Below are 72,089 nucleotides of genomic sequence, written 5' to 3' on the forward strand. Positions count from 1 at the left end.
CAGTCGGCTCTATGCAGCAGACAGGCTCACAGTGGGGCATGTGGGATCGAGAAACACTTCTCTACTAGACCGAGTCTGTGAGAAGAACAATGGAGTCCCTCATTGATGTACATATACAGATGTATTTTTTTAGTAGTTAATTATTTCACAAATCACTATGACTTTGAGGACAGAGATTTGCTGCTTCATGTTGCTCTGCCCTGCCTACTGAGAAACATGACACTGTGTCATTTGCATACTAACAGTGATTAGATGTTTAGCTGGGTGGAGGGGGAGTGGGAGTTCTCTGCCGATTGTTGTGTGAGCCTGGGCACAAACAGAGCACGGAAGAAAAGATCGAACGAGAGGGGAAACCATCTTCTTTGTGCCTTTTCCAAAGGATTTTTCAGCTACTGTGGTAAACCTTGCCAATATTTAGTTTGTGGGTAATCTATTATTTTCTTTCTCAACTTCTAAAAGTTTGACTTAAGGGTTCAGGACGTTTGCTTAAGCAGGCGTTGCCCCCTCTTGCCCCAGCGTAGAGCTGGCCCTGTCTAGCAGTGACCTTTCTTTTATGTGATTTTAGAAGTACTGCACATCATCCTCAGATAACACACAGAGGCTCTGGACTTTTACATAGTGATGTTATATTCAGTCCAGTAGAAAGTTAAATATTTAAAATAAATACTCTCAAGTTATTCTGGTATGAATGACTGAACATTTTATGGTAAACAACACACTATTAGCAAAACACAGTCTGAAAGAATTCCAGATTAAAGTTTTTAGTTCAGTTGATCTAATAGACTCCAATTTATTCATGTAAATGATCCAAAATGCTTCAGCAAGAGTAGTAAGAGAAACTGGAAAGAGAGAGCATCACATACAAGGTCTTGAATATTCAGGCTCCATCTTATCTTAATGACTCTGTGGTTCCTAGAGTATTTAAAAGTAGAATGGGAGGCAGAGCCTTCAGCTTTTCAGGCCCCTCTTCCGTGGAACTAGCTTCCAGTTTGGATTCAGGAGAAAGACATCCTCTCTGTTTTTAAGATTAGATTTAAAAAGTTTGGGTTTTTTTTTTTTTTTGGATAAAGTATACATTTCAGGCTTGATCAGGTAACTCTGAATCCTCCCTTAGTTACGCTGCAATAGACTTAGTGTTTCTTCTTCAGTCAACCTCTTTCACTCACTATGTATTTATACATCTCTTGTCATGTAATCATTAGTTATTATTAATCTCTGCCTCTCTTCATCTTCTCAGCCTAATCGGTTGCACCAGATAACTACCTGTCACTGATCCTGGTTCTGCCGGAGGTTTCTTCCTGTTAAAAGGGATTTTTTCCTTCCCACAATCGCCAAAGCAGTTGTTCATAGGGGTCATATGATTGCTAGGGTTTTCTCTATTTTCTTATTTTAGGGTTACAATATAGCTTACAATATAAAGCCCCTTTAGGCAACTGCTGCTGTGATTTGGTGCTATATAAATAAAACTGAATTACATGGCGAGTCCCCTTCACACACTATGTCAGGAAGTGGGGGGAGGAGGACCCAAATGCTGGACTCTGTGTGCTTAGCAGTGCGTTTATTTACAGTGCAGTAAATATTCACATAAACAATCCCCGTGAGTTTCACTGACTCCCGTGCTGTGTCTTCCTTCCAAATAAGTCCGTGTCTTGTGCTCTCCGCTTCCTTGTGTCTGCACCCCTCGCAGCTCTCGGCTTTTCCACGCTATTCCTGCAGGAAATGACAGAAGCAGCTGTCAGGACACTAAACTACTGCGGGCATACACACACTAGACTTGACACTAAACAACACTGACGTGCAGTCTCACGCAATAATCCCGCATCGGTGGAGGCTTCACCACACCATTAAGTAGTTTCCTCCGCCGACGCTGATCCGCTGCAGGTGTGTGGCAGCCTCCTCGGGCGTGGCCAGCCATCCTCAGGCCTGACGGTGCATGTAGCCCGGCCTCCTGTCTACAGCCACAACCACACACACACCTTCCTATACATGGGGGACAAACCCCCAGACAGCAGAACAGTGCACACACATCGTAACAAAATATAAAAAAGGCCCACAACTGCTCATGGACCCTGGGTCGCTCAGACCCAGGTCCCTGACACACTAACGTTAATTATGGAGTTCCACATGGTTCAGTGCTAGGACCATTTCTGTTTACATCATACATTCTTCTCTTTGGCAGTATCATTAGAAGGCAAGGCATAATTTTTCCAAGCTATACAGATGATAACCAACTTTATCTATCCATGAAGCCAGATAACACACACTAATTAGTTACAGTGCAGGAAGACTTGGAAGATCTGTAATTTTTTTTGCTTTTAAATTCAGATCAAACTGAGGTTATTGTGCTCTGCCCAGAAAATCTAATAAATATGGTATCTACCCAGATTCTTACTCTGGATGGCATTACCTTGGCCTCCAGTAACACTGTGAGGAACCTTGGAGTCATTTTTGACCAGGAGATGTTGTTCAGTGCAGACTGCAATGCAATATACATCCATTTATTGCACAAGGGAGTAACTATTAATATCCTTGCATCTGTCCACTGCCAACAATTTCATTTTGCACAAATCAGGCCAACTTTTCCAAGTCATGTGTTTTTTTTTCTTTCTGCACCACTGTTTTAGCGTCCTTATACTTATCATCGCTATACGCTAAAAGAGAAATAATTTCCTTGTAACTAAAAACGGTTTTGAATCTAAATCATTGCTTAAGCGGGTGTTGCCCCCTCTTGCCCCAGCGTAGAGCTAAATCATTTATTTAAGGCATTTTGTAGAGGGTATAGCAGTCATGCCAGTTTGTCTTGAGATAACAACTGTAATATCTACATTTCAACTTTTTTCTGGAAATAGTATTTTGACTTTGATTTGAATCTCAAAATGTTGTGATCAATAAAATTTGTTTTTCTTAATGTGGTCCTAATACTACCACTACAAAAGACCAAGGATACACGAGGATTAGATCTACTAACTTTCAGTACTACTTCTTAGCCAACAGGCTTCAATTTATCTCAAGATGGCTAAAACATACCTTCTTAGATTAACCTTGGCTAAGTGTAGAACAGGCACTTTACAATAATCTAGAGATTTCAGTCCTACTATTTATCAGCTCAAACATCAAACGACCTGAATGCTTTAATAGCGTCAACATCAGCTCTTCTCTGACAGCATGGTGGGAGTGTCTAAAATTGACGGAGTCTTCATTAATCCCATGCAAACGTACACCTATCTGGAACAACCCTGACATATTACAAAACAATAATATGATAAACTTTCCAGATTGGAGTTGTAAAGGAATCAAATACTTAGAACATATATTAGAAGGAACATAATTTATTCCATTTGAGAGACTAGTTACCAGTGTAGGGACTAACGCGTTACAGTAACTACGTTATTATTGTGGTAATGAGCACGGTAACTAGTTATTATGCCAAAATCAGGAACGCGTTAATCGTTACTGGGATTTAGATAGGCTCGTTATTCGTTACTTCTTGCGGTGGCTATCGCGGAGCTTCCACAGATCAGTAACATTAGCAAGTGGTGGAGGCCAGCAGGTGGATGAGGGAAAGGGGAGGCAGGAGGAGGAGAGACCCGAGGCGGCAGCCGGTCCGAGTGTCAGGTGAACTGAACTTCAGGTAAGAATTTATGACCTGCAGTCTATCTGAGTCAGATATAAACCAAGTTTAGGTGGAGTTTATTTTCGTTATGCTGACTTTTTCTAACTGCGTACTAGCTAGCATGACGGAGTTTCTATACAGCTGGGCGGGTGCTATGATGTTACTGATGTTGAACTTTATTTTGTTCATAAGGTTAGTTAGTAGAGTTGCCGTAAAAAACAGAATCGTCCCGTATTCAGAGAAAATATTACGCGTTTCGTATTGAGGTGAAAAGGAACACAGTTTGTTTCGTACTTCAGCTAGAATGGAAAAGACACAAAGCTGGATTTATTCTGTGTCTTTGCTGCACAGCTGCCTCTTCTTCTCTCATTCTCTCCCCCTCCCTCTCCTGTTGCTACTTCAATCATGAAACTGATCAATGATCAGCTGATCGGCTTTTCTGTTGCAAGTCCCGTCTCTCTTGTTTGTTTATCGCCCACTCTGCGCCAGAAAGAAGAAACCAGCGGATGTCGTGCTAAACAACAGCAGCACGTTTAAGCTTGATCAGCTGTTGTTAGAATTTATTTAATATTACTTTCTAGTATCAGCTGATGTTTGCTGGAGCCACAGCTGTAAAGCTGCTGGTCATGATATCGGTTTGGATATGTGGTGAGAGGGAAACACTGCTGCCTGCGAGTGCGCTGTTGGAGAAACGCAGCCAGGCAGAGAGAGGAGAACTGAAGTTTGACCAGGTACCAAAGCAAATCATTCGTACTGTACAAATAATGTAAATATGACGTGTATCACGAAAGATTGATATCAAACTGATCACTTGACCCATATTACGTTACTTGTTCTTCAAGTGAATCAACAAATGGCGAAATGAAAAGCCGAACAACAACAATGCTGTTTCTTTAGAGTCTTAGCTTACATGTGTGTTTATTTCATATTTTCAGTTGTTTCCCTCCACGGCTAAATAACTCGGTTTCAGTAATGAACTGATATACAAGAATGGACATAAGGAGCTTCTTTCAAAGAAAAAACTCTGGTAGATGTTATTTTATATATTATGCTTTGTATGTTGTTCAGTATATTTCTATGCAAAACAAGAGGAATTTCAATACACAGCAGTATATTCACAGTTTAAACCAGATATTTACATACACTTTATGGAAAACACAAGAACATGTTTTTACTGTACAACATCAATTTAGAGTAAACTTGTTTTGTTTTGGATAAATAAATATTGAAATATCTTTTGAATTAGTTAAATGTCAGAATAAAAAGAGGGAGCTGTCTATTTTTATCACTTTCATCAAATTTAGTAGTACATATACACTAAGTTTATTGTTCATTAATAAGAAAACTCCAGACGATTCCATTCTGAGCTTAAGAAGCTTCTGATAGGTTAGTAGAGTCCATGTGAGTAAATTGGTGGCACACCTGTGGATGCATATAAGGCAAAACACAGAGCCTGTTTCTTTGAAATGGGAAAATCAAGAGATGACCAACCAAAACACCAGGAAAAGAATTGTGGAGCTCCATAAGTGTGGCTCAATTTTGAATACAATTTGGTGCCATTTACAATTAAGAAACACAGATAGTTTCTCTCTTTACTCTTAAAGTTAACAAATATGTTTTTTATATTTATCAACCTAAAAAAATAAACATTTAGTCTGATTTGATGTTACAATTAAAAAAGTGTTTGTGTTTTTATCTGAAGAGTGTGTAAATATCTGGTTTCAACTGTATATTTGATGATGTTGGTGTTTGGCTTGATTGTCAGCACAAAGAGGGAGAGAGAGGAACAGGGAAGGAGAGAGAGGAACAGAGAAGGAGATGGAGAATGAGGACAGAACAGAGATGGAACAAGAGCAGGTGAGACAGACATGTTAGTCAAATGGTTGTTTACCAAAAGTATCACCGTATCATAGGTACTCATGTATCTAGTACCTAATGTTTCTTTTTAGGTTTGTTATTTTTCAAATTCTATATTTATTAAGTTATGCAGGCTTGTTTGCACAACAAGGGTAAATAATTATATAAACATTTCTGAATCTAAGTAGTGTACTTTGGTAGAATTAAAAAATAAGTGTAGTGCAGGTCTATGATGATTTTTAGTGCTACTATCATCTAGTTCTGATTCTGGTTGTGTCTTGGTTAAATCCTAAGTAGTCCTGATTTTGAACTGTTGTAGTCCTGTTTTAATTAGTTAAAATTAGTTTAAGGTGTCCTGCATATGTGATATATATTTTTCCCTATATGAAGTCATTCTTTTTTGAACAAAACTCAAAACAGAGGCTATTAATCTTTCAGTCATTTCTAGCACCCCCCCCCCCCCCCCCCCCCAATCCCACATGCATACTACCCTTTAGGGCTAAGCCCCGGGTGTATCAAATGTCTGCCTCCGCCTCTGAACCAGGAGATGTCCTTACTGAATCATCAGAGCTGAACAGGTGATGGAGAAACAGGTTTACCTTTTAGGTGACATGAATGAGTTGAAGGGAAGTTATGAACTGTTTCTGAGAGACAAATAACACCAGGATCCTTTTCTAAGTAGCTGACAGCTGGTAACTGTGCAGGGGCGGGTCTAGCAAAGTTTTGCCAGGGGGGCAGGTAGGGCATTAACAGGGAAAGAGGGGCACAAAGAAATACTTTTCTTTCTTATTCTCATTTAAAATATCTAGCTTTTAAAAAAATAATTATCTGAATCTTACAACAAACGATTGATAGATTGATGCATATATACCAACAAGACAGTGTACATCACTGTCACAACAGCGTTTGTTTTCATTCAAAGGCTTTATGATTCTTCCTATAATGGCGTGCTGGTCTCTAGTCAAAATGCCCGGGCCGATTTTTTGTCCCAGTCCAGCCCTGATTAGGAAGATGTAGGTAACACCAGACTGCAGATGAGCTATCTGCAGTCTGGTGTTACCTACATCTTCCTATTTGGAAGGCAGAATTTCCGAGTTTCTGAGTACAATCGAAAGCACCACGACTGCAGTTTTCGTGTTGGATGTAAAAAGCGCACGAGACGCTGTGACGTAGGGCTAGAATCATGGCGGCGGTCAACGACGGTCCAGGCGTGGGATTTCTCTCGTGGAAATATGCACATTATTTTTTTCCTTTCTGTTGGTAGGTGGCACAGTGCACTTGTGGTAAGTAAGCAAGCTAGAAGACTGGCAGTCTGGCTGGGTATCCAGTTACAGAAGCAACACATTAACAAGAGAATTCTGAGTAAAACCAAAGTTACTTTCCCTAGTAACTAGTTACTTTGAAAGTAACGAGTAACTTGAAGTAACTGAGTTACTTTTGATAGAAGTAACTAGTAATGTAACTAAGTTACTAATTTAAAGTAACTTACCCAACACTGCTAGTTACACAATATGGGATCAACAAGAAAAGATTTTTAGAATATCAACAAATTAAATCTATAGTAAAAAGGAAATTTAAACCCGGTCAAGTTAAACTACAAACACCATCAAGTGTGGTACAATTTCTTACTCTTAAAACCTCCAAATTACTTTCCCAAATATACAGAATGCTTTCTAAAACAGATGAATGAATATCACTTCCTATTTCAAAATGGGAAGCGGATTTATCAGTTAACTTCTGGTCTCAGATATGCATAAAAACCTTTCATTTAATTAGAAATCCCAGTCTTCAATTAATTCAATACAAAAATCGGATGTTCAAGATGGGCTTTACGTCTTCCAACAACTGCTCACGCTGTCAAGCCAATACACGGGACAGTTACATCCACGCTCTTTGGTTCTGTCCACCAGTTCAGAAGTTTTGGCGCAAGATATGTGAAGACTTATCAAAGTGTCTGAAATGTAACATTCCGACTTCCCCTTTAGTGTGTTTGTTGGGCAGCTTAGATTATGTGACTACAGAAAAGAATATAGCCCATATGGTTTACACTGCCCTATGCATTGCCAAGAAAACAGTCCTCATGAACTGGAAAAATAAAAATAATCTTAATTCTAACCAATATAGAAATTTTCTAATAGATTAAATTAGTCTTGATACAGCCTCTGCCACCACATCAGATCATTTGCTCTGGGCTCCTTTGATCAGCTCCATCACCTAGTGGGGGTGGGGGTCATAGTTTGGTCCCACCATCGCTGTTATGATTGGTGTGGGGGTAGGGACAGGCTTGGGGCGTCGGGGGATTCCCCAGGAGCGTCTTCCTTGGAGGGCTCAACCCGGGGTTGCGGTCATGGCCTGTTAAGGGCTCTGTTGGCTCTTAGGTGATGGTTTCCTCGTGGTTGCGTGCAGCGGGGCTAGAGGATGGTCTGTGCTGACGGACGTGGGTTACTGACCTGGTAGCCTGGCTGTCCCTGGGTGGGTCCGGGGTGGGCGTGGCGTTCTGGGGGTGCTCCGTCTCCAGGCTGGGGCCCTGGCTGGGCCTTGGGGGCTTGGGTCCTGGTTGGTGTGTCGCCAGGGTTGTGGGCGAGTGGGTATATGGGGGCTCATCCCTGGTGCGGGGTGCTGCCGGTGCATCGAGCCACCTGAGAGGCCCTTCAACTGGTGGGGAGGCTGTTACATATTTGCAGGAGTTCTCCTCTCTCCAGGAACTCACTCAGGTGGGGGAGAGATATAGGAGAAGTGGAGGAACAACTCAAACTGGGTGTCTATTGTCTTGTGTAATCAGAATCAGAAGAATCAGAAGAAGCTTTATTTGTCACATGCAGATTGCATGCAGATTGCCCCCCCCCCCCCCCCCCCCCGACCTTACATACACAACACAGACATTACATGGGGATACAAGTCGGAGATTGGTAGCGTTGTAAAGAAAAAAACATTGAAATGTACATCACAATGGGAAAGTACTAGAGGAAAAAAAAGAGACCCCTTCTCATGCTGTGCTTCCATGGTAGGACAGCACGAGAACAGGAAACAAAAAACTCCTCTGCACAAAAGCACATAAATGTCCACAGCACAACATTGTGAAGACATAACAAGCCATAGGGTTGGGTGTTGGGTGAGGAGTAATATGAAGCGAACCCAGCAGCCGCCTCGCACGTCGCTATCTTCCCAGCGCCGCACTTAGACCCGCCGTGTTCCCCCACAGGAAATAAGCATCGAAGGCGTTTGGAAAGGGAGGGGGGATTAGTGTTTGCTTATCAGTGTAAGTGTATATGTTTGCGTGTCCATAGTTCAGCGGAGACAGTGTCCTTCGCCCTGCCAGGCTAAGTAAACAGTCTACCAGCCAACCCAGGTGGCCTTGTGGAATGGGAAGGAACAGTCTCAGCATAGTCGTTATCAGGGATTGTTTTGATCAGCTCCAGCCTTGAGCCCACAGCTGGCGCCGTAGGGGTATGATGGCGATTTTCTTTCCAACAACTCATGAGAATTTCGAGCTGTTTTTTAGCATTCCGACACTGGTCTCTCCATCTCCCGTTGGATAGCTGCGAGTTTCTCCATGATGTTATTTACCCTCAATTCCGTGGTCTTATCACTCCTTTGCTCACAGAGCAGATTCTGAGACCTCACGACCGCAGCCAACTGATCCGTGATGTATTCCAACTTCCGCCCATAGTTGTTGATTTGAGCGGATTCTTCCCTGATGTCTCCCAATATCCGCTCGGAGATGTTATTCTGAGTATTCACTGCAGCCGCAATTGCCTCCAAGCTCTTGACCATGTCCCCGTCTGTGAGCCTTTTCTGAGAAACCGCACCTCGTCCCGTCAATTCAATCTCAGCGGGCAGCTTTGTGGGGTTTGAACAGCCGGTTCCGCTTTCTTAATTCTCCGATAAGCCAGGGCCAAGCCAGCTCCGATCAGCAAGAACCCTGTTATCATGGTTCCGAATAGATAGATATCTTCAGCGTCCTCGATCGACAGTCCCGCCAAGCACACGATCCTCCACTTCTGCCACCCGTCCATCGTGTATCCGGCAGGGAAAGTCCCTCCAGGGCACTCGGGCTCTCCCGAGCCCAGACTTCTCGTTGAGAAAAGGGTGTCAATAGCATTCAGAGACCAGTTGATCAAATGCATAGTTCTTTTTAGGTTTTAGACACAGACTGTGAGAGAGTGGATGATGGGGGTGGGTGCAGTTTTCTCTGTGGTGGGGTCAGGTGGGCTGCCCCGGGCTCTGTGGGGCCGGGCGGCGCTGCTGAACTGGGCCCTGGTGGGCTGCAGAGTATGGGGGTGCTTACTGGGGTCAGCGGGAGAGCAGCGGGGGGGGGGGGGGGGGGGGCAGGGAGGAGGAGTTGGCCGTCCGATTGGGGTCTGGCTGGAATGTGGGGACTCCCTGCTGCTGCGGAGTCGGGGCGGTCTGCTTCTCTCCACCCCAGGGAAAAGGGTAACACAACCTGGGTCTGGGTGCAGTTTCCCCCTGTAGGGGCAAGGGTACCTAGACCTGGGGTATAGAGTACGCTTGGGGAGTGTGATTGTGTGTGTACAGTGTCTATTTATGTCTGTCTCCACGTTGGGTGAGTGCTGAGTATTTGCATATGAGAGCATGAGGGTGGGAATGGATGTTTGTATCTGTGCGTGCCTGTTTGTCTGTGTCTATATGTCAGGTCGGGTATCAGACGCCACCTCTCTAGGGACATCTCAGGCCCTCCAAGGTATGGAGGCCTATCTCCCCCCACCACTCCCCCTGCCGGTGGCAGACGCCCTCAGACATCGGTGCATTGGTGGTTCTTGGTGTCCTGGTGGCTGCTTGTCGGGGCCTGAAGCCTGGGGCTCGCTTGGGCACCTTCGGGGGGTGGGGTGTCCTCGGCCTCTGGGCCTGGGGCTCAGTCCACTCTGGCACAGCTGGCTGCCGGCGGAGCTCACGGGCATGTCACTGCAACCCCCTCTGGCTTCTGCTCCGCGGCTGCTGAGTGATCCCCTCATCTGGGGCTCTCCTCAGCTTTTTCTGGGAGAGTGGCGCGGCTGCCCCTCCATTGGTCTTCCTTGGTCTCTTGTGCTCTGGGGGCCTCTGGATGTCTGGAGTCTGGATCTTCTCCATACCTGCTTCATGCCCTGGAGGACGGGGCTATGGCTCCCCACACTTTCTAGCAGATCATTACATGAAGGAACCTTTTAAATACAAGCGCGCTCATGCTCACAGGTGTACACACGGGTGCTCACAGACACAAACTACACCCTTTTTGGCTTCTACCTCAAAGCACACTGTGCGCTGTCGATCTTACGTGCTGCACAATAATATTCAATATTTAGTATTTACTTTTATATTCACATAGATTATCGCGGCGATGTTATTATATTGCTCTCTTTTTTTACTTGTTTTCTCTTTTTTCTTTCTCAACAGGTGATCCAGGAGATTGATATATGTATTTTTTGTCTGTTTTTGTTTTTTGCCCTTTATCACCGTTCCTCTTCCCCGCTGTTTTTCTTTCCCTGCCTCCCTTTTTTTCTCCCTTTTCTTTCCCCCAGCCATGTCTGTCCCGTGTGTAGCAAGTGAAAATAAAATCTAAAAAAAGAAGAAAAAAAAAGAAGAAACGACGCCCATGTTTCGGAAAAAAAAAAAAGTGGTCCTAACGGTGCGTTCACACCAAACGCGATAGACTCGACCAGAGCGTCAGGTTTACATGTAAAGTCAATGGAGAAGCACGATGACGCGCGACTGGGGGTCCCGCGAAAAATTCAGAAGTAGATTTGCGTCGCGAAAACGCGAAAATGCGTCAGTTGCGCGTCCAAGTAGCGCGTCCAAGTAGCGTGACTGACGCGTTTGACGCGTAAAAATACGCGCGTCAGTTTCTGTGGTGCATTTTGTGCATTCACCCGTATTGCATCTACCACTCGAGTTGGAAAAATCTGAACTCCAGCGTCAATTCGCGCCGCGACAACCAATCAGAAGCCTGGTGATGTGGCTCTGACCTAGTTCAAAGGGGCAGGTCCAGCCAAAGCCCTTCATTCTTCATTCAATATGGAGGAAAGGCTAATCAACGCGTGTCAAGAGATTTATTCTAAAGACACTTCTGCAGCTAAGAGTCTAAGAGTGAAGAGACACACACTGCAGATCTTTACTTGCAAGGGCGGTCACAGAACGCTCACATCAGAGTGGGGGCCCTGTGATCAGCGCTCTGTTCTTGCACTTGTCTTTATTTATACACAAGAAAAATAATACAATAATGAATACATTTGTTTAGTGGAATGTTGATACGTGAGCATGTGCGTATGTGAGTGTGTGTGTGTGTGTGTGTGTGTGTGTGGGAAGCAGCTCCTTTTCCTTGTAGGGAGTCAGAACTGCTTGTTCAGCTCTGTACTATCGCTGTAAGAACTGATAAAGAGAACAGAACAAGTAACAACAGTCTAAGTCATCAAAAAGGTTATTATGCAGTATTCTATCATAATTAAACTTATATCATTAAAAGCTTATACTGACTACTAAGTACAATTTTTCCATTGACAACGCGGTAGCAAACCACCCGGAGCTGTACGACACCAGTTCCTTTCTGTACTGAGACAGGAATATAAAGGACCGAGCTTGGAGGAAGATATGCGAAGAGATCGGGCAACCTGGTAAGTTCATTCATTTCACTTTTGAATTTTTTGACTGACCTGGGAAAGCCGCGCTAAAGCTAGCAAGCCTGCCTACTGCTATGTATATTGTCATATAGGAATATATGTTATTGTTAATTAATAAACAGTATAGAGTGGTCCCGCTGTTCGTCCGTCACTGCCTCGCTTTTCGCAGTTTTTTATTACACAGTACAACTTTCAACAATGCACATTGCATTCTGCAGCCTGATTGACAAACCTCCTCCGTGTTGTGTCTCCTGCGCTTGCCAAATTTATCATGTTTGGTTTTGATAACCATCACGTCCAATAGAAAAAATAGACACCTGCACCGGGAGGGAAAAAGGCGCACAAAAGTGGCACGCAGACAAAGACAAAACGCGGCATAATAATACTTTTACGTTTTAAAATCTACAAAGGTTTGCACTTTGAGAATCAACTTGTAAGAACTGTGAGTAATGCTCGTGTGTGTGACAAAAAGTGTATAAAGTGCGTGGCAAGGGGCTAGATACACTAAGAACCCCTGCTGCAATAAATGAGGGACCACTGTATATACTTTCTCTATGACTATTGTTTTCAACCTGTTAAAATTCAATATTGTCTTGACAGAGCCAACTGATTCTGCAGCAGAACATCCCCTGTTGCTTCTCCTGGCTCCCCAGTCCCTGGTCCCTGCGAGTTGTAGTAGCATATGTAAAGTAATTGTAGTAACATATGTAAAGCAAGCACTGATAGCTTTTTACTCGCTTGAATTCCCTTGCGATTACCTTTACTAAATATCTACAACCAATCTGATTATATCCTGTTTTTTTCCATGTTGAAAATGAAAATCTAGTAGCAGCCTTGTCATTTCTTTTCTGTTGTTTTGTGCTGTGTTTTACAGGCCCACAGAGGAGGACAGCTCCGAGGTGGACGAGGGACGGGTCCCAGGACGGTCCATCGACGGTGGAGCTGGCCATCCTGGAGTCCTTGAAGAGGCCACGCCAGTCTCCAACGGAGCATTTCCTCCTCAGCCTTGTTCCTGCTCTGGAGAGCAGACAAGAGAATTAGTGAAATTTCAAATTTATAAATTAGTTTTTGAAAACAGCACAGCTGTGTTAAATTTAGAAACATTGGACCCTAGCAATCAGTAGTTTTCTGATGAGGCAGCAGGCTCTATGTTCTTATTTTTCTCCTTCTCCCTGAGGCTCTTCCACTTTAAGCTGGATCCTTTTATTCCTGTCTCTCTGTAAATAGTTATATTTTATATATTTATGTTTAATGTTATTCTGTTTGAGAATTTTAATATTATTTGAAATAAATTTTTGTAATGACTAATGTCTCAGTTCTACTAAACAGCAAATATTGGCACACAACTTGACACATGTAGAATTTATTTCATATTATACTAATGACAAAATATACTAATATATAGGAACATAATGAAGACCAATTATTTAAGAGAATAAAGACAGGTTAGTTTATTTTGGAGGCAAGCTCCATTTATTAAGAAAATTTAAAAAAAGGCAGGAACGCTCTTTAGAGGTTTGTGGGTGGCTCAGAGCTGTTGTGGGGAAGTCACTGGGACTTCAAATGGGCTTTTCTTTTGGCTGCCAAGACGCTGCTCCCTCCACCAAGAAGTGGGCCACGAACTTCTCCCTCACCACAACAGCCTCTCTGGAGGAGTTGTTGGTTGCTACACGACCCAGGCCTCGAGAGCATACATTGATATGACACCACAGCCATGCTATCATTGCAAACACTGATAACAGCATAAATCGAATTAAATCAGGACTTGCTGAGACCTTTTGAGTATCACTAGAAATATTATAAACAGTCGTCTCCATACCACAGTATGCTATCAGTAAACACCGACGGCATTCACTGATAGCATACCACAGCCATGTTTTCAGTGTATAAACGGATAGTTTAGTATATATTAACACAGGTATCAATAAAGGACTACCGTATTACTACCGTAGTACTTTTACTAACCGCAGGCAGATGGACAGGCGCTCTGCAGGTGGGATTGAGCGCCTGTAGTTGGTGTCTAGGCGGGCGATGCTTGGACCGACACGGGAGAGCAGCTTCTCAAACTGGGCGAGCGGCCGTCATCCAGGCGCAGCTCCTGGAGCAAGTGGTGAAACTCACCAAACTGCTCACGCTTCTGGAGGACCTGATGGACCCAGGTATGGCGAGGACGTCCTTTACGCCGCTGCTCTGCTCTCCACAATAAATAGAGAAGGGAGACTCTCTCTTCCAACGCTAGATCGATAGCTGCCATCTTGCAAACATACCGCCTGGCACTACTTCCTCCCACATTTCCGCTTCACGCGCGTCAAAATTGCATATTTTGACCCGCGAATAATTCACATTGGACACGCGTCGAGGTGCGAATGTGCAAGCGTCAAGCTAGGGGCATCTGGCGCGTTTTGGTCGCGTCTATCGCGTTCTGTGTGAACTCACCGTTATACTTCTTGTTACATGTGCTAACATGGAGGAGGCAAAGTTTGTGACCTATACAGCCAGAAACCAAGGGGTGATAAAAAATGTTGGGCACCCATGTTTTCTACAGTCATTGCAAAAGACTTTAATCCTGGACCCTCAGATTCAACCTAATGTTCTAACATCTGAGCTACCCAAGACCTGCAAATCAGTTCATAGGTGTACTTTTTAAGAAAATTTCTTAAAAAAGGCAGTCACTATATGCAAAGAATAAGTTAAAAAAATTGAGTAAACACAGGTGTTTTCAGTGGATAGTTCTACCTTTGAATGAACTAAGACATTATGGAGATCCTTTACATCTACGAACTTCTGTGATTTGGTTTTTCCTTGACAAAAAAGATGGTGTTCATGGAGTCCAAACTCAAGTTATGTAAGAAAACAAGAAAAAACAACTACGACCCCCCCCCCCCAAAAAAAACAAAAACATTAAGGCCTTAAAGATAAGTTAGCCTTTATTAGTCTCAGAGACAGGAAGTTCACATCTAACCACATTCATTAAAACAATAAAATAAAACCAAATTTAGGGAACAACAACAAAAAAGACCAGTCATATGCATCAGGACTGAACAGCACTTTATTCTATGCTTTTCCAAAACTTCTGCACAATATCACCATGCTCAAGACCTGTTGTGAATCCAGGCATTTTTGAACCACAAAAAAACGCTTTAAGCACAGCACAAGCAAACAAGGATATAATCCCTGTTGTTCCTTTCAGGGCATGTTGAATTGAACATTTTGGCAATCACAAAACTTTGCTAGAAGCAGCTTCTCATAACCATTCGATAACAAACAGGAATGCCCTATGTTAGAAATGCCATTATGGCAATCGAACAAGAGTCTGACACAAAGCTGAGGGCAGAAACTGACTCCATCAACACTGCAATTAAACACAAACTCTGTAGGACAATGGAAGGCAAAAGATAGTCAAAACACTATAATGTTTTAGTCTAGAGAGATGAATATGAGAGAATGACCATATGATTTTTTTTCTCCTTGATGATGAGACTTGATCATGAATGTCTGCTAGCTTAGCACAAGCTAGGAAACATGTAGCATAGCTCTGTCCCAATATCATATCCAGTGTACTCAGAGCTATTAATGCCCAGATAAATCATGAATGAATTTTATGAAAGTTAGATATCCTCTTAATGGGTGAACTCAAAACACTCAAGAATGGGCTTATTTTTTCTTCCTTATGATTACAAGCTAAATATCCTACCTACCACCATCCGTATGATGAAAATGCACAAATGCAGTCTGGTTTGGGGATTCCAATCACATTTTAGTTGCTCAGACAGTAAGATGCAGTTGGGAATACAGCTGTGGACACAGCTGCCCTGATGGTACCCACTAGTTTTGGACATAAGATTATTAAAGCTAGCAAGCTGCTTAGCGAGCTGCATCCATAACCTGTGCAAGTGCAATGCTTATTAGTACCAAATAAGAGCCCAAGAAAACAGACAAAGTTTTAAAGAAAATACTAGAATTTCAAGCACCCACTTCTCGGATGGCCTGAGACAAATGTAGGGGAAAGGTCCAGTGACTAGCATTAGCAGAGGTGATGCCTCAGAGATGCCCTTAACTTCATGCTTCTACAAAATCCAGCACTTTGCCACAGCTCCAGGTTGTGTTCATTTTTAAAACCTGAAGGCTTGCAGCTTGATTGTGACAAATAGTTCCATCTACATTTTATGTAGGTTTATGTAGCAATTAAATTAGAAAATACAGCGTTTTAGTTACAGAAGTGCTGATAACCTTTTAGTCATTACGTCTCCACTAGAAGAAAGTGTGACTTGCAACTTTTCTGTTAAGCTAAGCTGCAGGCGGCTTAAGTGTATTTTTAATTCTTGTGGATGCGTTGTGTTTGACACAATAGTGCATGTTCATGTATTGCATGTGAATTTGACCCCAACATTGGAATTTAACTATAACATTACATTTTAACCAATAGTTGCTGACTCCACAGTCACAGAGATGGTCAGTATTGTTGGGAAAAAGAAAAAAAAAAAAACTTGATTAAAGCAAATATTGCTTTATTGAACAATGGAAATGGCTATCAAAGGAAAGGTTTTGGTAAGAATTTGAGCAATGAAATGAAACAGCATCTTTGTAGCAATCGTGTTGATGTAAAAGTACACATTTACCACAGTCAGAAAAACAACTTCACAAGTTTACTCATGGGACAGCTTAAAAGCTTGCGAGCACAATGCACCTTCTCATCCAACTCAAAGAACTTTCAAAAATCGCATTTAATTTTTTTTAGTGCCATCAACTTATATGCAGCAGGCACAATGACAGTGGATATCAATATCATTCCTCTTCTTCAGAGCAGATCTTAAAGAGTTAAACTGAAGCTATTACAAGCTGCAGTCGTTGAAGTGAAAAACACCTGGGTATCGTTAATGTCACAATAGTTTGTTTTCTTGCTAAATTGTAATGTGGGTGTAAGTCCTGATACAAACATGGCCTACAGAAAAACACCAATAAACTGTTTACCAGGATGAAGGTGCTCATCCGAAGCATCATTACATTGACCTAATGATGTCCTGAAATGAAGGCTTTCCCCCCACCACACACATTTCTTGCAGTCAAGCTAGATGAGCTGGATAAAGCATGCCGTCATGCAACATTTCTTTCAGTGCAAATATGAGTATTGCATAAAGACAGAAGGAAAAATCTCAGCGTGTCAATCAAACATTTTCCTCCTCTCTCTGTGCCCCTTTGTTTCCCCAAGAGAAAACCCTCTCGTTGAGTTCAGAGCATAAGCAGCAACACCTGTCACTTTAGTACCTTGTGATTGTGTAACTCCAATGGTGCCGTGACTGTCATTTATTGGTGAAAAGCAGAAACCTGAAATAACAAATGAATATTAGTTCACTGCGAGGGCCACTTTTAAGGGTTGGATAATGGAGAAACAACTACCAAAGCATCGAAAAAGCCTGAGAAGAACAAACTGGTTGGGTTAATTCACTGTCCATACAAGAGCAGAGTTTTGTATTCCTTCCATTAATTTCCCTGAATTAAAGTTAATCTAGTGAAAGTGTGAGACAATTTGGTTTGAAAACTTGACTGATTCAAAACAAAAAAACCCAAATCCCAGCTAGGATTACAAATAATGCATCGTACATATTTTAAGTTATTGTTAGTCTGATGTCTGATTACAGCAAAGAAAACAACATAAAAAGGCATAAAGATGTTAATGAAATTGAAATGTCTCCTTATCTGAGCACCAATTCAACAGGACAATTAGAGCTGAAAGCTAAACAGAACTTTTTGTAGAGGCTAATACACAAGAAATATTGTAGAAATCCAGAGCTGCTGAATATTTTTTTAATTTTTGTGGCCTGGCTGAAGAAACAATTGATGTCAAGTGTGGAAGAGGTCTGGCATGGCTTTACACTTAGAGGAGACAAGGCACTGACTCACAAATCCACTGCAGTCACTTTCTCCATCTTCCGCGTTACACAGGAAAACTTTGCCTTCCCTCTTGAAATCAAAGACGGGGAGCACCTTCTTTGATCTTACCCTGCTTCAACCAAATCAGGCCAATCATCCTGACATTCCCAGGATAAGGTCCTTTGATTTTGCTTAAACCAGCTCCAAGCTTCAGGCCTCCTCTTCACAGGTCCCTAACAGACAGTATTTCATTGGTGTGGAAAAGATAGAAAACATGTTTGTGCTTGTGGATCAAAGTGGAACATCATAGAAGGTTCAAGCCGTCACTATAACCTTTTCTTTTCACAAGTATCCAGAATGTCAAAGTCAAATTGAGCTTTTAGAGTCGCAGATCAAAATGGTAACCGGCTAGCTACGAGTAGCACAAATCCAAAGCTGCAGGTCAAGTTTTCCAGCACTTGGCTTGCAGATTGCCGTTATTTTTTTATTTTTATTTTTTTTCAGCAAAAAGGAACCACCTCTTCTTTAGTTTTCTGTATTATTTATACAATAGATACTCGATTCCAATCGTATTCCCAAGAAAGACTCACACCGTCTTCTGTGATGTTGCTCCGATGCAGCAAAACAAACAAAGAAACACAAAAAACAGTTCTCTTGTCTTTAGTTTTCGGCTATAAGTCTAGCACTGTCCAAGAAGTCAGGGCTGTGAGCTGCCCTGACTGTCGGGGTCTGTCCCTGAGGAGCTGGTGTCTGAGTCCGAGTCGTTGTCATTGTGGTTATCCTCTGCCAGGTTTTTCTCTCGCAGTCGTCTGTGGGTTGCGCCGAGACGAGCCAACAAGCCCTGGTAGTCGAAACGGCCACGCTTCTCCCCAAATGGGTCCTGGAAAAAGGCAACATCATGTTTGAAAGAGGAAAAGATTGCCATTTATAATCTTTACTTTCCTGGCTCACACAGTGCTGTCACAAAGTCATGTGATATTGCATTATTGACATTAAGAATGATTTTATACTGAAAGCACTGTCTGATAAGACAAAAATAATCCAACAGAAAAAAATAAATACTCACCTGCATGTTCTGCCCCTGCAGATGCAATCTCTCTTTGCAAACGCCCTCGTAGAAATCATAGTATTCAAGGAAGGACTTCTCCATCACACTCCTAAAAATAAACACATTCACACGCTTGATACATTTAGTTAACAGGTAGAAAACAAAGATGGAATGCAAGTGATAAAGAAAAATAAAAAAGAAGAAAAATAAAAATAAGGATCTCACAACAAAGCTTCAGGACAAAGAACTTTTCCCTCCAGCATGTCACACACAGCCACTCTCATGGTTTCATGGCGGATGCACTCGTTGTAATTCTTACTGTCCCCCGGGTGACGCTCCTGTGAAACAGAATGACAAGGTGTGATGGATTGGTGGCGACATAAAACTCTCATATATCTATATCTCTTTGTTGACTGTACCTGTTCAAAGCCAGGTTCATTGTGATAGGGGTTCTCCGTCATCAGAGACTGGATTGAGATGAGCACAGACGAGATACTCTGAGCTGGACTCCATGCCGGCCCTGTCCATGTCCTACACGCAAAGATCACAGAAACAGTTTGTTGCGTTCTTACAATGGGTTCTTGCATAATTTAAAAAAAAATTAATCTAAATCATTGATGTAAAATTACTTATTATGAATCACAAATAAAGTCAATTTATTTGTGATTCATAATATCAAATTTTTGATAATATATATTTACAAACCGTGGACATCTGACTAGTTTTAAATTAATAACATGTATTCCTCACCGTGAGGAAGTGATCGGCAATCTATTTCTTTTTATTATTAATGTGTAAAGGTCAGTGCTTGCCAAAAATTGTAAAATGAAATGCAAAAGCTATATCCAACTTAACCAATATGTTGTACAATTAATGAGTATTAAAAATGTTTTAAATGATCTTATTCATCCCATTTATTTATGCAAGTCTCATTTAGATTAAAAGTCATAGGTGCTACATACTGCTATCAGTTACAGTCACAGTAGTTTCTCGTTCTCCTTTTTTACTCAACATAACTGCCAAAGAGCTGGAATGAAAAAATATTTAAATCAAGTTGAGGACAGATGTGATGTTACGTTAAGTAGAATAAAAGCTTATCTAGTAGTGATGAACCAAACTAACGATCTTCTAGGTTCTATCGTATATCAAGTGTCTCTGGTGAACATAATTAGAGTGAAATTGCATGACCAATAGTGGGAGAGCATTTTCTTTGTAGGATCTTTTCAGTTTTCAGTCACACTCTAAAAGAAAGAGAGAAAGTCCATCTAATGCAGGGGTGGGCAACTCCAGGCCTCGAGGGCCGGTGTCCTGCAGGTTTTAGCTGCGTCCTTGATCCAACACAGCTGATTCAAATGGCTAAATTACATCCACAACATGTCTTGTAGTTCTTTAGAGGCCTGGTAATGAACTAATCATTTGATTCAGGTGTGTTGACCCAGAGTGAGATCTAAAACCTGCAGGACACTGGCCCTCGAGGCCTGGAGTTGCCCACCCCTGATCCAATGGCTCAGACCAAGGATTTGTCCACTGTCACAAACAGACAATATCCAGCTTTTTGTCTCAGTGTCTGACCAATAATATTGGACTGGCGCATCCTGAATGTACGAGTATTTGACAGACAACAATCCCTACAAATAAGTATTCTAAGTGCTTTTCCTTTTCTTTTTAGACTTTGGGTTGCTAGTTAGACAAAACAAGGCATTCTGAGATATTACTTTGAACATCGAGTTTTAACTATTCGAGGTTTTGCTAGTTTACTCACTGATCACTAGCTGGTCTAAAAATAACCTCTGCATTGGGCAATGTTTTTGTTTGGGCATCTTTGCTTATTTTCCTCAATCTTTTTTTTTTTTTTTTTTTAAATTGTATCCCATGTAGAGTGCAAATTGAATATGTTGACCCAGACTTTTTTTTTTTTTTTTTTAACAGCAAAAAAAAAAAAAAGCCTGCTTATGGCCCAGCTGATGAACAGAAAAGTATGCAGTGAACATGGTGATTCTTCATGAGTTCCCTTGGAGACTAAAGTTAGAAACCCTGACTCACCCCAGGATGCTGAGGCATACTTTGCCATTGCGGTAGAAGTTGGGATTGAAACGGACAGTGTTGTGCCCAGTGGTGATGAGCTTGACCCGTGGTGGATGAATTGGATAGTCAGGGGGACAGCGGAACAGGAAGAGGAAGAAGCCACCCTCATATGGCGTGTCAAAGGGCCCTGTGATCAGGGCATGGATCTAAAGTCATGAGGCAGAGGAGTGGGATTAAAGGATGAGAGAAAGACAGGATGGGGATTGATAAGGTGGTCTAAAAAGATGTCTATAGGCAGAGAGGAATGCTAGGGAAGAACAGACCAATTAGCAAAGAAATTTAATCTAGAAAACAACTGACTCGCGCTGAGTCATTATCAATTTTTTTTTTACTCTGATCTAAAGGTTTTTCTCCATTAGTTAATGGTTGCTGTCAGCACCTGTACAACTCCAGTTGAATGGAAAACACCACTGAGGTAGTCACAGTTTAAAGGACTCTTCACTTCGCTGTTTTGCACTTTTTACAGCTATACCACTTCTTTCAATTCATTTTTTTTTTAATACAGCGCCAAATCACAACAACAGTCGCCTCAATGTCCTTTCAGTACTCCAGAGGAAGTCCAGTGCTGATCCTGATTTGCATCAAGCCCAGGAATAAGAAGCCTAGTGAAATCTGATGGGCTATCAAGTTAACATATTAATGATGTCAAAGGTTGGTAAATCTTTCAGACTGTACTTTGCCTTTTACCTTGGTCATGTCCTGAGGATCAGGGACCACGAACATCCCTGGTGGAGGTTCCTTGTAGATGGACATGATATCCCTACAGACAAAATAAACAGATGAGGTTTGTGAAACACTGAAAACTGGAGAGAGAACCCACAAAGAAATATGCCCCTAAACATTCCAGCAATCCACTAGTAAAACAGTATGTCCTGGAGGTGAATGATCTTAATATTTTCAGAAATATATTATAAAAAATACATTTAAGTACAGTACTGAACTCTAAAGTTGCTCTAATGTGAATTTTTCTAGCATACTAACGCAGTCATTAAAAAAAAACAAACAAACAAAAAAAAAAAACTACCATAGTCAAGTTGGCAATTACATGCAGTGTGTTTCTGATAATACAGCAATTAACAGCGATAAACTGCATCTGTGGTTAGCAACCCTCCTGTTCTTTAGGAATGAAACCAAAATACAACCATCTGAGTCGAGTCCTCTCGACTTGTGACAAAGACTCATGCAGACTGATACCAACATGTTGGCAATCTGTTTAGATTTATATATTAGACAGGAATTATTTACCAGAGTTGTCATGATACTATAATTTCCAGGAAAAGACTCAAAAGCAACAAGAATGTTCAAGCTATCCAGCTGCTTAAACAGGTAAATTAAGTGAAATAGTACATTTCATTAATTTGGGTCAAGTGATTCCTCAATAACTTTATTTTTGTTTATTAAGCAACAAATTAATGACATGTTAAAAATCAAAGAAGAGTGTTCATGTATGTGTGGGTCAAACTAAAGCAACATCTTTAAGTATAGGCTGAGTGCACTACTGTCTAAAATACTGCTCAAAGGGATTTCAACATACCCAGGGTATCTCTCAGTTTTCTGGATTTGTTTACCGTAAGATTGGTAATCGCAATAAGCCGTCTCAAAATTCAGGTTATCAACTTGCAGAGTTAAGCCAAGGTTTTCCCTGCACGTTTGTGTAAACCAGGTGGTGTTGGCAACATCTTATCAATCTAAAACAGGAGTTTCAAAGGCCATGTGACTCTTATTCCACAGAAAACGATCCCTATAAATGCCACCAATTCAATCAGCAATATTATTAGATGATGATAAAATTGTGATAACAAAAATATATAAAAAGCATTGAAATTATATCAGTAAAATGCAACAACTGCAAAGAAGACACGTGGTTAATGCTGCAGAAAATTATTAATCTGGTTATTTACCACACAAAGCCCTATAAATAAACATTTAAATTACAGTTAATTACTTATCACTGAGTGCACTCTCAGTGCTGGTGTTTATTTCTAAGGTGATGGCTACACATTAGAGCTCTGAAACTTTGAACTAGTCCCACTTAAAAACCCAGACTTAGTTAAACATATCTCACTCAAAACATGTCACAAATAAAAGACTCGGTGAAAATGTGGTGCTTTCAGAAAGTTTTAGTTTTTATTCTTTCAGTTACAGACTCAGTGGTGTTGAAGGGTTTGAAGCAGTGCAGTTTAAGTAGTATTATGATCATTAATCCTTCTAGAACAATAAAATTGTTGTAAAACTCTCTGCTTCTAACATAAAAAAAATAAAAATAAAACCATGGAATAAAGCTGTATCTAAGGATCTATATTTATTACTGATGCTCATCAGTGAAAGCCAAAGACTTTACACGCTATTAAAACAAAACAACAACAACTTCAGACCCTCTGTGAGACCTTCTAGGGAATGGTCAATTTTCTCGATAACTGATTCGTCAGAAGGCAACGATTTCACACCTGCTGGTCTCTATTCTCGAACTTGACCTGCTCTGGGGGAGGTTAAATTCACAGCATAAGTTACCATGGCGACAAATTCTGGTACGAAGTTAACCCGAAAACAGTGAACAGAAGAGCCAAGGTTAACCCTGTAGTTACCTGGGTCAGACTAAATCTCGCTTCTTATTACAGACCTCTAGTTTCCCAAATGTCTCCGTCAAATGTGACGTTTTAGATGCTGTTAAAAACTTTACGGAAAGATTTTACTTTCGATTGCAGGCCTAGATTACGTAAATATTCCCACCTGCGTCAGATTTCTGTGTGATATGTTTCCTAGAATTACCTCTTTATCCTCAGGATGCACTGCTGGGAAGCTTTTTCGTTGTCCCAGTCCGTGCTAAGAGTTGGGTCCCAGGAAGTGGCATTGATTTGAGATAGGAGGCCCGCTCCTGCCGCCCCTAGCCCAACACCGGGGAGAGGCGAGGAGGCATGCAACGTGGGAGACACGGCCACGACGGGTGGTGAAGAGCCGGGAGTCAATGTGTTCCCAAAACTGACCGGGGTAGCAGTGACAGCGGAGATAGGGGCCACCACAGCTGTTAGGCCACTCTGCGCGGCGGCAGCAAGAGGCGGAGAGGCCGGGTTGGAGCTGGAGTGCACACCGCCAGTTGCCGACATTCCCACTGGCAGAGAGTTAGACAAAATCGGAAGCTGTGAGGCTCCGCTCCCCTGTCCCGTAGTAACGTCTAAGCCTAGGGCACTGCTGCTGGACTCATCTCCAAAGCTGTCCGCCATGGCCCACAAGCTAGCAAGCTACAGTAAACCCGTTGGTGTTGAGTAATTTATATTTTTCTCCTGCGCAGCATTGACAGTAGAGTTTCAAGTTACCTGCTTCCTTTGTTGCCCAACGCGGATCAGACAGCAAAGAAACCGGGCAGAGGCGAGGCCAGAAAGCAAGGCAATTCTTCCCAAGACATAATGGACATTTATCGTTAGCTTGACTGTTAGCTTGACCCCAGGCCTCCAAAAAACTGCTCGGTCTTCAGCAAAATTGCCACGTCACAGTGTTACGGTTACCACTGCCCTCTGGATACTGGTTTAAACCATTAAATCCTCAGAACATTTGGTTTATTACCAACCACATCCCTACTAGTCTTTTACCATCGCAACTTTAGGAGCTTGTATTTGTCACCAGTTAAGAACACGGAAATAATAAAGCCACGGCACATCCGGGCAAAAGTTTTCAAAGTAAAATTCCTGAAAATAATAATACAAGAAACAACAACAACCCACCATCATTTCAGCTTTTGCAGCTAGCGTTTAGGCAAGGCCCAGCTCAAAACTTCCAAAAGAATGGGAAGTTATTGTGCCCTCACAATCAACTGTCCTAGTCTCTGAGTTTTGTGATCCTTCATTTGCAGAAAATATCTCAGTTTGTCTCCTCCTTTCCCTCTGTAATCTAAAACAGAGATAATGTCTTGGATAATTTGTAAGATATTTTTGTACTTTTTAAATATACTTTTTACGTTTTGTTTTTTGTTTTTTTAATTTGGAGTTGGAAAATGAGTTGAGCCGAATGCTTCGTGTCAAAGATGGTTGCCGTTCCAATGCATAGATTCAGCCCTGTAATAAAATCAAGACTTACATTTATTCTAATGGTCAGCACCTGTGAAGTATTGTAGTTGCAAAAGCTAAGTCCTGTTCTATAAAAGTCAGTTTGGAAAACAGCCCTCAGTTCCCTTGACCTATAATCAGAATAAACACTTACTGATGAGTAAGTAAAAAAACAGTAAAGAGCTTAGGCAATAAAATTTGATCAGAAAATGAGCTTTGTCCAAAAGGTGGCTAGGATTTCCCTTAGCAATACGGTGAGGAGATCAGTATTTGGCAAGGGTTAGGAGTGGAGCCGCTGCTCCTTCACATCAAAAGGAGCCAGCTGAGGTGTGTGGCTCCTGGGTAAGGTGTTTCGACCGGGCCTATCCTAACGGTAGGAGGTCCCGGAGTAGACTTGGGACCCACTGGAAAGAATATATCAATTATATGGCCTGGGAATGCCTTAATATTTCCCCAGATAAGCTGGAAGAGGTATCTGGTGAGAAGGTCTGGCGTTCCCTGCTTAGGCTCCTGCCCCCACGATCCACTGTCAGATAAGGTATCGAAGATAGCTTTTTATTGTTTATTTATTGTTTTAATATTTTAGATGTTAACTTTTATTGAAGTGGTTGTCATGAGTTTTCAAACAGTGTGCATCATTCACAATGCACGGCACATAGTGCCACACCTTTCAGTCGCATCTTATTTGCTTTTCAGATGTTAATTTTTCCCATTTTAATAATATATTAGCATCTTTTGTAGTAACATGTTTTAATATCATTGGAGACGTTTATCATCAATGGGCGTCTCCCATTTTGACCTCGGGACTTCCAGACCATACTCGGCACAGATGTTTCTGTACACTATGCCGGCCACTTGGTTATGGCGTTCCACGTATGCCCTGCCTGCTAGCATCTTGCACCCTGCTGTTATGTGCTGGATTGTCTCAGGGGCATCTTTACACAGCCTGCACCTGGGATCTTGTCTTGTGTGAAAGACCCCAGCCTCTATGGATCTTGTGCTCAGAGCTTGTTCCTGTGCTGCCATGATTAGTGCCTCTGTGTTGTCTTTCAGTCCAGCTTTATCCAGTCACTGGTAGGATTTCTGGATGTCAGCCAATTCCTCTATCTGGTACATATTGTGCAAGGGCTTGTCCTCTCATGATGGTTCCTCCTCTTGCTCCTTTTTCTCAGGTTTCTGCTGCCTGAGGTATTCACTGACAATCTTCCTGATCCCAAATGGTTGAATCTGTTCATCTGGATGTAAAGTTTTCAGTGTTAGAAAAGTTTCGTCACTCATCCAAGTGACTTCTTCAGTCTCAGCTGACTGCAGGTTTCCCCAACCTTAGAAACAGTACATTTACAATGACTGAAACTAGCCCACTGAAGGAACAATGTGCTGTGAGGTCAGTTTATGATCATTAATATGCAAATTGTCATGACCATTGATCAGCAACCAGTTTTCAAGCTTCGCCATGGTCAGTTCGTCTCACACTCAACAATCCTTCTTCCATTCTCACTTGAGGAGCTTGGTACCCAATCCCACCTGAGATTGGGTACCAAGCTCCTTCTTCCGAATTTTGGAAGGTTAAGCTACTAGTTGTTTCGCTGTCAGTCTGGATGCTGGATATCAAAGATTCCATAGGTCCCTTATCCTATTCATGTAACCCCTTCCTCTGGGGTTGGGAGGTCAGTTCCTTCATCATAATTACGCAAATTCTCATGATCATTGATCAACAACCACATAATTGCATAATTATGAGGAAGAAACTGACCTCCCAGCCCATTGTTCCTTGAGTGGTGCTAGTTTCAGTCATTACGCAAATGTACTGCAGTTTCCTATCTGAGACTGAAGAAGTCACTTGGATGAGTGGCAAATAATTTCTCCCACTGAAAACACATCAGATGAACAGAATCCATTTTCTGGGAGTCCTCTTTTTCTTCTTTGAGATTTATTTTCGGTTGGCAAACTATGAAGTGGTACACTACCACTACCAAGTGGTAGGAGGTACACATTTAAATGTCAGCTCTTTCAAAGAAGTACAAGGAAAATAAATGTCCGTCAGCTGAGTTATTCTAGACGCATATATATTATTTCATAGAATTATTGCTTTTATTTGGATTTTTATTTGTTTAATCTGTTTAATTTTCTCAGGTTACATACTTAATATACCAAATGGTTTTAGTCAGTGCCCCGGATATAAAATTAATATGAATAAGAGAGAAATGTTTATGATCAATGAAAAGGCTAGAGATCAGGATCTTGTAAATTCCCCTTTTAAAATAGTTACTGATCACTTTGATTATCTGGGAATATGTGTCACTAAAAAATTTAATCCCTTGTTCAAGAAGAATCTCCTTCCTATTATAGATGGTGCCTATTGTCTTTGTCTTTAATGGAATGTAATTGTTAAAATGATGCTACTTCCAAAATTTCTATATGTATTTCAGTGCCTTCAGAAGGATTACGGGTGGCTGCGGCTGAGGTGGTAGAGTAGATCAGCTACTGATTGGAAAGTTGGTGGCTCAATCCTTGGCTTCCCCAGTCTGCATGTCAAATATCCTTGGGCAAGATACTAACCCAAAGTTGCCCACTGATGCGTTTATCGGAGTGTGAATGTATGTGAATGTAGATTAGTTTAGAAGTGCTTGTATGAATGGGTGAATGAGGCATGTTGTATACAGCACTTTGAGTCTGAGTAGAAAAGCGCTATATAAGAATCAGTCCATTTACCTTCCCATCCTGATTCCCAAATCCTTATTTAAATCTCTGGCTTCCTTAATAACCTCATTTATTTGAAATGGTAAACATCAATTTTGAGAAGAGCTCTTCTTCAAAGACTTAAGCTGGTGGGAGGCTTAGCCCTTCCCAATGTCCAATACTACTATTAATCCACAAATATCAGGTGTATGTTGTAATGGAGACACTACCACCTTGAACCGTCATTGCCATTGAGTCTCATTCAAACAGGAAGATTTATTTACCTGCGACTTCAGGCTCATCACTTCCTCTTTCTTTGTCTTTACCTAGTAATAATAGTAATAATAATAGTAATAGTAATAATATCCATCATACTCTTAAAATTTGGTCTCAGGTTAGGAAGAGCCTTGGTCTGCGGGCTTTCTCACTTCTGGCACAGAAAGGGTCTCAAATCTTTTGTGCACTTATATGTAGATGGACAATTTGCAAGTTTTTCTCAACTATCTAACAAATTCGGCATTGCTACTGCTCAGTCATAATGTGCAGACTATGACAGTATAATTGTTCATTCTGCTGACTCACGACTGTGCAGCAATGCACAGTTCGAATCACATGATCAAGTCTGACGACTGTGGTGGGTCTCACCAGCAAGAGCGATGAATACAGAGAGGTGAACTGATGGAGGACCACAGACTGGTGTAGATTCAACAATTTGTCTCTGAACGTGGACAAAACAAAAGAGATGACTGTCGACTTCAGGAGAGCACAGAGAGATCACTGTCTACTTAACATCGATGGATCCTCTGTGGAGGTCGTCAAGAGCACTAAATTCCTTGGTGTCCACCTGGTGGAGAACCTCTCCTGGTCCCTCAACCCCAGCTCCATAACTAAGAAGGCCCAGAGGTGTCACTACTTCCTGCGGAAGCTGAGAAAAGCCCATCTCCCAACACCCATTCCCATCACCTTCTACAGAGACACTGAGCAGCTGCATCACTGTCTGGTATGGTAACTGCACCGTATCAGATCGCAATACCCTACAATGGATAGTGAGAACAGCTGAGTAAATCATTGGAGCCTCTCTTCCCTCCATCACAGACATCTGCATCCGCAAAGCCACCAGCATTATGGAGGACCAAACACACCCCTCACACACACTCTTCACCCTGCTGCCTTCTGGAAAGAGGTACCGGAGCATTCAGGCCCTCACTGCCAGACTGCAAAACAGTTTCTTCCCCCGAGTCGTCAGACTCCTGAACACTCAGTGACTGGACTGACACACACACACACCCTCATACACATCACTACCTCAAGCACTTATCTGCACAGTCTTACACACACACACCTTCAAACATCAGGTTCTCAGGTTATGTGAAGATACTTCAGAGAAAGTACTCTAAAAGTTATACACACCTAACCTCTAGAGACCTTTCTCAGAAGATTAGTGTTGGCTGGAAAATGTGATGGGACACTGAGATTTAACCCCTGATGACACACCAAAATGAAAACCACCGCCTGACAGTATCCTTCTCACAAATCCAAGATCCCTCACCAACAAGATGGATAAACTAAGGCTGAAAATATCAACAAACAAGATCAGCTGGGACAACTGCATTCTGCTGTTAATGGAGACACTGTGATTAGCTTAACAGGCTACACAACAATTCAACATGATAGGAGTAAGGCATCTGGTAGGAGCAAAGGAGGTGGGATATGCATGTATATAAAAACAGATGATGCACCAGTGTAATTGTAATAAGTAGGCAGTGCTCAGATGATTTGAGTGTGTGTCTATCAAATATAGACCCATAAATCTGCCACAGGAGTTTACTGTCATACTGCCTACTGCTGTAAATATACCACCAGATGCCAGTCCTAGTGCAGCCATTGGCCATCCTTATAACACCATCAACAAACAACAGAGTACATATCCTGAAGCTGTCCTCATCATATCTGGCACAAAACCAAGGCAGCCTGCAGAATGCTCTTCATGGATGATAGCTCAGCTTTCTCATACCATCCTCCCTCACAGACTTCATGAAGTTTGCGATTGACACCACAGTGGTTAGACTCATGTTTGGCCGGGGTGAATCACCTTATAGGGATGAGGTGGAGCAGTTGTCTATTTGACATCTTCAAGACTAAGGAGTTAGTATAGATTTCAGGAAGAATGGGAAAACCATACAGCCACTTTTCATCAGCAGGTAACTTGTGAGGATTCCTCCAGTGGTGACTCTTCAATAGAGGGCACCACTTGTGAAAATTTTTTGCGCAATTGATTGAACAATTTAGTGTTATCGAGACATTGTCACAGCACAGGCACTCTTGTTTTGAAGAATAGTCTTCTACTACTACTGTTATACTTTAAAAACACATATCTACACTGTAGATACCACACAAATATTTGTGTAATCACAGTCCCCTTAGACTTGTATACCTGCAGTTTTTTAATTGCAAAACTTTAAGAAATATGAAAGTGTTTGTGTTGATTTTAGATTTGCATTTATTTTTTAAAATCTGTATGTTTTACAGGCACTCGCTTTCCTGACTGATCTGATTACATTACAAAGGTGATAAAGAAGGCACAGCCGTGTCTGTAACGTAATAAGAATTACCCTGGTGCTGCTACTGGCCTTCTATTGCTACTACATTGAAAGCATACTCACCTTTTGTATGCGTGTGGTACAGCAGTTGCACTACAGCACAGAAAAGAAGGCACTTCAAAAAGGTTACCACCATTGCCTAAGGAACTACTGGCCACCCCATCCCGACCTTGCAAGAACCTCTCAGTGTCTGACAAGGCAAAAAACATTATCAAGGACTCAACTCATCCAGGCTACTCCGTCGGAGCTCTTGCCCTCTGGCAGGAGCAAAACAGGAGGCAGGGACTAACAACTTTCTCCCCTAGGGCAGTAATGGCACTAAGTGCTCAATCGAACTATAACGTTGCTGCTCTGAGACTAGTTTTAGGCAAATATGCAATAGCTGTGTAACTGCTCTGTTGTTTTGATGGAAGGAGTTATTATTGCAGGAGACTCAATCTGATCCAATTCCATTTGTTGTGCAAACAACAACAAAGTTTCAGTGGTTGTGTATCCAATGCTTTGCTCTTGGTGATGTAAGGCTTGGGTGCAGCTGCCATTTCATGAAGCTCCCCATGCACTGTTCTTGATCCATCTGAAAGCCAAATTAAGTTTGGAGGTCTGCAGCTATTGATTCTACAGAAAGTTGGTGACCTCTGCACACTAGATGCCTAAGCTTCCACTGACTCTGCTGTTTTTGTGTGGCCTACCACTTCGTGGCAGAGTTCCTGTTGTTCTCAATGGCTTCCACTTTGTTACAATACAACCAACGGCTAACTCCAGGATAATTAGTAACAAAGAAATATCACACCTAATTGTGGCACCGGAGGTGTCCTATCACGGTACCATGCTGGAATCAACTGTGCTTGTGAGAGAAACCCATTCTTTGACAAATGTTTGTAGCAGCCCGCATGCTTGACTTTATACACCGAGTTCAATGATTTGGATGGTTGAGTGAATATTTTTGACAATATAGTGTGAGCACGATTGACATAGAAGTCCACAAATAGTCGATGGAAATGGCAAGTGTTGCTGTTCATTCCCTTGAGGTAAAGGACTGCCTTGCCTTTTCAGTTATTTCTGTCCACAGGGCAGGTTATTGCTAGTACATTCATACATGCATATAATAGTTGAACGACTCATAATTTTTTGGGTTGGCTCACTTCTTTTAAACACCATGAGCTAATGAAATAAAGCTGCCATAGATTACGAGTAAAATAATCACCTAATTTTATTAGGTGATTGAGGACGTAAAATTTTGAGATTATGCATTTTATTTAAATTTTACTCATTTAGTAACCATTTACTCAACTTTCCAGGTTGGCATAATTTTATCTGATAGGGCCACTCACATTTGGTAGTCAGACTTTAAAGACTGAGATGGATGAAATGTAATGACACTGTTGTACAACAAACTCCTTTTGAATCACTGATGCAATTAGCTACAGTGGTTCAAATCACGATAGAGCTGACTGTGCTCAAAGTTTAAGAAAACTTGCATTAAATATTAAAATTTTATACATTTAAGGGTTGCTGAGGGAATCTTACCATGAGGGGTTTATAATTAAGAAGTTGATCGTACAAAGTTAGTTCCAACTTAAACCATGTGCCTTTCATACCATAATGAAGAGATGTTGAGAAGGGAAAGGCACTGGAAATTGGCAGATGTAAACCAGAACCTCCACTCAGTAAGGACGGAGGATGTGACATGATTTGACAACTGTTTAAGCATTCACGTCATTTTCAATCTAGCGTTGCTCTAATGGGCTGCATCATGGCTGTATGGAGTCCTGTTAAGTCAGTGATTTCCATTTTTAATTTATTTTGTATGTTGTTTTATTTTAAAACATATTTGACCTTCTCTTCCCTATATGCTTATAATGTGTCAAGAGCCTAATAAAGTGGTATGAAATTAAACACTTTGACCCATGTACTGCAGACAGCTCTTTGAAAGTTGTGTGCTGCTGATGAAAGACATGAAATGCAAACAAATCCTGCATGACAGAGCATCATTCATCCTATAAAGAGCTGACACTCTTAGCAATATTAGATTAAACCCATTTATTTTTGAAGGACAGTGTCCCTCCCCCACCAAATGAAGCCTTATATCAAAAACAAATAACTGTAGGAACATAAAAATGTTAGACTTCAGGCTCAACCTCAGTTGTAAATATTTTCCTTTAATATTTTCTGTTGAGTGGAATGGCCCGGGAGCTTGTTCAGAGTTCTGGTTCTGAGAAAGCCCTCTTCCCCTTGGAAGGAAGGTAGTGACAAAGCAAGGAAGTGGAGAACAAGGGGTTGAAGTGAAGGAGGTATGGGTGCATTTCCAGGTTTACATGGCAAACAGAATTAGGAATGCCACCATCAGACAGAAGAGGCCCATAGCCTCAGATAGAGCAAAGCCTAGGATGGCGTAGGAGAAGAGCTGCTGCTTCAGGGAGGGGTTCCTGTGAAGGAGAGCAGACAGGTACATGGATACATTCAGATTCTGTTCCATTACAACTAAATACATGTAGGTCATCTTGCAGGGTCACTTTTACACCCCCTCGAACAACAGACCTGTAGTACCAATTTTAGCACAAAGTCTCACCATCTACAACAAGAAATGTACCAGTTACAGTCTTTGCAACCTTTCTGACAGATTTTGGTCTAAGAGCTTATGGTTATTTATGGAATTTTCAGGGGTTTTACTGTTAGTAATAAAATGGACCATTAATTTCACATTGACACATCTCAAAGGCTAGTTGGGGATTGTGTTAGTATGCCACTTTTAGCTTCTTCCTGCATTTAATGTTAACGACTGCAGTAATGTAGTTAATCCTGGTGGAATACACATGGCCTACCTACAAGACAAAAACTCCCTGATTCTGTCACCAGCAGAGTGATAATGTACCAACTAACATTTTAGTACAAAGTGCTTCAAGAACCCACTTTCCACATAAGCCCACTGGTTTATGGTTTTTTTCATCATGCAGCTATTTATACTACAACCTGATTTTCAGTTTGTTCTGCGATCAAGAAGCAGCTCTCAGGCACATTTTCTTGGATGGGATTTCAAATGTTCAATTTCCAGACTGATTTAGAGAATTTAGCAAGCCAGCATTTTCTGTCCATTATTAGTTTTATTCAATGGCTTGAAGCAAGCAGCCATTAACCCTCTGGGGTCCAGGGTATAATTGGCCGTTTTTGACTACTTTTGATTTTACCTCTATATTTCACCTTTAAAATATGTTTTTCTTGCCTTGTTTGGTATCATTATTTTCAGCACAACCTCAAATATCTGAAATTTGAGTTATTTTTTCATTTTGGCATACTATATTAGCACAGTTGATCTAAATTCAGACAGAAAATTCAAAATCCGAGTAGAAAAAAGTTATATTTTTACTGTAAAACCCACAAACATGTTTAACGAATCATTTTCATAACTTGAAATGCAAATAGAAATTTTACATTTCTAAAAATTATGCACAAGTTTTGCAAACAACAAAGTTATGTGGTACTATTTACCTAAAAATGCAGCAAAGGCCTCAGGCGTTTTTTATATAACCATTTAAATCTATTTACAGAACAATCAGGTGTGCTGGATCAAATAAGAAGGCACACAAATTATTTGTGCCAGTCCAAAAAATGTAGTTTGTGTCCAGTATAAGACAGAGGAGAACAACACAGGCCTAAACCCTGCAGGTCTGACAGCAGGAGGTGCATGAGTGCAGTTTTCCATGTGGGAACATGTGTTTACACTGGAATCTGCCTTTGACGGCTTTTTTAGAGCAAATATGAAATTTAGCATTCTAACTGACACACAATACAAGACAATAACTACACAACACACCAACTATAGCCTCCAAACACGCTAAACGTCACTAATGTCTCATATATGAAAACTCGCTCTCTCTCTCTTTCTGTCGCTCGCCCGCTTTCCGTCGCGGGTGTCAGTCCCAAAAACGTCCCCTTCTCCCTAAACAACCAAGTGCCACATGTTGCCATTATCATTTTTTTGATTGGCTGACATGGTAAACTCTAACACCAATAGGAAAGGGGTGTTTTTTGTTATTCTTTTTTCACTCGCAAAGGGAGAGTGTATGCTAGCGCTGTCTGTAGAAAACGCCGTTTTTACCGTTCTTCCCGCTGTAAACACCACTGTTTTGTTCAGAAAAAACATCGCGTGTATTTTTTATCATAACTCTGGTTTTATGTGGCCCATCGACACAATTCAAAATCTGGTATGTAGTTTGAAGTCCGCACTTTCGACCCTAGTTGGAATGGAGACTCTGACGTGCTGCATCTTGTAGCTGTGTCGTCTTAAATTGGTCATGTGATTTTGATGCGCCGGCGCGTCCAGCGACCCCAGAGGGTTAATAGTATGTGTTGCTGCTCATTTTAGTGAGAGAAATGAAGCATTCATGTTGCTATAGATGTGTAGAAGACAGAGCGTTAGACAGATGCTTAAAATGACTCTTCCAATGTCTGTCGATGCAATTAAGGAACTGATGACAGCTTTACCAGCTTTCAAGTCTTCAAATTAGTGAAGTTTTAAAACAGACATACTACTGGTATTCCCCCCCCAAAACAACTATGCAACCCTTCAAGCTGATGCATAAAAACATTACCTGGCATAGCCAATGATAAGGCTGCCAAACACTGTTCCGATTCCAGCTCCAGAACCAGCCACACCAACTGTGGCAGCACCAGCACCAATGAACTTGGCAGCAGTGTCAATATCATGGGAAATGGCGCTGGTCTGGAAGGAGCGGGTCAGGACTGCAGATTGGCTGACTGGCAACAGGGCCTGGGTGAAGACAAGAAAACGCATGCCATTAGCCATGAGACAGCAGGTCCAAATCTACTGCAATGGTAAATTTACCATTACAGTAACTTTGTATGGTTGATATACTTCCAGAAATTGATTCGACTCATCAGTTGCAAGACAGGAGGGTTTCACCACAGAACAAACTTTCCCCACACACCAACGCCTAGTGTGTAGGGCAGAAGAACGGAGCCACATAGCCACCATTACACTAGTACCCAATTAGATCATTTTCCGACAGACTGCACGCCACGAATTGGCCAGTCCAAGGACTCAGTGAGACAGAGTGACTCCTTCACAAAAACTTAAACAAAAATCTGCTTCCTCCATTGTTGTGTTTGTCACAGGACTTTTGGCCATTTGCTATAACGACCTCATGCACATTAAGTGACACTTAGTTGGACTGGATGAAAGCGACCAAAGCCGAGTACAGTTGAGACTGTATTAGTGGAAAAGGGTGGTCCAAGTTTCAAAAACAAAAAGCCCCAAATAGATTACAAAGGCTTCAATACTGTACCAAAATAATTTGCTCTTCAGTTTTATGTCATTTCAGGAATTTACTCAAGTCACCATTATAGACTTCCGTTTGGTTAACTTTTTGTACATGCGTTTTATTGTGAGGCACTTTATGTTAAAGTGTTATAGAAATTTTACTCGACTAGGTTCCATTGTCAATGTCCTCTTTATGAGGAGAGCAGCAACGTAATAAAGTTAGACTAAGTTCTCAATATTGGCAAATTAAGCTTATTGCAACTTTCTAATCTGTTATGACATTTCTTTTGAAAGTTTATGAGTATTATATTAACAATTTGAAACATTTGCAGCCTTTAACTGATAAACTGATTGCATCTAAACAAGATCCTTGAAATTACTTTTGGAATCCACCACTCAGCATAAAACTATTAAATCAGTTTTGAGTCATGTCACTCATCCCATAAGCACATCACAGTACTGATTTAACATGTTGCAAGTGAACAGTGCAGTGATTCAGTGAGAGTATGGACCTGTTGCTCCACTGTGCCTTCAGGTCTGTTGAAGAGAGAAACTGTGACTGGCCGGGTCAGGACTCTGGAACCCCCACGCAGCTGTAAGCAGACCAAAACACATTACAAGTAAACAATCTGAGCAACCAAGAGAAGAACCAAGCACCGGGTTAAGTGATAATGAATATATTTGTGTTTAATTTAAAGCTCTTCACAGCATTTTCGAAACAGCACAAGTGTTAAATTTTGGCGTGAACATCAACACGCAACTGGACTATGAAGCAAATCGCCCAACCCAGTTGGCATAGTGAGTTCTGCACTGTACATCAAGATGCCGTTAAAGGTTTTTAGCTGGCAATGCCACTGTACAAGCTGCATGATTATGGCAAATTGGTTAGATTATTTTGATCATATTATTATGTTAACACTGCTTTCACATCCCTGTGGTAAAACATTCCCAGTAACTGATAAGTCTTTGCATGAAATTAAAACCAATTGAAGCATGAACGGTTTATGTTTCAACCCAAACTCTGCAAACAATTAAAACATGAATTAATGAAGAACATGATGATTTAACTATCACGTTATCAGGTAACATACCACAGCAGGAGAAGTGACAAACTTGGTGCAGAGATACATGGCTGGAATCTGGAGAGAAAATTTTTAAAGTTAGTGTTCTGACACATTCATTTCTAGATAGTGAGAAGGATTCAGTCCAAGGTGACACAGTATCTTCAGTTAGAGAAGGCAGAAGTGACCTTCAAAAACTTGGCAGGCATGCATTTAGGACATACAGTCATGGTGGACATACAGTCATGGTGATGTGGGAAAGTGGATAAACATTTTTTGGGGAAAGATGGGATTTAACAATGTTCATATTTGTTTCAAAGAATAAAAACCCCAAGAACTGACAATGTAGAGATCCCAGTTCTACACCCTTTTACTTGCACATCTTGAAAGACATACTGTGGATAGTTTTCATGTGCAAAATTGATCTTGTAAGTTTTTTTTTTTTAAATTTTAATAAAGGAAGAGCCATTTCAAATACAGGATGATGATAGCAAAAACCGTGATGTCAAGCAACAGGGCCTGCTGTTGCCTGATGCACCTCATCTAATCCAATTTGAATGCTTACTATCAGGATCAACTCTAAACAAACTGATAGATGTCCACTTACATTGCACAATGAACGGCTTTGAGACAATTCAGGACATTTCTACTTACTGTCAACAGAGCCGTAATTTTTTTTATTTTTAAAGGCCAGTTTACTGAAAAAAAAAAAACAACTTTGAAAAAGTAAAAAACTTAGTTTCAATCCTTTATGTCCCCTGCTTAGACAGGGGTCTCAGAGGGGTTGAATTATTGTCCTAGAGCAGCACCGGAGCTAAGCTACTTAGCACACAGCCCTGAAGGTCAAAAGTGGACAGCATGCAGGCACATAAGGCCAAGAAGACAAGCACGGCGCACGACACTAAACCATTTCAAGCCAGGCTGCAATACAGTGACAAAAGGTTAGGTGACTCCAGTCGCGTCCACAGCGGCGTCCTTGCATGAGCGTACTGATTCAAAGCTCGGCAGGCCCAGACTGTCAGACACTTTTACGTTTAGCTTCCTGTCATGGCAGCTTGTCCGCGGTAAGCCCGGCATAGGACCCGTTGCATGAGTGGTAAAGCAACAACCACAGCAAAATTGACTCTTCATCTTAATACTAGCCTAAGTTCACGTATATGAATGCAGCTAAAAAATACAATTCTGTCATTCATCAGAACCACATCATTCAATAAACGTCCTAGCATGCTAGCAATCCAATGCTACCACTAAGAATTAGACATACGAACATCAGATATACTACGCCATTTAAATGCCAGAAAAAAGAAATAAAAAGCCTTAACTGAGCAGAGACAAAGTGTATGAAGTAATACAGGCAAATATTACCGGTTAGATACGGATTTCAGGGAGTCCTGAATTAGCTGGTCTTGTGCACAGCTGCAGTCAAAAAAGGCAGGACGCGTTAAACCGTCACCTTGTCATTTATAAGCTTAGCGTCTACGTCCTAAACGCTCATTGGTCAGAAACATCCACTCTTCATTCATAACTGACCCAGCTTGTCAGGCTAGCTAGCCTATCAGATAGAGCTTTGTTGAACTACAAATGCTGTGACTGGCCGTTACTTTTAAGAAGGTGGGACCAAAGGAAACTTTATTATTTTATTGGACAGTATTGCCGGGAACGTCGAATCTACGTGGAGCGATGTTTTAAAGCACATTCAGTCCTATAAATATATATTATTTTTTGGAAAGTCCAGATCGCTTGAGTAAATCAGGGTGCGTTCTATTCTTCCATTTTGCTTAGGACACTTCTTTGACACGTGACCCGGAAGTATCTCTGTAGAGGCCATGATGCGTTCCGGATGAAGTCGGAATTCGTAATTTCCGAGTTCCCAGTCAGAAATGTGAGATGTTTCAATTCTCAAAAAGCAAAGGAAATTAGGTTCACTGTTCCTTTATTACCTCACTGATTAAAGGATAGAAATAATAATAATTCACAATTCATCATAATTCATTTCGACCATTCATGAAAACATTTGCCCTAATAAACAGTTTATAACAACGACACAATTTAAGCATTAGTAAGTAAAGTTTATGCATTGCTCCTCCTTAGTATGCAATACATATACAGGGCCTCGGGGAGGGGGTAAGGGGTGGCAATTCAGGCAAGTACTACTTGTTCGTTGAGTATTTTGTGTGACAACATCTATGCTGATGGTTATTTTACCTTGTAAAACATTTATAAAATTATGACATGAAATAAAATTAAATACTCAAGACTTCAACAAATCTCAGTTATCTTTACAACAGCAAAATTACATAGACAAAGATCAAAGAGCAACAGAACATACCAATATTTTCTGCCAGATGCAAATATTACACCGTCTGAGGTTTGCAGAATACTGAAATGTATGTAATCTTTATGTAATCTGATCTGAACCAGACTTTGTAAGAGGGCTTTAGGAGAGAAAGATACACTGAGCAGTTAGAGCCACAAGGTCACTTAACTTAAATATACAAAAGCTTCTTTATATAAAATAAAATATGAATAATTTTAACAAAAACTCAATAGTGAATATTTCACAGAGCTTCACAAACAAGTGTAAACAGCACAAAGTGCCCATCATATTCAATTCAATTCAATTTTATTTATATAGCGCCAAATCACAACAACAGTCGCCTCAAGGCGCTTTATATTGTACATTGGATCGTACAATAATAGATACAGAGAAAAACCCAACAATCATATGACCCCCTATGAGCAAGCACTTTGGTGACAGTGGGAAGGAAAAACACCCTTTTAACAGGAAGAAACCTCCGGCAGCACCAGGCTCAGGGAGGGGCGGGGCCATCTGCTGCGACCGGTTGGGGTGAGAGAAGGAAGACAGGATAAAGACATGCTGTGGAAGAGAGACAGAGATTAATAACAGATATGATTCAATGCAGAGAGTTCTGCTAACACATAGTGAGTGAGAAAGGGGAAAGGAAAAACTCAATACATCATGGGAATCCCCGGGCAGCTATGTCTATTGCAGCATAACTGACCTGATCCAGCCCTAACTATATGCTTTAGCAAAAAGGAAAGTTTTAAGCTTAATCTTAAAAGTAGAGATAGTGTCTGTCTCCCGAATCCAAACTGGAAGCTGGTTCCACAGAAGAGGGGCCTGAAAACTGAAGGCTCTCCCTCCCATTTTACTTTTAAATACTCTGGGAACAACAAGTAAGCCTGCAGTGTGAGAGCGAAGTGTTCTAATACGGTGATATGGTACTACAAGATCATTAAGATAAGATGGGGGGATATTAAGCTGACAATGCAGGAAAATATCTCTGGGATGTTTAAGAGTGTGGAATTTCTTTAGTTCATTTCTGAGGTAAAACTTTCCTCTGGTTTGTTGCTTGTTGGCTAGCTTTAGTTAGACAAGTAAATATCCTGTCACGTTCAGTTCCAAAGTACTCCTGAATTAAACTAAGCAGCACACTGAGTTCTCATAGATCAACCAGCTACCTACAGCAGGGCTTGGTTTTTTCTTGTCTTTATTTCTTTAAAAATCATATCAGCTGTAATTATTATGAAAAACAAACAAACAAACAAGCATAAGTGTGAACTGACTGATTAGCTTAATCAGTCAGTTCACACTTCCGGGGAGTTGTAAATGCCGGGGAGGCCGGCAAGATGGCTGTCCGGGCAGGTGACTTCTTTTAAGCTGTTGTGCACTAATCCCGGTGGACCTGTTTAGACCTCTACTTTTGAATACCAAATAGGTTGCTGTTTTTGCCTATAGTTTTTAAAGACTAGATACATCTCTTAAAACCTTTTGAACGGACCCAATCTGCCATTTAAAAGAGAAGAAGATGACGTGGGAAAAAGCAGAAGCTTCAGCTAAGCCAGCAGTAGCTTCCAAGAGCTCCGCAGCCACTGACCACGAATACGCAATGGAGACTTCGACACCGTCAGCCAAAAGAAAAACTCCACCTACGCCCACCAAAGCACCGACACCACCTAGCAAGGGAACTGTGTCCCAAAGTGTGGAAACCAACAACTCTATAATAGAAGCCATTAACAAGCTAACAAACAAGATTGATGACTTCGGTGTGCAGCTAAGTAACAACATGATAATGGTGGCTAACATTGCCAAGGTAGCTGAAATGAGTGCAGCCGATATAAAAGACTGTAAAGCTAAACTGTCTGGTTTGGAAAAAGACATTCCTGCTCTAAACAAAGAAAACGCAGAGCTGAAAGAGAGAATGTTGGAACTAGAACGATACATGAGTTGCTGGAACTTGAAAATCCAGGGCTGGAAAGAAAAAAAATGACAAAGATACCTGCAAAGAAGTTATCGACATCTTGGCTAAGATCGCGCCACATTGGGCTTCTTCACTGGGCAACGCTGTGGACACCATCCATTGTCTAGGGAAAAAAGAAGAGGGTAGACCTCGATAAATAATAGTTCAGTTCACCATGAGGCATTACCGAGACGCTTTCTGGAAACTGACTAAGGATTCCCAGGTGTGCAAGGAGCTAGGCGTCTACTTCAAGCAAGATTTCTGCAAACTAGACCGGGAGGCAAGAGCTGCAGTTTGGCCCAAAATGGAGCAAGCCAGAGCTGAAGGGAAGAACGTCTACTACCGAGGGCACGCCGGTTACATCAACGGAGTTCGGGTATTCCCTGGGTGACTGTCGAACTATTCAAAATAACCAGTCAGCATATTACTCTAGGAGTACAATGCGTTTTGCTAACAATACTATATAGGTTACTTTCTTTAACCAAACTTTAAGAATGCCAAAAGTTTTAAATAGGCAGGTTTAATACTTACTGTTTACATTACCTATTTGGTACGTTACTATAATGATTTTTCTTAGAGGTCGTTTGCACTTTGTGAATTCAGTTTTAAGGGATTAAGTGTTCCCAATTTTATAGAGTTCTACTTTTATCTGAGTACTTTAAGTACAGTCAATCTCTTTTTATTTTCCTTTCTCACTTCCTTTTTATGTCATTCTTTAGTTCTAATGTTAACTGTGTGTCTTTAAATACTAGGGGCTTGAGAGATAGTATTAAAAGAAAATCAACTTTCATAATAAAATTGAAACTCATAGGAAAGACAGTCTGGGCCATTGGCTAATTTGTGTACTCAAAGTGGATAATAGCTTTCTGATTTTATGTAATGTTTATGGTTACAACAATGTTACTCAGAACAAACTTTTATTAACCGAGATTACCAGTCACCTAAAAGAACTATCTCACAAATACTCCACAAATAATCTTATATTAGGTGGAGATTTCAATATGGTTTATGACGAATGGCTTGATAGATCACCCTCTAAATTCCAATCCCATCATATAAATTCATTTTTACACAGCTTCTGTCTAAATCTCAGCCTAATAGATCCTTTGAGATTAGCTAACCCACTTGTTCAGTCCTTTTCGTGGTACAAGCCTGATTGCGCGGCTAAATCTTGTATCGATTTCTGGCTAATCTCAGACAGTTTAATGCAGAATAATGTAGATGTGGGTGTCTCAGCTGCGCCTTTAACGGACCACTGTGTGATACATTTCAATGTCAGACCTTAACTTAAAAACTCTCATAATAAAGGGTCTTGATGCATTCTCAATCATCCAGGAAAGTAAATCTCCAAAAGTTGATTCTGTTCATCTGGACGTAGCGTTTTCAGTGGGAGAAACGTTTCGTCACTCATCCAAGTGACTTCTTTAGTCTCAGCTGACTGCAGGTTTCCCCAATCTTATAAACAGTACATTTGCACAATGACTCAAACCAGCCCACTGAAGGAACAATAGGCTGGGAGGTCATGTTTCTCCCACTGAAAACACTACGTCCAGATGAACAGAATCAACTTTTGGAGATGTCATAATAAAGGTTACTGGAAGTTTAACTCATCCCTGCTTACCAATGAAAATTTTAGTAACGAAATACTTCGACAACTAGAACTTATTTCTTTTTTTTTCTTTTTTTCTTTTTTTTCCCCCTGTCCCGTTTGGATCTTTAGCCATCAGAATTGTTGTCTTAAGGCCAAGAGAGATGCCAAGCGGATTTACTTTACCAAGTGGATCATCATGGCCTTGCCATATTGGTCCATTTGATTGACCTTTATTATAATTATGTATTTATTTTATTTTCGGTTGTTACAGTCGGGACAGACATGACTGGGGGATAGGACAGGGAGAAAGAATGAAAGAAAGAGAGGGAGAGAAAGAAAAATAGAGGGGAGAAGAGATGGTGAGAAAGGGGAGAAGAAAGAAAGAGAAAACAAACAAAACACCTGGATCACCTGTATGGAGAAAAAAAAACAGAAGAGAAAACAAACAAACAAAAAACAGCAACATAATAAATACAGCACCATCACAATAAACTAGCTAGCAGTAGATAACAGTAGATACTAAATATTAAATGTTATTGTGCAGCACGCAAGATAGACAGCGCACAATGTGCTTTGAGGTAGCAGTCAAGAAAGGTGTAGTTTGTGTCTGTGAACACCCGTGTGTACACCTGTGTGGATAAGCATGCTTGTATTCCGAAGGTTTCTCCATGTAACGATCTGCTAGGGAGTGTGGGGAGCCATAGCCCCGTCCCCCAGGGCATGAAGCAGGTATGGAGGAGATCCAGGCCCCAGACATCCAGAGGCCCCAGAGTACAAGGACCCAAGGAGGACCACCAAAGGGGGGGAACCGTGCCACCCTCCTGGGAAGAGCTGAGTAGAGCCCCAAACGAGAGGTCACCCAGCAGCCACAGAGCATAGGCCAGAGGGGGTTGCAGTGGCGTGCCTGCGGGCTCTGGCGGCAGCCAGCCGCGCCAGAGAGGACCGAGCTTCAGGCCCAGAGGCCAGAGGCCTGAGGACACCCCACCCCCCGGAAGGGGCCCAGCCGGGCCACAGGCGCCAGGCCCCACCAATCGGCCACCAGGAGTGAGCCGGTACATACATGAGTGCCCAGCCCCAGCCGACAAGAACCACCAGCACACCAACGTCTGAGGGCATCAGCCACCGGCAGGGAGTGTGGTGAGGGGAGATAGGCCTCCGTACTTTGGAGGGCCTGAGATGTTCCCAGAGAGGTCGAGTCTAAGACCCAACCTGACATATAGACACAGACGAACAGGCGCACGCAGACTCAAACGTGCATCCCCACCCCCATATACACAACCAAATACTCGGCACTTACCCAACGTGTAGACAGACACAAATAGACACTGCACAGACAATCACACTCCCCAAACATACTCTATATCCCAGGTCCAGGTACCCCCGCCCCCCGAGGGGCAAGCCGCACCTAGACCCAGGAGGTGTAACCCTTCTCTCTGGGGTGGAGGCAAGCGGACCGCCTCCTTATCTGCAGTAGCAGGGAGGCCCCGCATCGCAGACCCCAATCTGACGGCCAGCACCTCCTCCCAGCCCCCCAGCCCTGACGGCTAACAGAACCGGGGTGAGTGAAGACCCCAAACCTCCCTCCGCCCGCTCATATGTAGTGTTGCTGTGTGCTGTTCTAAAGTGCATTTAAAACACAGGAGGGCACGGTGCTTCCTGCCAGAGAACAGCACGGCTCCTCCCGAAAACCCTCAGTGTCTATATGCATGAAAATTGAGGGTAGGGCACCAGCGCCAGAGGTGGGTTGGAATACACCGACCATCCTCTGGATGCTGTAAAACGTGCCCACCCCCAAGGCCCTATATGTATGTGTTATGTGAGAGTGTGAGTAATGTGGATGTCTAGGTTGCAGAATAAAATTGAGGCACAGGTGGCCAGAAGGGGACAGAAGGGGGGGGGGGGGGGGGGGTGCCTCCCCTGCACCCTGGTGACATATCTGCACCCCAAGCCCTGCGTGTGTGGGTGGGTGTGGTAGAGCGGGAAGAGGGAGGTAGCTGAGGATGGGGAGGGAAGAAAGGGAGGGGCAAGCGGCCCCTCCCTGGGGCCAGCTCCCCCGCTGACCCCAGTAGGCACCCCCAACTCTGGAACCACCAGGGCAAGGGGGCCCAGGCCCATCCGGACCGGGGCCCACAGCAGCAGCACCGCCCAGCCCTACAGAGTCCGGGGCAGCCCACCCGACTCCACCGCAGAGAAAACTGCACCCACCCCATCATCCAATCATCTCCCAAACTACACAAGACAATAGACACCCAGGTTGAGTTCATTCTCTACCTCTCCTATATCTCTCCCCCACCTGCAAAGTGAGCTCCTGTAGAGAGGAGACCACCTGCAAAGATATAACAGCCTCCCCACCAGTTAGAGAGCCCCCTAGTTGGGCTGATGCACCAGAGGTCCCCTGCACTGGGGCTGAGCCCCCCTGCACCCACCCGCCCACAGCCCCGGCGACACAACAGCCAGGACCCAAGCCCCCAAGGCCCTGCCAGCACCCCAGACCGGGGGCGGAGCACCCCCAGACCCCCAAGCCTCCACGCCCGTCCCGGACCCACCCGGGGGCAACCAGGCCACCAGGCCAGTAACCAACGTCCGCCAGTACAGACCCTCCCCCATCTCCGCTGTACGCAGCCACAAGGAAAACACCATCTAGGAGCCATCAGAGCCCCTAACCAGGTCATGGCCACATCCCCCGGGTTAGGCCCTCCAGGGAAAACGTCCCTAGGGACTCCCCAGACGCCCTAAGGCCGTCCCTACCCCCATATCAGCCACAATAGCGAACTAGAACTTATTTCAACTAATGAAAGCAAATTCTTACACAGAAAAGTGGGAATTCTTTAAGTTTAAAGTACATCAAATCTCAATTAAACACAGTAAAATAATAGCTCACCAGTACAAGCAAAAAGAAACTGAAATTATCAGAGAACTTAATCACATGTGCTTTAAACCCTTTTTTAACGATAATGACAAACAACGTAGAAGTATTCTACAGTCTTCATTAGACGATTTTTATACTAAAAAGGCCAAAGGAGCATATCTGAGATCTCGTGGATCGAGGATGGTGAAAAAAGTACAGCATATTCCTGTAGATTAGAAAAGATAAGACAAGAGAGAAATGCCATAAATAGTCTACAAATTGATAATTGGCTATGCACTGACCCTCAATTAATATCTAAAGAAATCTTTACCTTTTACAGTAATTTGTACTCCTCTTCATACTCTAGACCATTGGCTGAGGCATTTTTTCAATCTATCAAACACCTGATTCCTAAAATTGATGAAAATTTTAAAAAGACTTGTGAGGCCAAAATTACCATTGAAGAGTTAGATAAGCCTTAGGTGCTTTACCCAAAGATAAAGCCCTAGGTTGTGATGGTCTGACCAGTAACTTTTACAAATATTTTTGGGTTCATATTAGAACCCTTGTGTTTGGAATGCTTACAGAAATATTAGAAAATGGTTCTCTCACACACACTGTGAAACAAGGGGTAATTACACTCATACCAAAACCTGGGAAAGATCCGACTCTTCTTGATAATTTAAGACCAATTACACTCTTAAATAATAATTGTAAACTTCTAACACATATTGTTGCAAACAGGTTAAAATCAGGCATAACTCAAATTATTTCTGACACTCAGTCTGGATTTATAAAAGGCCGCTCAATCCATAATAATATCCGCCTTATTTTGGACGTGATTGACTACAACTATCTAATTGAAAACAAAGGTTTTGTTCTATTTTTAGATGTTTACAAAGCCTTCGACATGATAGAGCAAGAATTTATGTTCCAAGCCCTTGATCTGTTAGGTTTTGGAAGTAACTTCATTAATGTAATCAAATTACTGTATAGAGATACTAACAGTTCTGTGTGTCTTCCATGTGGCACCTCACAAAGATTTAGGATCTGCAAAGGAATAAAGCAAGGATGTCCAATCTGGCCATTGCTGTTTATCGCAGCAACAGAAATGCTTTCCATACTGATTAAAAATGCTGATTTTGGTAAGATATCTGTTCTGGGTAAAGAGCTCTCTATCAGCCAGTTAGCCAATGACACAACCATTTTCCTAAATGACCTGAATGAAATCCCCAAAATTCTGCAGATTATTGAAAATTTCTCAAAAGCTTCAGGGTTAAATCTGAATTTAAACAAATGTGAGATCTTACCCTTAAAAGATTGTACTATTTCTAACACTTTTAATATTCCTGTTAAATCCACTGTTAAATATTTGGGTGTGTATATAACCAAAAATAAGACGGATTTAGATAACCTTAATATTTGGGAGAAAATCCAAATCTGTAGAACTCATTTAAATAATTGGGCTCAGCGAGACTTATCGATTCTAGGTAGAATTTTTCTCACCAAACTGGAAAGTATCTCCAGGCTAGTATACCCTGCATATGCGGTAGGAGTGCCTAAATCAGCAATCAAATCTATTAACCAGCTAAACTTTGATTTTATATGGAAGCGTAAAACCCATTATGTTAGGCAAGGTAACTTAGTCAAACATTTTGAAGATGGAGGTTTGCAAGCTATTGAATTTGACAGCTTAAATGGCACCCTAAAAATAAATTGGCTTAGGTCATTTTTAAGACATCAAAATAGCCTTTCGTTTCACATTCCAAGCAAAATATTCTCAAATGGTACGAAAAGGGCATCTGGTCAGTGATGCATTTGTTAAATGATAGAGGTAAAATTTTATTTGAAGATTTCACTGCCAATTATAATCTGCAAATAAATAACAAAGAATTTCAAAAAATTACTAAGGCTATCCCTCAAAACATTCTATGTACAGCATATAATCTTTTTCAAAACCCTGACTATAGATCCCTTGACCTCCCTAAACTCTTGGTAAATGGGCACAACATTACAGCTAACAGTCTAAAAAAACTCCCAAAGTAGGGAATTATTTACTAATGCTTTTTTTCCATATCTATATGGAAAAAAAGCATTAGTAAATAATGCTTTTTAGCATTATTTACTAAATGGCTCTTTTGCCATCAGAATTATTGTCTAAAGGCAAAGAAATATGCCCAATGGATTTACTTTACCAAATGGACCATCCCAGCCTTGCCGTAATGGTCTATTTGATTCACCTTTTATTGTTTATTTTATTTTCACTTGCTGAATACGGGACAGACTTGACTGGGGGAAAGAAAGGGGAGAAAGAAAGAGGGAAAGAAAAACAGCTGAGAAGAGGGACGGAGAAAAAGGGCAAAAAACAAAAACCAACAGAATAAGTAGACAAAAAATACATATATCGATCACCTGGATCACCTGTTGAGAAAGAAAAAAGGAAACAAGCAGAAGAAAATGAGAGTAATAGAATAAACAACATCACAATGATATATGGGAATATGACAGTAAATACTAAATATTAAACATTATTGTGCAGCACGTAAGATCGACAGCGCACAGTGTGCTTTGAGGTAGCAGCCAAAAAGGGTGCAGTTTGTGTGTGTGATCACCCATGTGTACACCTGTGAGCATGAACGCGCTTGTTTTTAAAAGGTTCCTTCATGTAATGATCTGCTAGAGGGTGTGGGGAGCCACAGCCCCGTCCTCCAGGGCATGAAGCAGGTATGGAGGAGATCAAAACTCCAGACATCCAGAGGCCCCCAGAACACAAGAGACCAAGAAAGACCAACAGAGGGGCAGCCGCGCCACTATCCCAGAAAGAGCTGAGGAGAGTCCCAGATGAGGGGTCACTCAGCAGCCGCGGAGCAGAAGCCAGGGGGGGGGGTTGCAGTGACGTGCCTGTGAGCTCCGCCGGCAGCCAGCTGTGCCTGAGTGACCGAGCCCCAGGCCGAGAGGCCGAGGGCACCCCACCCCCGAAGTGGCCCGAGCGAGCCCCAGGCTCCAGGTCCCGATAAGCAGCCACCAAGGAGTGAGCCGGTGTGTACCCCGACGCCCACCCCCGGACACAAAGAACCACCAAAGCACCAATGTCTGAGGGCGTCCGCCACCGGCAGGGGAAGTGGTGGGGGGAGATAGGCCTCCGAACCTTGGAGGGCCTGAGATGTCCCCAGAGAGGTGGCGTCTGATACCCAACCTGACATATAGACACAGACATACAGGCACACTCAAATACAAACATCCATTCCCACCCTCATGCTCTCATAAGCAATTACTCCACACTCAACCAACGTGGAGACAGACATAAAGAGACGCTGTACACACAATCACACTCCCCAAGCGTATTCTAAGAACCGGGTCTAGGTACCCTTGCCCCTGGAGGGGGAAACTGCACCCAGACCCAGGTGGTGTTACCCTTTTCCCTGCGGTGGGAAGAAGCAGACCGCCCCGACTCCGCAGCAGCAGGGAGGCCCCACATTCCAGACCCCAGTCGGACGGCCAACTCCTCCTCCTAGCCCCCCCGCTCCAGCAGGCCGCAGAGAACGGGGGTGTGAGAAGACTCCAAACCTCCCTCCACCCGCTCATATGTAGTGTTGATGTATGTGTGTTCTAAGGTGCATTTAAAACCCAGGAGGGCATGGAGCTACCTGCCAGAGCAGCAGGTAAGCGCATAGCCCCTCCTGCTAGCCCTCAATGTCTACGTGTATTTAAAATTGAGAGGTGGGCAACGACGCCAGGGGTGAGATGTACACCCTGATGGTAATTTGGAGTCCGTGTTGCGTGCCCACCCCCAAGATCCTATATGTATGTGTTATGAGAGTGTGAGTAATGTGAATGTCTAAGTTGCGAGATAAAATTGAGGCAGAGGCAGCCAGAAGGGGACAGAGGGGGGGGGGGGGGGGATGCCTCCTCTGCACCCTGGTGACACACCCCTACCCCAAGGCCCTGCATGTGTGGGTGATTGTGGTGGAGCGGGAAGAGGGAGGCAGCTGGAGATAGGGAGGGAAGGAAGGGAGAGGCAAGTGACCCCTCCCTGGGGCCAGCTCCCCTCCCCTCCCGCTGACCCCAGTAGGCACCCCCATATTCTGCAACCCGCCAGGAAGAGGGGGCCCAGGCCCATCCGGACCGGGGCCCAGTGCAGCAGCGCCGCCTGGCCCCACAGGGCCCCAGCCCAGAGACGGAGCTCCCCCAGAACCTCACGCCCGTCCCGGACCCACCCAGGGGCAGCCAGGCTACCAGGTCAGTAACCCACGTCCGTCAGCACAGACCCTCCCCTAGCCCCGCTACACGCAGCCACGAGGAAACCGTCACCTAAGAGCCAACAGAGCCCTTAATTGGCCATGACCGCTACCCCGGGTTGAGCCCCCCAAGGAAGATGCTCCCGGGGAACCCCCCGACGCCCTAAGCCTGTCCCTACCCCCACACCAATCATAACAGCGATGGTGGGACCAAACTATGACCCCCCACCCCCACTAGGTGATGGAGCTGATCAAAGGAGCCCAGCGCAATTGATCTGATGTGGTGGCAGAGGCTGTATCAAGACTAATGTAATCTAATAGATAATTTCTATATTGGTTAGAATTAAGATTATTTTTATTTTTCCAGTTCATGAGGACTGTTTTCTTGGCTATGCATAGGGCAGTGAAAACCATATTGTAGTCATATTGTGGTCATATTGTGGTCTGTTGAGCTAGGGTTAGGGTTAGCAATTCAGACATATGTAATCAATATTACTCTTGCTGGATATAACAAACACCTAGGAATTCATATTATAATTCGATTTTCATGAAATATTCATATTCAGTATCGGTCCTTTTATATTATAACCACGTATCCACACAAGCTCATGGTGGGGCAGGGCTCTGTCCTGGGATGCTTGAGTGAAAGGTAATGTACACCCTGACCAGGTATCCAGTCTGTCAGAATTGTTTTCAATATTTGGTTCAAAAATATGAGTGAAAACAAAAATCCAACTAGGATTCTTGCATATGATTAATGAAGTCTGTCTTTGACTGTATTGTCCAGCTGATCCATCAAACCCCCAGCAGGTAAATCTTATTCATGACATAACACGGTAACAATGTAAAAAATTAAACAGCAACAGTCTAAATGTAAAGTGCATTCTAAAGTCCTCCTCAATAAATTATATGGATGTGCAGTGAGTCATTCAGGACTGTAAAACGTGAACTACAGAACCCAGAGTCTTTATTATGAAATCTCTGGTTGCTTCATTTTTCTATCCTATATCAGATACTTCAAAGGTTTTAGTAAAGTTGCACTGTCATGGTAAGGCAAAGTGCTTTATATGTGTGTATGTGTGTGCGTGTCATGAACGGCTATAAAAGGCCCATAATTAAAGAACAAAGCGGGGTTTGAGTTCGAGTTATGGCAGACTGTCACTACTTGCAAATGGAACGCAGCCTTCCTACGGCGGACAGCTGATAACAGGAATCGGACGCGGTCCACCCAAGTCCACAGCAACCACCATAGCAGCCGCCTAGCATGACCTTAAAAACATATTCTGTCTTCATAACTATCAAACACGTGAAATGATTTGCAAAGCGTGAAAGTGTTACAGCTGCGGAGAGCTATGGCGGTATCTTTGGAAGCTGTTTACATAGCTAATAATATACGATGTAACCATGGAGACAGTCAGTCACGTGAGCTAGCGGTGCATGTTTACTACACTGAAAAAGGTGATTGTGCGCACAGCGTCCACACGCTGCACAGGGTAAAGACATTACTTCAATATTATTTTATATTTATATATATTTGCCTTCTGTTGACCATCACCTCAGGTTCACCATTACAGTTTCAGCATACAAATGCACACTGTCTAAATATGAACACATTCCAAAAAATCATGTCTCAGAAATAAGCACAGCTGTTCATGTTTGTCATTATAGTTTTATTTGTAAGAAAATTATGAACTTCATATTGTGTATCTAATCAAAGAACATTTCACAAGTCTGAGTCAACAAAAACAGGTAACAGAAATGTCTCTAATGTAAACGTGTACAGTGTAGTAAGCATTAGAAGATCATAAAGGAAACACTAACTTTTATGTGAAACTAATTGTAATAAAAAAATGAACAGGTGCTTTATAGATTTAAAAGAAAGAATCTGAAAACAACACTTTTTTGGTCTAAATGGTCAAAGTAGAAAACAGAACTGATGTTCAAGAACAAACCGTAGCATGCACTAATATTACACATCTCGATTGTTGCGGTGAACAATGTTGCTTTTAAAACCAAATGCAGTGTGCGACCATGACTGTTCACTGAGACCATGAACGCCACTTCGCTGAAGCATTCTTCTTCTTCTTGCCATCAAAATGGAAGCAGAAATAGCACGAGCTGCTTTGATCTACTGAAAGGAAAAAGCAGAACATCTGAGCTGAAACCAGTCAGCTGAAATCATTAAGACAGGAACAATAATTCAATGCAGTGTCTCAGGTAGCTTAGCCTGTTACAACTATTGATACAAGCTAAATACAGTTAACACACAGTGTCAGGGAGCTCCAGTGTGGGAACTAGTGGCTTTAGGTTTGTAGTCATTTAACTTTCATCCATTCATTCATTTAATTCAGGAGGAAGAAATAGGTTGGTGCAGGCTGGTTACATGCATTTGGTCCCATGCTGTCTTTAACTAAATGACTTGGTTCATTTTATGGCTGGGCTGTATGTGGGGTTATATCATGTTATTTGGGCAGGAGTGCCTGTCCTCTGTTAGACTTAGAAAGTTTCTCCAAGGGTTTCTCCATAAGCAGAGCTTCTAACTCTTATAGCTTCTAGCACATCTGTAGCTGTGCAGGCTGACAGCTTTTTGGTGGCTCTTTTTACCCCACACTTGTTGTGAGTGTGTAAATAGCCCCACTAGTTCTTTTGGGTTGCAGTTCACTTGGGAGGAAGGGGTGGGTCTGCCATGACTAGATGAATAAAAATTATCTGGGATACATAAATTTCATAATGCATGCATATATCTCTATCAATTAAACCTGGCCTGAGTGCTGCCATTTTTACATTCAGTTATTTCTCTTAGAAATGTTGGAACTAAATAATGAATGTGTTACAGTTAAACTGACACTGGTCAGTGTAAATGGCTCATTGGGACATAGAAACCTTTAAATTAAATACCATCACCTGATATCAAGTGTCAAACAATATCAAAGCTGTAAAAGCTGTTTACCTTGAGCAAAGATTTTCAAGTTCTTCACAAAATGAAAACCTATACTTTGTTTTGGGCGAGAACTCCATTCAAATGCATGTAATAGTGAGAAACGCACTGTCTTGGCCAAATAAAGCGTTTTTCTATAACTTCATAAAGATAGCTCTAACTTTTAAAAGAAGACTCAGACACATATTTTTATGGCTTTGCCTTATAGAATTCAGCATCCGCGTGCTGGGGAAATAGGTTTTGCAGCTGTGTGAGCAAAGATTTCCAAGTTATTCACAAAATGAAAACCTGGGACTTCCGTTTTCCGGCAATGGAGTAAGGTGTGTCGGCCACTAGCACCTGCCTAATTTTTTCAAAATTTTACTTTCTGAGCCCCATTTTGCTGTTAGATACGAACTTTTCGGGTCATTTATGAGTGTTACATTGGAAGGATGTCCAAGGGAAGGAGACAGATCGAGAAAAACCTTACTGCCGAGAGTTGTGCTAATGCTGGCGCAACAGAGGATGCTAGCGCAGCCTTGAACCCGGCGCTTGTCGCCCTGCTCGAACAGCACAGAACAGCCATAGCCGCAGATTTTAAGGCTACATTGGATATAATTAACGGTAAGCTGGACAAGATTCAAGCGGAAGTTGCAAATCAAGAACTACGTATTGGTGAGCTTGAATCAAACGCAGCGGATGTTGTTCAGCGTTTAGCAGCGCTTGAAGCTAAGTATGATTCACTACAGGAGGAAAACAAACTTTTCAAAACTAAACTTTCCGACCTGGAGAGTAGAAGCAGAAGGCAGAACATCCGTTTGGTGGGTCTGCCGGAATCGGTGGAGCCGGGTCCACGGCCAACTGAGTTCTTTTCCCGGCTGCTGGTGGAGGTCTTCGGTGCACAAACTTTGCCATCCCTCCCGGAGCTTGACAGAGCCCACCGTAGCCTTTTGCCCAAACCGGGCCCTGATGGGAGGCCGCGCTCAGTTATTATCCGCTTCCACCGCTTCCAGATCAAAGAGCTGCTGATGAGGGAAGCACGGAGACGCCGAGGGACGTTGGAGTATAGCGGACATAAACTCCAGTTTTATGAGGATTATAACGCCGACGTCCAGAAGCAGCGAGCCCAGTATAAGGATGTTATGGCCGAGTTATACCGGAGAGGCCTCCGTCCTTCCCTCCTCTTCCCCGCCAGGCTTCGCATCACTCTTCCAGATGGGAAAATTCGGCGATTGGAGTCAGTTGAGGAGGCCTCTCGTTTCATTCAAACTATGGAAGAAAACCAAAGCTCTCCATCCTGAGATGGACACTGTAGCTGGTCAGAGTACTCACCCTAATTTATAACTATAACAGGTCGGACTACCCTACGTGGCGTCCTTGTTGTGACTGAGATTATACAGCCGTGATGTTGGTATAGCAGTATGTTCTTTGCTGTTCGCTTTAAGTTAAAACTGGTTTGTTGTTTGGCTGATTTGTTTTTTTTTTTCTTCTTTCTCTTCTTCGTGGCCTGAAAACTGAGACCCTGGCTCGAGTTTAGGGGCTAATGGTCAAGGGTGCAGGTATGATGCTAGTGGTACGGGGAGTTCTTGATTAATATGGGAAGAAAGCAGGGGCTTACGCGATTGCTTTTTAATGCAACCTGCCGGGGTGATATTGGTGGGTGGTATTGTTTTAGTTTGTTTTTTTTTACACAGTGATATGTTATTGTATTGTATTTTCTTTCTGGGGCGGGGTTGGTTGACATGTTTTCCTGTTGTTGTTGTTGTTGTTGTTGTTTTCCTCCCCTCCCTTCCCTCCTTGGGCAATTTTGCACATAAAAATGTGGGACTTCCTTGATGAGTGGTAATCTTACCTTTGTTAGCTGGAATGTGAGGGGGTTGAACCACCCAATAAAGCGAAAGAGAGTTTTATCACGCCTGAAGCAATTTAAGCCCGGGGTAGTTTTTTTGCAAGAGACTCATTTGCAGGATTCAGATCACTCACGCTTGGCGAAATGTTGGTCAGGACAGATGTTTCACTCTAACTTTAATGCAAAGGCTAGGGGTACAGCTATTCTTATCGATCCGAACATCCCATTTGTTTCATCTACTGTTGTGTCAGACAAAAATGGACGGTTTATAATAGTGTTTGGCAAACTTTGCAACAGGTTTGTGACTTTGGCCAATCTTTATGCACCCAATTTTGATGATGTGCAATTTTTTCAATGCCTGTTTTCACACCTTCCGGACTTAAATAGTCACTCTTTGATTTTGGGGGGCGATTTTAATCTTTATTTGCATGCGGTTTTAGATCGTTCATCCCCCAAACCGGCTACTCTTAATAAATCTGCAACTTATGTCAAGTCTTTTCTTGAAGACTATAGTCTCACAGATCCCTGGTGGTTTTTGTTCCCTACTGGTAGAGATTATTCTTTCTTCTCACATGTACATCACACCTACACTAGAATAGATTATTTTTTTATTGACAATTTGCTAATTAATAGTATTAGATCCTGCAGCTATGAAAGTATTACTGTCTCTGATCATGCCCCCCTTGTGCTCAAAATAGCTTTTCAAGGCTGCGACTCTGTGAGAAAGCTCTGGAGATTGGATTGCTGCTCACGGATGAACAATTTGTTTCTAACATCTCTTCTAAAGTTAAAATTTTTCTTAACGAGAATAAAACACCTGGTATGCTAAACAGGACGGTGTGGGAGGCTCTGAAGGCATTTCTGAGAGGAGAAATCATCTCAGTGGCAGCATTTAAAAGACAGTGTGCACAGCGGGAACAGAGGCTTATCTCAGACCAGATTTTAAACATCGACAGGCAGTACGCTCAGTCACCATCACCGGCGCTATATAAAGAACGCTTAAGTTTGCAAACCAAACTCAATCTACTTTCCACTCGACAAGTGGAAGGATGTCTGATTAGGAATAAGAGCGATTTTTATGAACATGGTGGAAAGACCGGTAAGTTTTTGGCCACCCAACTGCGTGGTATTAGGGCTAAACAAATTATAACTGGCGTGAAGGCAGACAATGGAGTGGTGACTAGGGATCAGAAGGCGATCAATGACATTTTTTCTTCATTTTACTCTAAGTTATATACATCAGAGTCTACTGTTAATGTAAAAGATTTACATGGTTTCTTTGACTCCATTGATATGCCCTCGCTCTCCCCAGAGCTCAGACAGACTCTGGAAGCCCCTATCTCAAAGGCGGAAATTCAGGCGGCAATAGCATCTATGCAATCTGGGAAATCTCCTGGTCCTGATGGATTTTCTGCAGACTTTTATAAAAAATTCTCGGATGATTTGGCTCCTTTCCTTTGTGAAGTTTTTACAGAGTCGCTAGACTCTGGGGCACTTCCTTCATCATGCTACCAGGCCTGTATCACAGTGTTACTTAAGAAGGGCAAGGACCCGACTGACTGTGCTTCTTATAGGCCTATATCTCTGTTAAACACGGATGTTAAAATTCTGTCTAAGCTACTGGCGCACAGACTGGAAAAAATTCTACCTGTTATAATCTCTCCCGACCAAACTGGCTTTATAAAAAATCGGCATGCCTTTTTTAACATACGGCGACTTTTTAATATTATCTATGCCCCTGGCCATGTCGTGCCTGAATGTCTTATTGCTATGGACGCGGAAAAAGCATTTGATAGGGTGGAGTGGGAATATTTGTTTTTTACTTCAGAAAGGTTTGGAATGGGCCCCTTATTTTGCTCATGGATTAAACTTCTTTACGCAAGGCCCACGGCTTCAGTGGTAACTAACTGTCGCTACTCTGACCATTTTAGGCTCCACCGCGGAACAAGACAGGGCTGCCCTTTAAGCCCTTTGCTTTTTGCCCTTGCAATTGAGCCATTAGCAATTGCAGTCCGTGGTAGTGGGGACATAAAAGGCATATGGAGGGGGGGGATTGAGCATAGAGTTTCACTGTATGCTGATGACCTTCTCTTATTTCTTTCCAACCCGCTTACCTCCTTACCTGCTGTACTTAATATACTGAACAGTTTTAGTCAGCTCTCTGGATACAAAATTAATATGAATAAGAGTGAACTGTTTTTGATTAACGAGAGGGCTCGAAATCTGGATTTGCTAAATGTTCCTTTTAAAATAGTCACAGATCACTTTGATTACCTTGGGATATGTGTCACAAAGCAATTTAATTGTTTGGTTAAGAAGAATCTCCTCCCCCTGCTGGAACAGTGCAAGTATATGTTGTCTAGATGGTCCCCATTATCCTTATCTTTAATAGGTAGGATTAATTCAGTGAAAATGATGCTACTTCCAAAATTCTTATGTCTTTCAATGCCTCCCTATCCTGATTCCAAAATCCTTTTTTAAATCTTTAGACTCACTAATCACTTCATATATTTGGAATGGTAAAGCTCCCAAATTGAAGAAATCTATTCTTCAAAGGCCCAAGTCGGTTGGAGGTTTAGGCCTCCCTAATTTCCAGTACTATTATTGGGCCGCCAATATCAGGTGTTTGTTGTATTGGAGACCCTACCATCTCGAACCGTCACCACCAGTTTGGGTTGCCATGGAGTCATATTCAAGTGGGAAAATTTCTCTACCTGCAACTTTAGGTTCATCACTCCCTTTGGCATTGCCTCTACCCAGTAACAATAGAGTTGTCCAGCAGTCTTTTAGGATTTGGTCTCAGTTTAGGCAGAGTCTGGGTCTTCGGGCTTTCTCACTTCAAAGCCCAGTTGCAGCAAACCACCTATTTGTTCCCTCAATGGCAGATAATGCTTTTCATATCTGGCATAGAAAGGGCCTAAAATCCTTTGCAAACTTATATGAAGACGGACAATTTGTAAGTTTCTCTCTGATATCCACCAAATTTGGCATAGCTGCAGCTCAGTTTTTTCGCTTCTTACAGGCCAGACATTACGTGCAGAGTGTGACAGCAGAATTCCCCCAAATACCTCCACACAATCCAGTAGATGATTTTTTAATGGTCAACCCAACCTCAAGGGGCATAATATCAGCCTTGTACAGCTTAATTTACAATTTACAATGCTCTTCAGTAGCTGCTATCAAATCTAAATGGGAAGAGGACCTTACCTTTCATATTACGGATAAACTGTGGGACTCTATCCTTGGCCAGGTTCACAATATATCAATGTGTGCTCGACATACACTTATCTAGTGCTGGGCGATATGACAATATATATCGTGTGGACGATAGAAAAGTGTCTATCGTGCCATTTGTCTTCTATCGTTTCTATCGTTTCTAACCCGAATTTTACAAATTATTACATAAAATATATCATTAACCCTTTACAACCGGTCAGAGCAGGCACACTCCGTTTTCCCTAACTATTTTTAAATCCCTGTAGAACTGTAACCACGTAAGGTAGTGCAATAATGTTTTTTTTTTTTGCATATGAAACCGTAGGGGTTGTACTTACATCTTATTCCATTAGTTTGCCCTAGGTCACGGTTTTCTTCCACATATAGCTTTGCAAAAATTGCATAAAAAGCACTTCCAGCAACAAAAACATAATATTCCAGACTTGCAGCAACAAAAACATAATATTCCAGAAACAGGCTTTGCCGATCATATCAGCTGTTCATAACACTTCCTAGTTGGAATATAAGTCAGCGCAACTATCGCATGTCCGCCATTACCTGTCCGAAACCGGAAGTGACGTCACTTTCGCGGAAAATGTAGTTTTTTAAGCTTCAAAGTCTATGTTGGTGTTTTTAAAAGTCATGTTTGACTTTATGCTTTTCTGTATCGTTTCTGGGATGCTTAGAAGTCAAATTACACTGTTGGAAATAGTTTATTTTGATGCACATGCTGTTTTTTTGCAAATTTGCATTTATTTATTTTCATTTATATATAAAAATTTGTGTATCTCAAAAATAAAACTATGAAGACACTCAAAATAAATAAATGTAAAGATAAGCTCTGGCGGACTTGGTTCTATGGTAGGTCTTAAAGGGTTAAATAGCCTGTGCAAATATATTAGTGTTGTCTTCTCACTATACATACTCTGAACTTTATGCAAGAGAAAATAAAGTATAAAAAAATGATATTTTTCGCAAAGAAACTGTCTTGTGGTTTTGCAACATGGTGCTGCTTTACGTGCACCCGGATTTGCGACATACTTTACAGTAACTCAAAACAAAGACTGCACCCTCTCCACTCGCTGTTTACAGACTGCATACTTTCCAGATGACCACAGGTCAGGTGGTATATCGTGATATATATCGTTATCGTGATATAAAATAATTCATATCGTGATAAATATTTTTTCCATATCGCCCAGCACTACACTTATCCAATTTAAGATAGTTCATCGGGGGCATTGGTCCAGGGATAGGCTGGCACACATATACCCAGGGGTGGACCCAGCCTGTATAAGGTGTGGGGGTGCTCCTGGTACATTGTTTCATATGTACTGGTCCTGTCCTTCGTTGTCCACCTTTTGGAAATCTGTTTTCCATACGATCTCTGAAGTCATGCAGCATCAAATTGAACCAGAGCCACTCTGTGCTATGTTTGGTGCGGTCCAGAATTTGAATCTGTCTAACTCCAGACTCAGAACAATAAACTTTTCATTACTGTTGGCCAGGCGAGCTATATTGCTGAAGTGGAAAGACTCTTCTCCCCCCTCACACACACAATGGCTAAAAGATATAATGTCCTGTATGGATTTAGAAAAAATTAGATATACAGTTCGTGGGTCTAAAAATAAATTTTATAAACTGTGGTTCCCCTTTCTGGACTTTTTTGAAAGGCCCTCAACTATTGTTACTGAGTAGTCCAAGGAAACAACCCCCCCTCGCTCTTTTTTTTTTTTTTTCTCTTATATGAGTTCATTTGTTGTTTTTCGTTTTTGTTTGTTCTTTTGTTTTTGTTTTCTTGGGCCGCAGGCTGCCAATTATTTGTTGTTTTAAGGGTCAGGGTGGGAACAAGATTGAAATTTTGGAAAATTCTGAAGCATTTTTGTTATTGCATACATTGTATTGAAACCTTTGTTTAATAAAAAGACTTTTGAAAGAAAAAACAAAATGAAAACCTATACTTTGTTTTGGGCGAGAACTCCATTCAAATGCATGTAATAGCGAGAAACGCATTAACTTGGTGAAATAAAGCATTTTGCTACAACTTCATAATCTAATGTGGATGGAATCAGCCAGCAGCACAGGCCCTGTTGTGGTAAAGATGGCATAAAGCAGAAGCACAGGCCCTGGTGTGGTGAAGACGGCCTCACAGAAAGCTCTGACCATTGTTTTATGTGTATGGCCTCAGCCAGAAGCACAAGCACTGGTGTGGTAATGATGGCCTCACAGGAAGCACAGGCCCTGGTGTTATGTGGATGGCATCAGCCAGCACGACAAGCCCTGTTTTAATATAGTTGTCCTCAGGCAGCACAGCAGAACCTAGTATTATGTGGATGGCCTCAGCCAGAAACCCAAAACCTCTTTTGGTGAATATGGCCTCAGTCAGCACCACAAGCCTTGGTTTGTTGAACATTTCCTACGCCAGAAGCACAGGCCCTGGTGTGATGTCGATGGCTTCAACCAACAGCACAGGCCCTGGTGAAATCTAGTTGGCCTCAGTCAGCAGCACAGGCCCTGTTGACATGTAGTTGGCCTAAGCCAGAATCACACGCAATGGGTCAATGTAGATGGCATCAGGCAGCAGCACATCTCCTGGTGTGGTGAAGATAGCCTCAGCCAGCAGCAAAGGCCCTGTTGAAATATAGTGAAGATTGCCTCACAGGAATCACTGGCCTTGGTATATTGTGCATGGCTTCGGCCAGCAGCACAGGCCCTGATGAAATGTAGTTGCCTCAGCCAGCAACACAGGCCATGGTGAAATGTTCATGGCATCAGCCAGCACCACAGGCCCTGGTGTGGTGAAGATGGTCTCGCCCAGAAGCACTGGCCCTGGTGTAATGTGGATGGCTTCAGCAAGCAGCACAGGCCCTGGTGTAATGTGGTGCGCCTCAGCAAGCAGAAAATGCCCTGATGAAATGTAGTTGGCCTCATCCAGCAGCACAGGCCATGTTGTGGTGAAGATTGCCTCACAGGAATCACTGGCCCTGGTGTAATATGGATGGCCTCAGCCAGCACCACAGGCCTTGGTGAGGCGAAGATTTCCTACGCCAAACACTCAGGCGCTGGTGTAATGTGGATGGCTTCAGCCATCAGCACAGGGCCTGGTGAAATCTAGTTGGCCTCAGCCAGAAGCATTGACCCTGGTATCGTGCAGATGGCCTCACAGGAAGCACTGGCACTGACGTAGAATTTGAAGGCCTCATCCTGAAGGACAGGTTCTGGTATAATGTGGATGGCATCAGGCAGCAGCACAGGCCCTGGTGTGGTGAAGATGGACTCACCCGGAAGCACAGGCCCTGGTGTGATGTGGATGGCCTCAGCCAGCAGCACAGGCCTTGGTGTGGTGAAGATTGCCTCACAGGAATCACTGGCCCTGGTGTAATGTGGATGGCCTCAGCCAGCAGCACAGGCCTTGGTGTGGTGAAGATTTCCTACGCCAAACACTCAGGCGCTGGTGTAATGTCTATGGCTTCAGCCAGAAGCACAGGCGCTGGTGTAAGGTGGATGGCCTCAGCCATCAACACAGTGTTGGTTTAATGTGGTGTGCCTCAGACAGCAGCACAGGCCCTGGTGAAATATAGTTGGCCTCAGCGAGCAACACAGGCCCTGGTGTAATGTGTTTGGCCTCAGCCAGCGCCACAGGCCCTGATGAAATTTGGATGGCCTCAGCCAGCAGCACAAGCAATGGTGTGGTGAAGATGGCCTCACAGGAAGCACTGGCCCTGGTGTAATGTGGATGGCCTTGCTCAGCAGCACAGGACGTCACTTGGTGAATATGGCCTCAGCCAGAAGCAGAAGACCTGGCGTGATGTAGTTGGCCTCAGCCACAAGCACAGACCCTGGAGTGGCGAATATGGCGTCAAAGGCAGCAAAGGCTCTGGTGTAATGTGGTTGGCATCAGCCCGCAACACAGGCCCTGGTGAAATGTAGTTGGCATCAGCCAACACCACCGTCCCTGATGTGGTGAAGATGGCCTCAACCAGCACCACAAGACCTGGTGTAATGTGGATGGCCTCAGCCAAAAGCACTGACCCTGTTATCGTGCAGATGGCCTAACAGGAAGCACTGGCCCTGGTGTAATGTGGTTGGCATCAGCCCGCAACACAGGCCCTGGTGAAATGTAGTTGGCATCAGCCAACACCACCGTCCCTGATGTGGTGAAGATGGCCTCAACCAGCACCACAAGACCTGGTGTAATGTGGATGGCCTCAGCCAAAAGCACTGACCCTGTTATCGTGCAGATGGCCTAACAGGAAGCACTGGCCCTGGTGTAATGTGGTTGGCATCAGCCAGCAACACAGGCCATGGTGAAATGTACATGGTATCAGCATGCAACTCAGGCCCTGGTGAAATGTGGACGGACTCAGCAAGCAACAGACCACGCTTGGTCAATATGGCCTCATCAGGAACCACAAGCACTGGTGTAATGTGGATGGCCTCAGCCAGAAGCACAGGCCCTGGTAAGGTGAAAATGGCCTCAAAGGAAGCACTGGCCCTGGCTTAATATCGGATGACCTCAGCCTGAAGGAAAGGTCCTGGTGTAATGTGGATGGCATCAGCCAGCAACACATGCCATGGTGAAATGTGGATGGCCTAATCCAGCAGCACAGGCCATGGTGCGTTGAAGATTGCCTCACAGGAAGCGCTGGCCTTGGTGTAATGTGGTTGGCCTCAGCCAGCACGACAAGCCCTGTTTTAATATAGTTGGACTCAGCCAGCACAGCAGAACCTAGTGTTATGTGGATGGCCTCAGCCAGAAGCACAAAACCTCTTTTGCTGTATATGGCCTCAGCCAGCTCCACAAGCCCTCGCTTGGTGAATATGGCCTCAGTCAGCACCACAAGCCTTGGTTTGTTGAACATTTCCTACGCCAGAAGCACAGGCCCTGGTGTGATGTCGATGGCTTCAACCAGCAGCACAGGCCCTGGTGAAATCTAGTTAGCCTCAGTCAGCAGCACAGGCCCTGTTGACATGTAGTTGGCCTAAGCCAGAATCACACGCAATGGGTAAATGTGGATGGCATCAGGCAGCAGCACATCTCCTGGTGTGGTGAAAATGCAGTTGAACTCAGCCAGCTACACAGGCCCTGGTGTGGTGAAGATAGCCTCAGCCAGCAGCAAAGGCCCTGTTGAAATATAGTGAAGATTGCCTCACAGGAATCACTGGCCTTGGTATATTGTGCATGGCTTCGGCCAAAAGCACAGGCACCTGTCATGGTCCTGGGTCGTTGACCCAGCGTTTTGTGTTTTATGATTATTTTCCTCTGTTCTAGTTATTCTGATTTTGGTATTCTATATCCCCCCCTTGTGTCCGGTTCGTGTTCGAGATTTCCTGTTTTATTCTGAAGGCCTCTGTCTGTTGTCATTGTGTTCAGCTTGTGTCCTCCTGTTATCATGTGTATTAGGATCAGCTGTTCTCCCCTCCTGTGTGTGATTACCCGATTACCTTGTGTGTGTATATTTAGTGGGTGTCGGTCTGTGTTCGTTGTCGGCTCGTCTGCGTTCCTCTGCGTTAATCTGCGTTTGTCTGTGTCTCTCTGCCCCGCAGCCCTTTCCGTATGCTCTCAGGTTTGTTATTTAGTTTTTCCCAGTTTAGGTTTCCGTTAGTTAGTGATGGCCAAATGAAGCTTTCTGAAGCACTGAAGCTTGTATTGAAAAATGGTTCATTACTCGAAGCTTTTCAACACAGTCCTCTCTGGTGACATCTTGTGTCCAGAAATATGAAGAGCAGCATGAATCCACAAAATAAAACCAACTGCTTCATAATGATTGCTCACTTTACAGAATGGAATTCTGTCTGATAATGGGCTGCTGTTGTGTTGCTTTGAACGCTTTTTTTTTTGGTGTTAAAAAAATGTAGTTTATTTGTTTAATAAATAATTTTGACCAGTAAACCTTCCTTGTTTGAACATGCACCATGGTGTGGTCTTTCTTTGCTTGTGACTTCTTGATGTTGGTAAATACAATAATTGAAAAATACCACGTTACATATAACATACATATAATAATGCACATTATGCAGTATGCTTCTGCTGTGAGGTCCTGCCTCCATGTACTTATGCAGTTAATCGCCGGAGGGGTATATTTATAAATAATATTATATTAGGGAAATTTTCCTATACATATTTTTGACCTGGGAGTAGAATTGATTGTGAAATGGCAATCGAAAATGCTTATGAACTTGCAAATTCACAACATGATGCATTTAAGGTAACCCTTTTTCATTTTTATTTAAGAAGAGAATTTGTTCCGATGGCCGTGGAGATAATTTCTCCTGCCTTAAGGAAAATCCCTTCACATGGAACAGAAGAGGCTGGAGTGCAGAAAAACTGGTAGAGATGCAGTTATGGCCCCACAAACTATCAGCTAAAGAGAATAAATAAATTAAATTGCTGCACATTTTGTAGACTAACATTTTAAGATTATTTTCTAAAATAAAATATATCTTTTTATAACATTAAATGTTACGAGTCAAATGGAAGTTTTTCTAAAGTTATTTAATGATATTTATATTATGAAAAGCAGATTTTTGACATTTTAAGTTTTTCCCGTTTTCAGATAAAATAAACACGCACAAAACAAAAGCAAACACCCAGAACACAAAGCTGGAAAACCCACCGACCAAAATCAACTCAAAATACTCCCACACAACAGAACCAAATCTCTCAGTAGAATGATCAGTGGTTCGCTATCTGTCACCATCAAAACACTCCACAAATCCCGTGAATGATTCACTTCGTTCCATTTGAATCAGGTACCGAAGCAGTTACGTGCGTAATGAAGCTTCGGATGTCACTGGTCACGTGACTTTTGCCAAACGAAGCAAGCCTCGACACAGTGCTTCTGAACCAGTGTTTTGTTTTTTTCGACACACGCTCCGGAGCGTCAGCTTCAAGCGGGCCATCACTACCGTTAGTATTCCTCATGCTTCGTTGTCTGTTTCTGCCACTGCCACTTGTAAATAAACGTCACACTCTTCATCAGTCGCTTGCTTGCATTTTGGGTCCTCATTCATCCACAACATGACTGCTGCCCCAGCCGTGACAGTACCGGCGCAATGTAGATGGCATCAGCCAGCAACACAGGCCCTGATGAAATGTAGTTGCCTCAGCCAGCAACACAGGCCATGGTGAAATGTGCATGGCATCAGCCAGCATCACAGGCCCTGGTGTGGTGAAGATGGCCTCACCCGGAAGCACAGGCCCTGGTGTGATGTGGATGGCTTCAGCAAGCAACACAGGCCCTGGTGTAATGTGGTGCGCCTCAGCAAGCAGAAAATGCCCTGATGAAATGTAGTTGGCCTCATCCAGCAGCACAGGCCATGTTGTGGTGAAGATTGCCTCACAGGAATCACTGGCCCTGGTGTAATGTGGATGGCCTCAGCCAGCAGCACAGGGCCTGGTGAAATCTAGTTGGCCTCAGCCAGCAGCAAAGGCCTTGGTGACATGTAGTTGGCCTAAGCCAGAATCACATGCCATGGGTCAGTGTGGATGGCCTCAGGCAGCAGCACAGCTCCTGGCACTGGTGTAATGTGGATGGTAACAGGTAGCAGCACAGGCCCTGATGTGGTGAAGATGGCCTCACAGGAAGCACTGGCCCTGCTGTAATGTGGATGGTATCAGCCAGCAGCAAAGGCCCTGGTGTGGTGTAGGTGGCTTCACAGGAAGCACAGGCCCTGTTGAAATGTGGATGGCCTCTGCCAGAAGCACTGGCCTTGGTTTAATGTGAGTAGTAATATAGCTATAGCTTTTTGGAAAAACTATGGAGGTTCGGTTAGAACCTCCATAGTTTTTCCACCTTTTTTCTTTACAACCTGTTCTTTATATCTGCATCTCAGAGGCCAACTGAAACCAAATCCACCTATATAAAAACACCCCATCAGACACACAGTATTTTCCTCAGCACTTCACAACTGCAGCAAGGTATAGCGTTTTAACTTTTTATTTTTTCGGATCCCAGACACAGCGGTGTGAGGTAGTTAGCACACAGTTTGGACATGTAGAAAACATCGTTTGTTTGTTTGGAACACATCGCTGTTCATAAGAGTTTAATTTAATCAAACCTCATTTTACGGATCTAAGGGGCTCCTCATCACTAACCAATTCACCATTTTATTTTATGTTGTTGTTGTTGACTGAAATAAATTTCAATTCAATTCTAAATATCTGAATTTTCGGAATGATGATCCAAGCGGGACACAGAGGCTGCTAGTTTTAACGCACCAGAATGCAAATATAAATAAAAGCCTGACTATCCTGAGAGCCTAGCTGCAGCGACACCTTTCTTTCACACGGATGCCTGGATGTGCGTTGGAGCCGACTTTGCTACCTGCACAGTGCGTTTCTGACCTACGGGCGCTGCTTATACAACAGAGAAAAGCAACAATACAGCGTGTTTCTCTGCTCCAAGACATCGGGGGGCCTTTCACATGGTAAGCATGTCTGTTATACCCAGTGCATAAATGTCTCTATGTCAGTGCAGATTATTCAAACCCTGTTTAAAACGTGACACATATGCTGTCCGAAAACAAATCCTCTACATTTGCAAAGTTACTGATTTAAAAATATATTTTCGAATTTTTAGTTGCATGACAAACATATGATAGACTCTTGAGCGTATTTATTTATATAGCTACATTCACAATGGTATAACCATGCTAAATAAAAGATGCCCAAGCACCAATGCACTCTAATGCAAGCCTCTAAACTGTATGTTGATAAGTGCATGAAGTGTACCTCTACCTCTACAGCTGAAAACAGTTTGTATCCAAACTTTGAGGATCTGCTGAATTGTTTTAATGGCACTTTTTGACGAACTGCAGATGATGAATTCCTCTTTATTGGAGAAACTGTCCCTAAGCTATTGTTGCTCATACTTACTGAGTTCCCTAGCTACTTCCTTACTATGTCAGTAAACTTTTTGAACAATAAAAGGTATGGTAGATTTAAAGAAGCATCCTAATTGAAGCAAAGGCAAAAAATTGGAATTAATTTTATGTGACTGTTCATATTAAAGCCAACAACAAGTTAAAATCCAAAACCGGCTCCAATCCTTTGTATTAATCATCTCTCTCTCTCTCTCTCTCTCTCTCTCTGTGTGTGTGTGTGTGTGTGTGTGTGTGTGTGTGTGTGTGTGTGTGTGTGTGTGTGCCCTCACAGAAGGAAGGTCACGGCAGGATCTTCTCTTAAACGCATTTCCAATCAGTTTATTTTTTACAAGAAGTGTAGCTCATACAATGGTATAAATGTATTATTTGCGTTTTTTGAGTTCATGCACATTGTGAAACAAGAATCTAAATATTTGTCTCACAATGATTTCTATAAAAGCATGTTGTTTACGGGGATAATGTGACAAATCTTTTGTGCGCCCTATTAATGATCAATGGTAATTGAAGAGGAACCCTGGCTCAGGACATTTTCATGACAAGTGACAGCGCAGACATCTACTAATGAGAGAACATGTTTTATCATCATAAACACTGTGATATGAAGCATTGTTAAAGTGTCACTTCAGTAATGTTGACTCATGTTTTTTAATAGATGACTTTAAAACACTAAACACTAATTTCTGTGGTTTATTTTAAGTTTACAGAATATAACATGTGGTAAGACGATGAGTTTTACTTCTCACAGGCCGTGTTATGTGTTATTTATCATATATTCTACTTTGCTCTGTGGACTGTAAAATGTTTCATTGTATTCATTAAATAAACCAGACTTTCACCGTCTGCATCTTTTACTGTTTTTCTGCTTTTGTTCACTCCAAGTTTGACAAAACCTACAGACATCCAGAGTTAACTCACTAACAATGTGGAGCAGTCTCAGTGTATATAGCTGCTTTTTCCCTAAACACAACCAACTGAGAGAAACGCCTGTAGTCCTCACTTTGGTCATTTGAACACTGAAGGAGATTTGTTCCATAGACACCTTTTACTAGTGTTTCCTGCACTTAATCTATCACTACTATGTTCTATTTAAATCCAGATTCCTTTTATAGTTGCAAATTTGTTAAACCGGTGCTTAATGGTACAGAAGTACAAGACACTCTATACTAACACATTTGTAGATAAGTTTATTGCTGAACGACACAGCTAGCAGTCTCACTCACTCACTAGGTTTTTGAAGTTTTGTGTGTAATGGTTTAGTCTATCAAACCTTACCCTATTCTCCCAGTATCACAACAGTATGACTCCTAAAGTACGGAGCAGTAAACAACCAATGATTCTAAAGTCAGAACAGAAAGATACAGTTGGAAGATGAATGATTGCGTTTTTATGATGCATAGTAAAACTACCCACTCTTCTTCTTCTTCTTCTCTGTGTTGTTGTTGTTCTTGTGTCTCTGTGTGTGTGTGTGTGTGTGTGTGTGTGCCTTAGAAGTCAAATAATACATTAGCCACACTTAAAAAAACAAAAAATCATTTGAATTTCATTTAGAACTGAGATTCTAAGTTGTAAGCAGAAATCTTATGCTCAGCCAGAAACGTTTCCCCACTTTCACAATGCTGAGGTGTCAAATCCACAACCCCCAACAAATGGTTTGTTACATGCGGGTGTGAAGGGCAAGCTTTACTCACACAGCCTCACACACAGTAGATTTTTAAAGTTTTTGGGTACAGTGGTTTAGCCACAGATGTAACTTCTACTTTTGATAAAGATCACTCCACCTGTTTATTTCTTAAGAAATGAAGCATCTTTATTAAGCTCTTATTTATACATGTCTACACAATAGTGCTCTGTGACATTATAGTCTTCTACTTCTGCTTCCATTGGTTTGCATTTTAAACTCCCAACCTTTTAGGTTGTTATGAACGCCTTATATTTCTAACATTTTGTGATATAAAAGTGAACCCTGTGACTTTTTTTTTTATTTTCTGTGTGATGGAATGACTTAAGACACGAGTTATTTAAACAATTCTAAATGACAGTGTGATGGTCATGGTACTTTATGTGGGCCAAATATGTTAAGTTTATCAATGTAAAATTGCAAAGAACCTTTGAATAGGCTATAACATTTTGTAAACAATTACCTCAGAAGCTGTACTGTCAGCCCTATGTATGTATGTAAGGTAAAACTTTCCACAGTACTTCCACTTAAGTAACTAAACACATAAAGTCACCCTAACCAATAATCCACTGCTCCTTGAAAAAAGTAGCACAAACAGACAGCTGACTCAGCAGTGATAAGTAGAGGATACCCGAGGCCAATACTCAAGCAGAAGAAAATTAAATGTTGTTGTTTTTGTGGCTCGAAAAATTAAAGAAAGTATGTTTAATAATTCAACAAGACCCGCACCTTCAACACTTGTACATTCAAATTTTGGAACAGGCTCAACATTGCTTTTTGTTCAATAGTTTTTATCCGTTCGAAAAAGTCATTTTACGGCTTTAATGTCTCCAGCTGATAAGGAGAATGAGTGCATTTCAAATGTGCGTCCAAAGACTTTAAACATCCGCTTTCTCTGTAACGACAGCATCAAACTACAGAGCATTGTTTTTACTAAAATTCAACATTTTCAGATGAAAATTTGGCTGCTTTTTTTCCACTGTAACACCCCCCTCAATGCCACTTTTAGGATATTCTTGGTGATCCCATTTTTTTTTCATATTTATGCTTTTGGGACTGAGGGTATCTAATACGCATGTTGTCACTGTGTTTTGTACTACCAACTGTGAGGGCTCTGCTTTTGCTTTGAGCAGTCTGTTTTATTTTGTCTGGTGTGTGTGTGTTTTTCAAACGAGATCCTGGTCAGTTTGATTTTGTTACCACAAACTTTGTGTGACATTCACAACAGAGGTAAAGAGATTTAAACACACCAGTTTAAGGAGGCAGGGGTTGGACCAGCTGCACAGGACAGGTGAAGCAGAGAGCGTCAGGGGAGATGTGCAACAGAAGCAGAGGGAACATTTTACAAGATGATAAATGGCAGCTTTAGATGATTAAGGATTTGTTGACAAGATTAAAAGACACGTCCGTCAGAGTTCAAAAACATTACAGTTTGATTAAATAAAAAGTTTTTAAACTACACAAGGTTTATTTTCTCCTCTGATAGTAATCATATTAAACATGTCAAGAAAGAAAGAGTATAAAGAAAAATAGTAAGTGTGTGTCTAATTCAACTCTTCCTGTGAACCTTATATCGTCCTTTAATATGTTTGGTGTTACAAACTTGAAGAAGCACAGAAAAGATCACCAGACATTAATCTAATCAGTTTTCAGCCTTCATTCATATTGAAAAGTTGAAATCTTCCTTGCTAGACCGAAGTGCAACGTTTAACACCGATGACCATAACATTTTATTACAGCTATTATTAAATGGAGAGTCCTCTTCACACACTGAGGTTAATTATGAAGCTCCACAGGCTTCTGTGCAAAGACCAGTTCTGTTTACATTATACGTGCTTTAGAAGACATAGCTTACATTTTCACTGCTATGCAGGTGATACCCTCTTTTATTGGTTAAACTGCCGGGATGTCTTAGACACATAATGAGCTTTAATTTTCTGCTTCTAATTTCAGATAAAACTGAGGTTATTGTAACGGGGCGTAAAAATCTTAGAAACACTGTGCCTAACGAGATCCTTACTCTGGACGGCAATGCCTTGAACCGCCTGTTGTAGTGATATGACACATTATAAGTAAAATTGAAACATACAATCCCATAGCACAACATCAACATTTATTTATATACAAAAATAAAAATGCTTTTTTACAGAAAAGAATTGTAACTTCACAGTTCATCACCGATTACGTGGGTACATGTTTTTAAAAAGGCGCTAAATGTAGGATACATGTTTTTTTTTTTTTTTTAAAAATGCACTAAATGTAGAACTCCATTCAAATGCATGTAACAGCGAGAAATGCACTGTCTTGATGAAATAAAGCGTTTTGCTACAACTACATGAAGATAGCTCTAACTTTTGATAGAAGACTCAGACACACATATTTATGGCTTTGCCTTATAGAATTCAGCATCCCCGTGCTGGGGAAATAGGTTTTGCAGCTGTTTGAGCTAAGATTTTCAAGTTATTTACAAAATGAAAACCTATACTTTGTTTTGGGCGAGAACTCCATTCAAATGCATGTAATATCGAGAAACGCATTAACTTGGTGAAATAAAGCGTTTTGCTACAACTTCATAATCTAATGTGGATGGACTCAGCCAGCAGCACAGGCCCTGTTGTGGTAAAGATGGCATAAAGCAGAAGCACAGGCCCTCGCTTGGTGAATATGGCCTCAGCCAGAACCACAAGCCCTGGAGTAATGTGTTTGGCATCAGCCAGCAACACAGGCCATGGTGAAATGTGCACGGCATCAGCCAGCACCACAAGCCCTGGTGTGGTGAAGATGGCCTCACGGGAAGCACTGGCCCTGGTGTAATGTGGATGGAATCAGCCAGCACCACAGGCCTTGGTGTGATGAAGATTTCCTACGCCAGAAGCACAGGCCCTGATGAAATGTAGTTGGCCTCAGCCAGCAGCACAGGAACTGGTGACATTTAGTTGGCCTAAGCCAGAATCACACGCCATGGGTAAATGTGGATGGCATCAGGTAGTAACACAGGCCCTGGTGAAATGCAGTTCGACTCAGCCAGCAACACAGGCTCTGGTGTGGTGAAGATGGCCTCAGCAAACAAGCACAGGCCTTGGTGTGGTGAAGATAGCCTCAGCCAGAAGCACAGGAGCTGGTATAATTTTGATGGCTTCACCCAGAAGAAAAAGCCCTGGTGTGGTGAAGATGGCCTCAGCAAACAAGCACAGGCCCTGGTGTGGTGAAGATAGCCTCAGCCAGAAGCACAGGAGCTGGTATAATTTTGATGGCTTCACCCAGAAGAAAAAGCCCTGGTGTGGTGAAGATGGCCTCAGCAAGAAGCAGAGGCCCTGGTGTAATGTGGATGGCTTCGGCCAGCAACACAGGCCCTGGTGAAATGCGAATGATATCAGCCAGCAGCACAGTCCCTGGCGTGATTAAGATGGCCTCAGCCAGAAGCAGAGGCTCTGGTGTGGTGAAGATGGCCTCACAGGAAGCACTGGCCCTGGCTTAATATCGGATGACCTCAGCCTGAAGGAAGGGTCCTGGTGTAATGTGGATGGCATCAGCCAGCAACACATGCCTTTGTTAAATGTAGTTGGACTCAGTCAGCAAAACAGGTGCTGGTGTGCTGAAGATGGCCTCACCCCGAAGCACAGGCCCTTGAAACTGCTGGTTTCAACTAGGGGCCAGACCCAAGGCTCTGATCAGCTCCACTCCACTCCAACCAGCGCCATGGACCATGGTTGGGACGCGCGGTGGCTGCAGAGGGGCCAGGAGGATCCGTCTCTCGCACCCTCACCCCTCCGGTGCGGTAGTGCTGGAGAATAAATTCAGTGTCCTGGATCCTGTGGACTTTCCTCCTCTGGCCGCTAGCCCTCGCCATCCCGCTGTGTC

The 72,089-nt window shown here is 42.4% G+C and overlaps 2 protein-coding genes across 3 annotated transcripts; both read right to left on the reverse strand.

Moving 5' to 3' along the window:
* Window positions 1-14,990: 14,990 nt before the first annotated feature.
* Window positions 14,991-24,906, reverse strand: ube2z (ubiquitin-conjugating enzyme E2Z). Of its 2 annotated transcripts, XM_063471093.1 has the most exons (8): window positions 24,400-24,904; window positions 23,855-24,194; window positions 21,773-21,845; window positions 21,044-21,231; window positions 19,420-19,531; window positions 19,226-19,338; window positions 19,019-19,109; window positions 14,991-18,832 (listed from the first exon to the last, which is right to left on the reverse strand). In XM_063471093.1, the coding sequence occupies exons 2-8, from the start codon at window positions 24,187-24,189 to the stop codon at window positions 18,650-18,652; spliced, it is 1,095 nt and encodes a 364-aa protein (XP_063327163.1). In that variant the 5' UTR covers window positions 24,190-24,194; window positions 24,400-24,904; the 3' UTR covers window positions 14,991-18,649. The 2 variants fall into 2 exon arrangements, with proteins under 2 accessions (XP_063327163.1, XP_063327162.1); XM_063471092.1 differs by having other exon boundaries at window positions 23,855-24,906.
* A 7,637-nt stretch (window positions 24,907-32,543) lies between these two features.
* Window positions 32,544-38,233, reverse strand: atp5mc1 (ATP synthase membrane subunit c locus 1). Its single transcript, XM_063471095.1, has 5 exons — window positions 38,109-38,233; window positions 36,774-36,821; window positions 36,195-36,275; window positions 34,994-35,172; window positions 32,544-32,830 (listed from the first exon to the last, which is right to left on the reverse strand). Exons 2-5 carry the CDS (start codon window positions 36,810-36,812, stop codon window positions 32,716-32,718), a joined length of 414 nt encoding a protein of 137 aa, XP_063327165.1. The 5' UTR covers window positions 36,813-36,821; window positions 38,109-38,233; the 3' UTR covers window positions 32,544-32,715.
* Window positions 38,234-72,089: the final 33,856 nt, after the last annotated feature.

The sequence above is a fragment of the Pelmatolapia mariae genome, linkage group LG4 (genome assembly GCF_036321145.2).
Source record: "Pelmatolapia mariae isolate MD_Pm_ZW linkage group LG4, Pm_UMD_F_2, whole genome shotgun sequence".
Lineage (NCBI taxonomy): Eukaryota > Metazoa > Chordata > Actinopteri > Cichliformes > Cichlidae > Pelmatolapia > Pelmatolapia mariae.

What these genes read in the sequence shown, in the direction of transcription:
- atp5mc1 (XM_063471095.1), bottom strand. Translation starts at nt 36,812, where the DNA reads ATGTATCTCTGCACCAAGTTTGTCACTTCTCCTGCTGTG. An exon ending in TTGTCACTTCTCCTGCTGTG is followed by an intron (nt 36,276 to 36,773) that starts GTATGTTACCTG and finishes GTCTGCTTACAG; the next exon opens with CTGCGTGGGGGTTCCAGAGT. An exon ending in AAGGCACAGTGGAGCAACAG is followed by an intron (nt 35,173 to 36,194) that starts GTCCATACTCTC and finishes GTCTTCACCCAG; the next exon opens with GCCCTGTTGCCAGTCAGCCA.
- ube2z (XM_063471092.1), bottom strand. Translation starts at nt 24,306, where the DNA reads ATGGCGGACAGCTTTGGAGATGAGTCCAGCAGCAGTGCCCTAGGCTTA. An exon ending in ATCCTCAGGACATGACCAAG is followed by an intron (nt 21,232 to 21,772) that starts GTAAAAGGCAAA and finishes TCATGACTTTAG; the next exon opens with ATCCATGCCCTGATCACAGG. An exon ending in CTTTGTCCTGAAGCTTTGTT is followed by an intron (nt 19,110 to 19,225) that starts GTGAGATCCTTA and finishes GTTTATTTTTAG; the next exon opens with GAGTGTGATGGAGAAGTCCT.